This window comes from Symphalangus syndactylus, chromosome 7 (genome assembly GCF_028878055.3).
Source record: "Symphalangus syndactylus isolate Jambi chromosome 7, NHGRI_mSymSyn1-v2.1_pri, whole genome shotgun sequence".
NCBI lineage: Eukaryota > Metazoa > Chordata > Mammalia > Primates > Hylobatidae > Symphalangus > Symphalangus syndactylus.
The window spans coordinates 107,432,991-107,505,079 of record NC_072429.2 but is presented as its reverse complement, the minus strand read 5'-3'; the positions used below and the strand labels follow the sequence as shown (position 1 = coordinate 107,505,079).

The 72,089-nt window shown below is 37.7% G+C and overlaps 1 pseudogene; it reads right to left on the bottom strand.

The window, feature by feature from the left end:
* Positions 1 to 41,832: 41,832 nt before the first annotated feature.
* LOC129485770 (uncharacterized) lies at positions 41,833 to 49,936 on the bottom strand (annotated as a pseudogene).
* Between the last annotated feature and the right edge of the window lie 22,153 nt (positions 49,937 to 72,089).

Sequence of the window (72,089 nt, the reverse complement as noted above, 5' to 3'; positions counted from 1 at the left end):
AAGAGGATCAGTAGACCTCATACAAAGAAAAAACAAACAAACAAATCCCCAACCATTATGAAAGATTACTTCTGAGCCATACCCAGCCAAATTAATTCACATAGTAAGAAGGAATTGACTGGGGATGGTGGCTCATGTCTGCAATCCCAGCATTTTGAAAGGATCTCTTGAGGCCAGGAGTATGAGACCAGCCTGGACAACATAATGAGACTCTGTCTCTACAAAAAATAAAAAATTATCCAGGTGTGGTGGCATGAGCCTGTGGTCCCAGCTACATAGGAGACTGAGGAGGGGGGATTGCTTGAGCCCAGGAGGTCAAGGCTATAGTGAGCCATGATCATGCCACTGCCCTCAGCCTGGATGACGGAGCGAGACCCTGTCTCCAAAAACATAAAATAAAATAAATGTTTTAAAGGAGGAATTGAAGCTTATATCACAACCCATTTGCCTGTCATATATAATTCAATATCCACATAACTAGCATAAGTTAAAATTTATGCCAAACTGTAGTTCTCATCCTGTGTTATGGAGAAGTCATCTGTGACTCCTTTGTCACAGAGCTCTGTTGAAGCTCTAGGTTAAAGAATCCTAGTAAAACCCTAGACCAAGCGGACATCCACTGACCATTGCAGTTAGGAATCCAGTGTGCAGTATGGGAAAATGAGATAGATGATCTTCTAGAAGATCACCGTGGCCTGGTCTCCTTTCCCATTCTAATCCAGTTCCACAGCCTTTCTACTGTGGACACATTAAAGATCAAAGATGAAAAGGAAAACAAGAACTTTAGGGACAGTGGAAATGACAGCACCAGCAGCAAAAGTAAAATCTAAAGTAGGTGGAGAAGGAATCTGCTGGACTAGCTGCAGAAATCTTCATGAGCATTTTGCTACCTTAAGTTAGATTCTTCCATTGTAGAGGTCCCTATCTTCACAATGTATAGCAATGAAAAGATAAAATGAACACACATAAGATCTGTTCTTTACTAGTTTGTTTTGTGTACACAAATTTTGCAGGCAAAAAGCTGAAATTGAATAAATTTTGTCAATTATATTTGCAGTTGTGAGATTTACTTAATTGCTGTCTATTAAAATGAGCAATTTTAACATCTTTGGAGAGCAGGGGTTTGGAAGGAATTACTGCATTCCCATCCTTTTGGGAAAGACCCTTCAAAAACTGTGCTTTCATCTGTCAAATGTTAGTAAAGTATGTCTTTCAGAAACTGACTTTGAAGAGAGTTATTAGAAGACAAAAAATATGATTGTAATTATATTTCTCATTTTATGCCGCACCATGGTGTTTCAATTTGCTACCGCTATTCGCACACCTAGCAGGCACTCAGTGGATATTCATCAAATAATAGCAAGAATTTGCTAATGAGTTTGAAATGGCATCGCATGAACATGAAGACCAGGTGCTTTGAGATCAAACAGATCTGATTGGCTCACTACCCTTTGAGCAAGTTTTTTAACTTCTCTAAGCCTCAGGTTTTTCATTTGCAATATAGCAATGTGTAATTACCTCTTCCATTAGGTATTCATTTAGATTAAGAAAATAATTCATATAAACTTTTGTCTCAGAACCATTTGCATAGTAAGTGCTGGAAAATATTAGCTATTACCACTTTTATGCCTCATCTTAGGCAAATAATGTATATAATTTATTGATCTACATCTTTGGCTATATAAGTTATATATGAAGCCTTTTTGCGATATTGTCAAGCATTTTGTCATTGGAAAATGCATACTTTTTGATGGAAATTTGTGAGATTCAACAAACAAGTGAATAAATTATGTCTCAGAATTTGACTTGTCCATAGCTTCAGGGTAGATTATTGGGAGTAGGTGATAAAAGTGGATTTAACAGCAGAGGGCAGAAGAGCACAGGCACCAGAAGGAAGAGAATAATTCACTCCTAAGAGAGAAAAAAGAGAAGACCCCATTTTCTGATGCTGAGCTTCCTACCATCTCTGATGGGCATCACTGAAAAAGTACAAATTTCATAGCTGGGTCATCTATATATCAGTTACATGGGAATAAAAGTATGCCCATGATGCCCCTTCCCCCTTTTTTTAGTTCCTTAGAAAAGGAGGAAGATGGAAACAAGAGAAGCAGAAAACTTCACTATACACAAATTGGGAGAAGATCAAGGTGGGGTGCAGTGTGCTACAGTGGATAGGGCATGGGCTTTGTAATGGGCTAGATCTAAATTCAGTTTCCTGGCTCAGCTACTTGCTACCTAGGCTAAGTGTGGATCACGACTTATCTGCATATTGTGCCTCCCTGCTTCATTTTTGTTATGGTAATAAAAATTGTAACTATGACATAGAGTCGTTGTGAAGATATAATGAAATAAGAATGCTGGTAAAATGCCCAATCCATTTTCTGGTCTGTATAAGGTCCTTGCAAAATACTTCTCACACACTCTGTAGGCAAGGTAAGTACCCAGGTGCTTGCCAAAATGCTGCTTCTTGCACCTCCTTACTAACTTCTTCTATGAACCTCCTTGGTGTTCGAAATTTGCATTGCATTAATTTAGCTAAACTGGAATTGCATTTCCCACATCCACCTTTTTTTCCTCATGTGATCAGTTCAAGCCCAGATGAAGAAGCAGAAGTAAAATCCCAGCTATCTACTTCTGGTACTGAGAAAATTGATGTGGCACAAAGTACTGTTGCTGTTGCAGCTCATGCCAGTTGGTGCTGACCTCTTGGCTTCCTGGCTGGAGGGTGGAGCAGCCAGGCCCCCGACTCCTCCAGATCCTGCTGCATCTTCTCTGACTCCTGGCCCAGCGTGTGGTTAGCTTCCTGACAAAGGGGCACCAGCTATTCCTGCAGAAAACTCTCATCATGAAAGTTGGAAACTTGAAGGCCAAGGGGAATGCTTATGGGTTCCAGTTCATTTCTGAGGGCTCCAGCTCAAATTCAGCTTCCAATTTGTCTTTGCTTCACCCACTCCACAACTATGTTCTCTTCCCAGCCACCTGCCTGTGGGCATCATGTCCCAGCACCAAGTTGAGGAACTAAACTTCACATACACTGTTTCTCCTCTTCCATAGTTGTGTAAGGTCAAATCCTTATAATAAATCTCTATAAACATTCATGTATATGTGTGTGCCTATAGGTATATGTGTATGTATGTATGCATGTATCTTGTTGGTTCCACTTCTCTGATAAGAACCTTGGCAATACAGTCATTCTTCTCTTTATGTGTCAGAAACTGTATACTGAGAGCTGAGGGGACAGATGAATACGGTGCAGCTCCTACATTCACAAAAGTTCACAGTTCTTAAAGGAGAATTCAGCATCATTCTTCATATAAAAACTTACAAAGTTTCTATGGATTTACCTATTATGGATATTTCGTATAAATGAAATTATACAATATGTGACCTTTTGTATCTGGGTTTTTTTTTCACTTAGCATGTTTTCAATGTTTGTCCACATCACAGCATGTATCAGTACTGTATCACAGCATGTATCAGTATCATATCTTTTTATGGCTGAATACTATTCAACTTTACAGGCATATCACACTTGTTTATTCATCTATTGATAGACATTGGGTTGTTTACACCTTTTGGAACTAGATAGAGGTAACGGTTGCACAACATTGTGAATGTACTAAATGCCATTGATTGTACACTTTAAAATGGTTAATTTCACATGACACGAGTTTCGCTTCAATTACTTGATTAGTGCAATGTATGTTGTTCAGGTGATGGATAAGCCAAAAGCCCTGACTTCACCACTATACATTCTATGCATATAACAAAATTGCACTTGCACCTCATAAATTTGTACAAATAAAATGTTTAAAGGTTATGAAGTTACAGTGTTGGTTTCCTTTTGAAAAAATATATGTGCATCGATAAATGTTCAGAATGAAATTGAGGAGACTCTGCTGAAGTTTATAGATGCCAAACTGGCAAAAAGAACAGCTACATGGTCATTAAAGTAGACATTTCCAGGGATAAGATTAGATGCTTTCCATAATTAACTGGAATCTGCTTCGTATATTATTCTTTACTCTGCTATTTTGCTGCAAGCCTGCCATTGATTGACTTCTTGACATGCACATAAAATCAATTAGCATTCAGCCTCTGAGGATAATTCTGTTAATAGGTTGCTGCTTTCACCATTTAGTCAACAGAGAAACATTTCTTTCCACACCACCCCGTACCTATTTAGGAAGGCATTTGGTAACACTTAGCTTGCACATGCCAACAATTAGATGTCAATAGAATTTCTATGCTATATCTTTTGTATACAAGGAATGTATTAGCCGACATTTCCAGTCTTCTCACGATTTTCTGAACTCATCTGTTTTTGCCCTTTCATCATGGAGTGACTTTAGAGACATCAGTTAAAGGGCCTCCATGTCTTGCCTCCAATTATCCTTGAAAAGGGGACAGTATGAAAATAGATACGGAGATTGAGTGTATGCCAGGCCACTTCCATTATCTGAAACTCTTTCATGGTTTAACTTTTTAAAGTAAATGTAACTTTTCCTTCAACTGCTAACTCAGCCTTCTTTTTTGTTATTTTACTTCTTTCTTACTCCAAAGATCTGATGTGAACGTCCTTGTCTTACAGAATTTTCTGACCCTATTTCCCTTCACTATCCTCTTATGTAATACTCCAGCCACACCGGCTTATGTGTAGCTCCTATGACAAATACAACTTATCTTCATCTCAGCACCTTTACAATTGCTGCTCCTCCTCCTTGGAAGATTCTTCCTTCACAAAGTCATGTGGCTGCCTCATTTCATCATCCAAGTCTCAAATTATTTGGTAACTTCCTAGCTAAAGCAGCCCTCTCTGCCACACTCTACTGCATTTGCCCTCTTTATTTTTTACTGTGTTACCTTCCTAGATTGTATAATCCTTGACAATAGGATTACTGCCTGTCTAGTTCACAGGTATTTTCCCACTGTTTTGAATAGTGCTGCAGCAGATTGGAGATGCAATATTAACATTTTGACTAACAGGCAATTATCATGCCAATAAGTATAAAATTGCAAATGTGATTCATGGTGGTACCATTCATTGTGACAGAAGATGCTGGAAAAGATCAAGCATACATTTATTTATTTGCTTGTTTATTTTTGTTGATTTGTTGGGGGTTTTTTGCAGGATGGGGCAAATTATAAGCTCAGTTTTAACATTTTAATTTCAGAGTACTATTGATATTCCAAAAAGCGGTATCATATAGGTTATTTTGTAGATTAGACTGGACTTAAAAGTTGCAGGTCTGGTCTAGAATGCATTCATTAAGATATCTGCTTCTCATTGGTTATTAAATGTGGGCCTGTATAAGATCATCCAGAAATAGCAAAAAGAATAAGAGAGGAATGCTAGTAAGGGTAGTTAACACTGGAAAGAGAACAAAATAGGATCGGTTGGTGAAGGAAAAAGATAACTACTCACATGTGACACCCTGTAGAAGACAGGTTTCAAGAAGGAGAAAATTGTATCATGAGTGAGATGCTTCTGAGCCTGAAGTTAGATGAGGACTGAAAAATATCCACAGAATTTCATCACCTGGAAATTTCTGTTAACCTTTGCTAGTGTTGTTTTACTGAAGTGATGAGCCAGAAGTCAGACTGGGCAGCAGATAGTGGGATCCTGACTATGATTTCATGCAACTCTTTACATACACATCCACAAAAATCGGTTTCTGCTTTATGTGACCTTAGACAAATCTCATATACTTCTCTGAATCTCTGCTTTATTATCTGGAATGTGAGCAGCTCACAGCTATATGAAAGGCCTCTTGTAAGAATTAAACTATAAGACATGAAAAAATGCCTGGAACATTATTTGAACATTCACTCAACGCATATTCCTCTCTCTCTCTCTCTCTTATTTCTCCCACTTGGGAATTAAAAAAAAAAAAATCTGTTGCCCAGAATCAACATATTGCTATAAACAAGGACTGCATGGGAAAAACAAATTAACTATGTGATAAAGTACTATGTAAAAAGAGCAATTTCCATATATATATTGGAATGATGTATATGTCTCCTATATCCATTTGGTGATATGCCTTACTACAACTGTAGAACACTGTGAATTTATGTCCTGTCTATATTTACTCCTAACCTTGAGATTTTTACAATAGACTTTACTTCCCAACTAGATTATTTCCCTATCCATTGGTTGCCTGTTTATTATGCTTCCTAAGAAACTATTTTGCATTTTTCATTATTGCATCACTCTAAGTAGACTTCATTCTTTCACTCATCAAGATTGCAGGGAGCTTGAATCTTTCAAATTGCCCATGAACATTTCCAGTTTATAATACTTATCAGTTGAGATCTGTTGAAGTCATTGCGAACTTTAGATCTTTGTTTTAGATTTCAACTCTATGGGAATGCTGAACACAAATGACCATATACTCATTGTTGCTTTCAGTTCCTTCTTTTGACCACATGTTCTGGGCACCTCAGGCACATGTTGAACCCTTCAGAAACTCACTGGCAGTTTTCTTTCACAACCTCACCATTTAGGTGCTGCTCCTCTGACTGCAGATGACTTTCATCATAAGGGGCAGGTTCCCAACAACTACCTTTTCCTTGTGGGAAGAAACCAAAGAGATCACATCCTTTCTCTTTGGAGCACCATCAGCCAGGAGAGAAGCAAATGTCCCAGGCCCGACCAACATGGGATTGTGACTCTTCAGCAAGAAACAGAGACAAAAGAAACCATTTAGATTCTTTCATAGCAGCAGCAGCAGCCTTCGTGTCCTTTATAAAGCAGTAGCTCTAGACCAGTCTGTCTGGACTAAAAGATTTTGGATTATTCCCTCTTGGCATAGAAGTACCTTGGTTTAAACCCAGCCTCCATGCCTGGTTCTCTATCCTCTCATTGACTTTGTGAGCTCCTGCTATCCTTGCAAAAAGAAGTCTTCACATGATGGAACCAAATATGAATCCAGCAACCATGCTTCATGGCTGAGCTGGCACTTTCTAACAGAATTATTTGTTACTCTTGGCAGATTTCAGGGAGAGAAAAAAAAAACAAATCTGCCTTGCCAGAGCTTCTGTTGCCAATGACTATCACTCCGATGGTATTCTCCAGGGGAAGAGAACACTGGGGGATTAAAAAACAACAACAACAAAAAAAAAAAACAGTATTTTAATTTTGATTGCCACTCCATTTAATAATGGGAAAATGATATTACTTTAGTTATAAATTTTTTAAAGCCATATGTAAAATGTGAGCTGGATTCTGTTTATGGAAATGTATGGACGAACACATTAGACAAAGTTAGCCTTGCTGATTTACTCAAGACAGCTAAACTGATGAATTTTAATTAAGCCTGTTACAAACCTGGCTCTGACTTTTAAAATCATCTATTATGACTCAAGACTGAGTAGGACTACATAAATATGTGTGTAGTCCTACTCAGTCTTGAGTGTATATATATGTGTGTATATACATGTACGTGTGTATATATATGTATGTATGTACTTCTCTAACCCATAATAGACACAGACATATATAAAAGTTGTTTATCCTTTGAGCACCAAACATCACACGAGTCCCTTTGAAATGTTAAAAATTGGAGCCATTGGTCTGTTATCTGCATAAAAGAAAAACAATACTGTGGCTTCTGGAGAAACGGAGAGGAGGGGGTGAAGTGGGAAGAACAACACCAACAGGAATGATAAACTGGGTTTTAATGACAAAGTCACTTTGCCAACTGCAATTCAGGTGCCGGGTAAGCTGATCTGACTTCATTAGGTGATAGCCGGCCTCCCAAAGCCATCATCAGCCTGGAAGAAAGCCATATGTGTTGGTCGCACAAATGGACATTGATTTTTCAATAAACTGGAATCCAAAGCCAACATCACTGCAGTGATATCTTTTCTCAGGAGAGAGGATTTCTCGCTCATGCCTGGCACCATGTCTCGGCTCTCATATTTCAAGAATTACATGGGTGAAGCAGAGTAGAAAACATCAGCTCACTTAAGTTATGTGATAAATGAGGCAATTAAGTCAATTAGATGCACAGTTACTGAGTTATATCTGTTTTGCTTTGTAAAATATCATTTTACATAGGATCATCTGTCTTACCATACTTGACAGCATTAGAATTCTGTGGGGCAGAAAAACTGTGGTTCATTACTCTATGAAAACAGTGCCTCCTCTCCTAACTGAATAAAGTAACCTTGGCCTTTAAGTTGGAGATGTGGTTCCTTAACCCTTTCTCTGTAAGAAGGCAGAACACATTTTGTATTTGGTATTTGTCTGCATTTCTTGAAATATATAGCTTTCCTACTAGTCTTCATGTGACTGGGGGATTAGAACACAGAACTTTAATTTTTTCCATTGCAGGACTTATCAGATGCATCTCTTTCTAGAGAAAGAGAGAAGTGAAGTTGTAGCAAATTTACAGTGTTCTGGGAAGAGTCACTTAAGTGACTTTGTAATGAAAAGATAAGTGGGCACCTTTGTCAAAAGGAAGAGTGCTTAGAGCTTTAGTAGCTTAATGCTGTCCACCATCACCCCCATTCCCTTGGCATACAGACTTGACACTAGAGAAGCGGTTTGTACATCTGCAGAGGAGTCAAGGAGTCATCTAGGAAAAGAAACCATAATGAGACAGTTTGCTTTTAGATATTCAATGCCTTTAGAGCCTACAATAGATTGCAATGGTCCTATATAAGGTGTGTGGTCTGGTCAAGACTGCAGGAACAGTTAGGGGAAGCTAACCACGAATGAAGGTAATACTGGACTGGTGGCAAGGCTTGATTGGGAGATATCAAGAAATTGTCCATGAACCAAATTATGTTTCCTTTGATCCCCATAAATTTCATTTCCTTTGTTTTAAAGTAATGAACCAACATCTAAAAATAATATTTCTTTTATGAATATAGATTCCTTTGGCCAAGGCACATGCTCTGTAGTTTGCTCCAAAACCCACCATTCACATATATACTCCTGCTCTCCCCACTTCATTTCTATTTTGAGTTCCTGACCTTTTGCCTAAATTGTTATAGGGGAGGGATAACCAATATTGTGATGCCATTGGGGCTGAGACTGGAAGCCTTTGCTCCCCCAGCTGCCTGGGAATATGATTGGGAAACTTTAGCTGAACATGTGAGGAGGAGCCTTGGAACATTCTTGATTGGACTGAGCGTGAATGTGAGTTGTGATCTCACATGCTCAAGGGCAGTATCTAAGAAAGCCTTCATTGTGGAAGAAAATAAGGATATTAAATGTGGATTTTCTGGTCAAATAATATATAAATCTTTAGTTTGAAAGATAATGTCAAATTGACTTCAGAAATGTAGAGCCAGGTTAAATACTGATGAATACTTCATGAGAGCACCAGTTTGCATACCAGTCAGCATTGGCCATTATCGATCTCTTTAAGTTTTGCTAAACTGATGGAGAAAGATAGCTCATTTCTACTTTGATTTGAATTCACCTCAATACTAATGAACTTAAGCACGTTTTGAAATGTATGCTAGTCATTTATATTTTTTGAAGAATTTCATGTTTATAACTTTTGCTCATTTTTCTTATTGGGTTATTTGTTTTTCCTTATTTAACCATAGAAACCCCTAGAGTAGGGGCTTCTAACCCCCAGGCTATGGACGGGTACCTGTATGTGGCCTATTAGGAATCAGGCCACAAAGCAGGAGGTGAGTGGTGGGTGAGCGAGCAAAGCTTCATCTGTATATACAGCCACTCCCCATCACTTGCATTACCACCTGACCTCCGCCTCCTGCAAGATCAGCAGTGGCTTTAGATTCTCATAGGAGTATGAAACCCTATTGTGAACAGCACATGCGAGGGATCTAGTTTACACACTCTTTATGAGAATCTAATGGCTGATGATCTGTCACTGTCTCCCATCAGACCCAGATGGGACCATCTAGTTGCAGAAAAACAAGCTCATGGCTCCCACTGATTCTACATTATGGTGAGTTGTATAAATGTTTCACTATATATTACAATGTAATAATAAAGTGGACAATGAGTGTAATGTGCTTGAATCATCCCGAAAATATCCTCGACCCTGTCCATGACAAAATTGCCTTCCACAAAACTGGTGTCTGCTGTCAAAAAGGGTGGGGACTGCTGCTCTAAAGGACTTAACTTTTTCTGTTGTGTTTGCTGCAAATAGTTTCTCCCAGTCTGTTGCTTGCTTTTTAACTTTTTTGATGGATCTTTCCTTGTGCAGAAATTCTTAATTTTTATTTAGAGAAATTCATTCATTTTTAATGGCTTTTAGGTTTTATAGGTTTGTTGGCTTTTATAGGTTCCCTCCATTCCACATTGTCAAAATAATCTCTTGCACTTTTCTGTAATGTCAGTAGTTTTTTGTGATTGTATAATCATCTGGACATTATTTTATGTGAGGTAGAGATAAAATTTTTTAAAACAAATGGAGAGCAAATTACCTTACCACACCACCTTCCCATTATTTTAAAATTCAAATTAAATTTGAATTTAGGATTGAAATATTTAAACTTGAATTTAAATTTGAAATTTAAATATTGGAAATTAAATTGAAGTACAATTTTAAACTTGTATTTGTAATTAACAGGTGTCTTTTTGCTTTTTGGTTTGTTTTGAGATTTCACAAACAACTTCCTTATGGGAGTGTTGATTACTCACCATCTTCCTTTCTGGATTCCTCAAAAATTAATAATAAACACTTAGAGTCTGACAAGGATAAAAATGTGCAGCATCAGCTTTATACTGGCTGAGTAGTGTCCAGTAATCCCCTCAAAATATAGAACTTCCAGTATATCATATAAGAGTGGAGTTTGGTCTAGGGCCAAGGTGAAGTTTTCTATTTTTTTTTCTACAAATCTTGGTCTTAGAACCTGACTGAGTAAGATTTGCAAAGCAATTACTCAGCCAGCTAAAGGAAGACAACATCAGCTTCCAAAACTAAACCTAGTTTTCTTGTAATATTTGCCCCAATAATACTTCCCTCCAATAAAGAGCACAATTCTGTATTTTTAAGAAGTATAAAACGGGGCCGGCGCAGTGGCTCCCACGCCTGTAATCTCAGCACTTTGGGAGGCTGAGGCGGACGGATCACGAGGTCAGGAGATCGAGACCATCCTGGCTAACACGGTGAAACCCCGTCTCTACTAAAAATACAAAAAATTAGCCAGGTGTGGTGGTGGGTGCCTGTAGTCCCAGCTACTCGGGAGGCTGAGGCAGGAGAATGGCGTGAACCGGGGAGGCGGAGCTTGCAGTGAGCCAAGATTGCACCACTGCACTCCAGCCTGGGTGACAGAGCGAGACTCTGTCTCAAAAAAAAAAAAAAAAAGAAGTATAAAACAAAACTTCCCAACTTACGCTCCCATTGTTTATCTTGCTTAATTTTTTTTAGGGTATTCTTGCATTTTTTTGTTCAAAAGAAATTTAAAAGAAACTCATAACTTTCATTTTTAAAAAATGCTGAGATTTTAATTAGGATTTTCTTTAATTTATACATTTATTTAGGTTTGATTAACACCTGTCTTGAGTTTTCGTATCTTAAAGCTTTTATTCAAGCTTTATTATATGTACATCAATAAAATTACATAATATCCCCTATAAAAATCTTACACATTCTGCTGTTTATTCATGGATATATTTAATAATTTTATTGCTATTTAGTTGGATTATTTTCTGTTTCATTTGTTCTAATTAAGATTTTATTGTTAATAGAAAAGAGATTGAGTTTTGTATTTTGACATTGTATCAACCTGTTTTACTAAATATTGTTCCATTCCTTCTCTCAGACAATTCTACTGTATGCACATAGTAAAAGTGTTTGTTTCTTGGTCTATATTTCTAACTTATTTTTCTTTTTGCCTCATTGCATTGGTTAGGACTCCCATTCCAGTTGTCATGATAGAATTAGGCACCCTTACTTTGATCAAGACTTTAATTAAAATACAGTAATGTTCCCCTATTAAGTATTATGTTTGCTATTTGCTAAGTTTTTCCTTTTCCTTTTATTAAATTAAGGAAGAATTTACTTAGTTTTAGCTTGACTTTATTAAAAATGGTGTTGAGGAAGTCCTAGCCAGAACAGTTAGTCAAGAGAAAGAAATAAAGGGCATCCAAATTGGAAAAGAGAAAGTCAAATTATTCCTGTTTGCAGATGACACGATCCTACATATAGAAAAACTTAAATATTCTACCAAAATTTATTAGAATGGGTAAATAAACACATTCAGTAAAGTTGCAGCATACAGAATTAATATACAAAAATCAGTAGTGTTTCCATACATGAATAATAAAGTAACTGAAAAAGAAGTCAAGAAGGTAATCTCATTTACAATAGCTATGAAAAAACAAACAAAATACCTGGGAATAAATTTAATCAAGGAAGTGAAAAATCTCTACAAGAAAAACTACAAAACACTCATCAAAGAAATGGGAGAGTATACAAACAAATAGAAAGACATCCCATGCTCATTAATTGGAAGAATTAATATTGTTAAAATGACAATACTACCTAAAGCAATCTGCAGATTCAATGTAATCCCTATCAAAATACCAGTGACATTGTTCACAGACATAGAAAAAAATCCTAAAATTTTTATGAAACCATAAAAGACCCTGAATAGGCAAAGCAATCTTGAGCAAAATGAACAAAGCTGGAGGTATTCCACACCTAGATCTTAAAATATACTTTGTAGTAACCAAAACAGCATGGTACTGGCATAAATGACTAAAACTAGAATGAATTTAGAACCCCCCGCCTCTCACCTATACAAAAATCAACTCAAAATGGATCAAAGATACAACATAAGACCCAAAATGATAAAAAAAAAAAAAACTATTAGAAAAAAATAGGGTAAATGCTTCAAGATATTGGTCTGGGAAAAGCTTTTATGAATAAGACCTTAAAAGCACAGGCCACAAAAGCAAAAATAAACAAATGGGATTATATCAAACTAAAAAGCTTCTGCACAACAAAGGAAACAATCACCAGAGTGAAACAATAACCTATGGACTGGGAGTAAACTACTTATCTGAGAGGGGATTAATATCCAGAATATGCAAAGAGCTCAAACATCTCAAAAGGAATACAAAAATGGGCAAAGAATCTGAAGAGACATTTCTCAAAAGAAGACCTATAAATGGGCTCAAATCCATGAAAAAACGTTCAAGATCACTAATCATCAGAGAAATGCAAATCAAAACCACAATGAGGTACCATCTCACCCCACTTAGGATGGCTATTATCAGAAAAACAAAAAATATCAAATGCTGGGAAGGATGCAAAGGAAAGAGAATTTCTCTATACTGTTGGTGGGAATATAAGCTATTGCAGCCACTATAAGGACCAGTGTGAAGGTTCCTCAAGAAACTACAACTGGGACTACCATATGATCCAGCAACCCCATTGCTGGTAATTTATCCAAAGCAAAGGAAATCATTAAATTGAAAAAACATCTGCAGCCCATGTTTATCACAGTCATATCCACAATATCCAAGATATGGAATCAACCTAAGTGTCCAACAACAGATGAATGGATAAATAAAATGTGGTGTATATATACACAATGGAATATTATTCAGACATAAAAAAGAATGAAATTCTGTCACTTGCAGCAGCATGGATGGAACTGAGATACATCATATTAAGTGAAATAAACCAGCAAATGAAAGTTAAACATTGCATGTTCTCACTCATATATGGAAGCTTAAAAAGTTGATATCATAGAAGTAAAGAGTAGAATAGAGGATACCAGAGACTGGGAAGGGTAGAGGGAGAAAATGACAAGTGTTTAATCATAATAAATGAGAAATTACAAAGAAATAAATGTTTGAGATGATGGATAGACTAATTTACCCTGCTCTGATCACTATACATTACATGTATCAAAATATCACTATGTACCCCATGAATATGTACAATGATTATTTGGCAATTTAAAACAATACAATTTTTAAAAGGAATGGATTGATTCATGAGTAATACCATTCTGTAATAACATAATTGTATAATGATCTCTAATTTGTTAATTTAGTAAATCATATTAATAAATCTCCCAATGCTACATCATTCTTACACTTCTAGAATAAAACTTGTTTGATCATTTAAGTTATTGTCTGAAAAAAATGCCAATTTTAACTTGTAAATATTTAACTTATTTGTAATTATGTTTATAAATGATATTGAACTGTAGTTTCCTCCTATTTTTTTCTTTTATTTTCTGTTTTTTAACAGGATTATGCAGCTCAGTTGAATTAATTTTAAAGTTTTTCAACACTTTTAATGCTTTGGAAAGTTTGACAGAGTAATTATCTGTTCCTTAAAGGTTAAATAGAACTGGCTTATAAATAATTTTGAGCTGATGTCATTTATAAGAATAGACCTTCAATACGGTTATTTATATATTCCACTTTCACCTCTTTCTGAGTCATTTAAAGTAATTTATACCTTCTTAGATAATCCTGCATTTGTTTTTTATTATTATTTTTGGCAAGTTATTTTTACCATCTGTCAAAATTTCTTTAATTCCATCCTTAGTTATATATTTTTTCTTGCTTCATTTTCTTCAGTCTTTTCTTTATTCCTTAATACACTTACTAAAGAAAACAAAGGCTAACTTCTCATTTTATTGATTAAATCTACTATAGATTGTATTTCATTATTATTAATATCCACTTATTTCTTTATTGAGTCAAACTCCAATTTCAGTAGGAGTTGGTCCTTAGTGTGTGCTTAACTGGAAGATTTTAAGAACCACACTAGAGCACTATAAGATTACTTATGGGATATTGTCAGTACTTGCAAGCTTTTAAGCAATCTTTAAAATTAAGGAAAATAAGGTAATTTAATTACAAACTGCATAATCTCTAGGTGGATAGAGCTTTTGAAATCTTTTAGTCTAACTCTACCATTTTTTTCACTTATTTATATATTCAAACAATATTTTTGAGTGCCTACTACGTAGTGCATGCTGCGCTATATGCTGTGGATATAGCCATGAACCAAATAAACATGGTTGCTACCATCATAGGGCTTACAATATGGTGGAAGAGACAAATATTATAAACAGATAAATATAAGTTAGTGGTTAATATTTTTGTTGTTCTATGTATTCAGAAGAAAGAAATTGGGTGCTATGAAAGAGAATAATTTAGATGAAGAAATCACAGAAAATCTCTTTGAAAAGTGACATTTAAGTTAAGAATGATGATAGATGTTAGGTAGGTAAAAAGTGAAGGCAGGATAGTGGGGGTGAAGAGAATAGCATATGCAAAAGCCTGGAGATGAGAATGATCCTGGATTGCTCAAAAATTAAAAGATAATGGATTGAAACTAAAGAAAATTAATCAGTGGAAAAGAAATATGGCTGATATATAGGCCAATACCTGAGCATAATGAACCTGTAGTTACAACCAGAAATTTTGTATTTGATTTTATTATTTTTTTTTATTTTTTATTTTTTTGAGACGGAGTCTCGCTCTGTCACCCAGGCTGGAGTGCAGTGGAGCAATCTTGGCTCACTGCAAGCTCCGCCTCTCGGGTTCATGCCATTCTCCTGCCTCAGCCTCCCGAGTAGCTGGGACTACAGGTGCCCGCCACCACGCCCGGCTAATTTTTTGTGTTTTTAGTAGAGACAGGGTTTCACTGTGTTAGCCAGGATGGTCTCGATCTCCTGACCTCGTGATCCGCCTGCCTCTGCCTCCCAAAGTGCTGGGATTACAGGCAAGAGCCACCATGCCCGGCCTTTGATTTTAAATAAAATGAGAAACCACTGAAAATTTTTAATCAGGGAGTAATACAGTTGAATAAACAAAAAAAATCTGCCTTTGGGCAAAGATTGAAGCAGAGCAAAGATGGCCACAATAATGTAGTTAAAAATTATTCATTCAGGACATAGGCATGGGCAATGACTTCATGTCTAAAACACCAAAAGCAATGGCAACAAAAGCCAAAATTGACAAATGGGATCTAATTAAATTAAAGAGCTTCTGCACAGCAAAAGAAACTACTGTCAGAGTGAACAGGCAACCTACAAAATGGGAGAAAATTTTCGCAACCTACTCATCTGACAAAGGGCTAATATCCAGAATCTACAATGAACTCAAGCAAATTTACAAGAAAAAAACAAACAACCCCATCAAAAAGTGGGCAAAGGACATGAACAGACACTTCTCAAAAGAAGACATTTATGCAGCCAAAAAACACATGCAAAAATGCTCGTCATCACTGGCCATCAGAGAAATGCAAATCAAAACCACAATGAGATACCAACTCACAGCAGTTAGAATGGCCATCATTAAAAAGTCAGGAAACAACAGGTGCTGGAGAGGATGTGGAGAAATAGGAACACTTTTACACTGTTGGTGGGAATGTAAACTGGTTCAACCATTGTGGAAGTCAGTGTGGCGATTCCTCAGGGATCTAAAACTAGAAATACCATTTGACCCAGCCATCCCATTACTGGGTATATACCCAAAGGACTATAAATCATGCTGCTATAAAGACACATGCACACGTATTTTTATTGCGGCACTATTCACAATAGCAAAGACTTGGAACCAACCCAAATGTCCAATAACAATAGACTGGATTAAGAAAATGTGGCACATATATACCATGGAATACTATGCAGCCATAAAAAATAATGAGTTCATGTCCTTTGTAGGGACATGGATGAAACTGGAAATCATCATTCTCAGTAAACTATCACAAGGACAAAAAACCAAACACTGCATGTTCTCACTCATAGGTGGGAATTGAACAATGAGAACACATGGACACAGGAAGAGGAACATCACACTCCAGGGACTGTTGTGGGGTGGGTGGAAGGGGGAGGGATAGCATTAGGAGATATACGGAATGCTAAATGACGAGTTAATGGGTGCAGCACACCAACATGGCACGTGTATACATATGTAACAAACCTGCACATTGTGCACATATACCCTAAAACTTAAAGTATAATAATAATAAAATAAAATAAAAAATAAAAAAAATTATTGACATATGTCATGCAGGAAGTAATGGTGGCTTGGACTAGAATGGTAGAGATGGCAAGATGTATTCTGATTTGAAACATTTCCCAAGATCAAATCAACATGACTAGGTGATGACCTTTTTATTTTAATAAAATACACACAACATACAATTTACCATTTTAACTGGTTTAGGTGTACGACTAAGTGGCATTTCGCACATTTATAGTGTTATGTAGCCATTACTACTATTTCCAGAACATTTTCTTCACCCCAAAAGGAACTCATACTCATTAAGCAGTCACTTCCTTTAATGGACTAAGCTGTGTCTTTCCCAGAATTCATATGTTGAAGTCCTAAGCCCCAGTACTTCTTTTCCTTGGAGTGGTCCATAGACTAGCTTACACGGTCTATAGGAGGAGCTAAAAGCAATTGTGACCTTCTTCTATTTAAGAGAATCTAAGCAAATTGGGCACGACAATAATAATGGCAGTGGGAGCAAAGCAGGAGGATCACTTGATGCCAGGATTTCGAGACCAGACTGGCCAACATGGTGAGACCTTATCTCTACCAAAAATACAAAAAAAAAAAAAAAAAAAAATAGCTGGGTGTAGTGGTGGGTGCCTGTAATCTCAGCTACTTGAGAGGCTGAGGCAGGAGGATTGCCTGAACCCAGGAGGCAGAGGTTGCAGTGAGCTGAGATTGCACCACTGCACTCCACCCTGGGTGACAGAGTGAGACTCCATCTCAAAAACTAAAACTAAATAATAATAATAACGGCAGCATAGGATGACTTTTTGTTTCCAGATTTCTAAATGAAGATATTCTAATACAAAACTAAATTATCAAAGCCAGTTTTCAAATTGTATATATTTTTATACAATTGGAATCCATTATTTTTGTTATCTGCACTTTTCACCTAATATCCTATAAGAATTTCTCCCGTGTGATTAAAAGTTATGAAAAGAGATAATCTGTTGAAAATATAAGTAAGTATTAATGCATTTGATGGTATAGTGTTTTGTTTTGGAGGGAAAATAGACATCACTGTTAATTAGCATCCCCTCCAAGAGAAAGGCAGCATGAAAACCGGCCTCCTGCTTGAAATCTACACATGGCCATGGTCAAAGTACAATCTACCTGGATATCTCTCAAGTCTTTGGTAAACTGGGATGTCACTGCAAGTTAGTGATAGAAAAAAATAACAATAAATTGTCAAAACTTGGGTCACTTGCTGGTCACAGCTCATCTATAAGCATGTTTCCTTACATGCAAGTCTGATTTAAAAGGACCTAGGAAGACCTGGGCTGATCCAATCTCATGGCTCCAAAGGCAACTAGCCATATTCAGTCTATGGCTCAAGTAAAAGTAATATGCTGATCAGTACAGAAAGATGGATTTTGCAGTAAAAACACAGTCAGAATAACTGTCATTACTTGTCAGTTTCCCTCTTGCTGCGAGGTAATGGTGGAAACGTGGCTGGAGTTTGAGGCATTTCTGGAAAAAAGTCAAGTTTGAGGCATTTCTGGAAAAAAGTCATCTTTTCAGATTGTGCATGATTCATTTGTTTCAGAAAAAAAAAACCAGAATACTAAGGCCGCTTTGAAACTGACTTCAGCCCCAAATCAATTTCTTTCACATTAAATTTAAGCTATTGTATTTTCAAATCTTTTAAAGAATATTTTATTCTAACATACTTCTAGCTCACTGATCTGTATAATACATTTTATATGTTAATGTTCTTTATTTGAAAATAATATATTTTATTTAAGGAGATTAATATTTTTCTGTTTATAGTCAGTATTAACACATTTGTTTAATTAATTACAATTTTACAAAAATCTAGATTTGAGTAACTAATTATTTGTAACCACTGAGTTGGAAAGTAATGAAACTAGATTAGGTTCCTTTCCTTCTAGGCCAGACAACTCTTAGCCATGCCAGAAATTCTCTCCCAGAAACTGTATTCACGTCACAAATTTTATTTAAGTAAAATTCCTATCTTCTAGCCTAGGAAAGTGAGACGTTGGCGTCAGATTTACAATGACATATTTTACAGCTGAAGATTAAACTATAAGTGCCAATAGCTGGAAAGAATAATTGGTCTTTGAATAATGTTTTGATTTACATTTTGGTGTCTGCGACCAACGTCCAGGCTAATTGAAACTTTTCCTCAACATCTATAAGACTTTCTAAGTCAAGCTCATAAACATTTATTGATTCTTTCATTCAGTTATTCAGCAACTATTTTGTGCCTGGTGCTGATGACAGCCAGAAGAAACAAGAAGTCGTTATTTATTCATTCATTCATTCCATAAATATTCACTGGACCCCTACTATGTGTTAGGCATTGTTGTAGGTGAGATTTTCATTGAGATATTGTCAATGAAAAAATGTAGACAAAATTCCAGCCCTCAAGGTATTTACATTCTAGTTAGAGAAGGGGGAAGGAGGGAGTTAAATAAAATATAAATATAATATACATTACACATTTTACTAGAGGGTGAAAAATATTAATTGAAAATATAATAGGGCAGGGTGGTCAATGGAAGGATTGAAATTTTAGATAGGATTATGATGGCAGTCTTCACTGGGAAGGCTACATGTGAGAGAAGACTTAAAGGAGAAGAGGAAGTGAGCTGTGTGCATGTCTCCTAGGCAGAGGGAACAGCTTGTGTGAAGGCTTTGAGAGGGGACTGTGCCTGGCCTGATATGTTTGAGGCCCAGAAAGGAGGCCAGTGCATCAGAAATAAGGCAGCAAGAGGCAGAATCATAGGAGATGAAGATAGAGAAGTAAGAGACAAGACCATGTAGGGTCCCACTGGAGGGATTTTTGGCTTTTATTCTGAGGGAGATGGGCAGCTCTTAGGGGTGTTGGGTGGTGTAGTGACATAAGCTGACAAAGTCCCCAGAAGTGACCCTACAAAGGATTTTGCGGTCCTGTATACGTTCTGAATTTACTGACTTGCCACATTCCATTTCTGCCAGCCAGTCCTGATATCTTTCCCCACTCCTTTACGATAAATACTCCCGCTGAATATCCTCCTCTTTCATTATTTCACATCTAAATTCCTCCACCTTTTACAAGAGTGCTTTATATGTATGTCCTTTTTAAAAGAGCCAGTTTATCAAATTCTCTGCCTATTCTTTTTGTTTTTCTTTCTTCTTTTAATTATTTTGCTCCTATATTACAACTAATATGAATAATATTATCTCATTATCTTAATTTTCTATACTAAACTATCTTCAATATTACATGGTCCTGCCTATTTTCAAATAAGTGGCATCCCCTGGAATGAGTATGTTTTAGTAACTGTGGATAGCACCGACCTAGGCCTGTGCCCTGTTTGTCTAAGTGTAAGCATACTCAGCATTTCCTAATGTATTTTAATTGCTGTGTCACATCCCCTGAGTTTCTGTTTCACCTTTTCTAAATTTAAATTTTCCTGACATTTAGCTCCCTGAAAGGCTAATAGAAAAGATTTATTTTTCTATTTAATTCCCTTGTGCTCTGAAAACAGAATAAAGTTGTGACCAGATTACTTTAAAAAGCCTGTAATATTGGGTAGAAACAAAAACAACATTCATTTGAGCACTTTGTGACTCGCTGGGTACTCTAATTGTGATTTTAAATTGTTTATTCAATGGACATAGATGGCAGTTAAGAGGGTTTCCTGTTACATTTTGCAGGAGTGTCCATTGTACCATGGCAGCTGATCAAGGCCAGTACTCCAACTTCGGGAGACAAGAAAGAGGGTTTCCCCTCCAAAGCTACCAGAATCACGTCCACATTCTGAAAATTTTAAAGAAGATCTGGATTTTAATTTGTTTTAGTTTCAGGTCTCCCAGAAGAAGATACTGATATCAGGATTCAAGTTCAAATATAAGTACAAGCAATATCAAAAGTAAAGTGGGGAGATGACACCATAAACAAAAGGTAGTCAATGAAGGATATGCTCCTGAGCCAGCAGCCACAGTGGGCAACTGGAGCTTATTCCCACCAGGGAACTCTAGGAAACATATAAAACACATGTCTCAGAATGATCTCATCCAAGAGGCAAGGGATCTGCGGTATATATACACCAACTTCCATATTCATTGGTGAAGGCTAAGGGTATTAACTCCTCAGTAATTCTGATCTGCCACTTTTCACAACTGAGGGATGGGGATTGGAAATGATAAATCCTTGGGCTCATCTGGCTGTTGAAAGTCAGGCAGAGAAAATTGAGATATTTGAGTGACATGGGGCAGGCATTGACAGTATCTGCTACACATTGGAACCCACCTCCCCTCCAGAGCTGTGTGTATTAACTCACAGATTGTCTGCAGCACAACTCTACAGAGGACAATTCACATAGAAGACAATGTGAGTGGTGCCATTCTGGAGTTGTACAGCTTGACCCTGCCCATCTGGGGCCCAGTTCAGTTCACACAACTACAGGTATTTTTGGTCCAAGTGACATGTTAATCTGTCAACTTCTCTTATAGATCAAGTCCCACAATTAGTTATAATCTACCAACAAGGCCTGACCTTAAGCCCATGGTTCGATTATAGAAATTTCTGAATAGCTTCCATGAAGTAAAACATGAGGCTGACTTTTCAGACTTACTGGCCTCTTTCTCTTTAGTATTATTACTTTTCACTAAATGATCTCATCAGTCAGACATATACAACCCATGACAATTAGTATAATGTTCCTAGAAGCAAGATGATGGCTGATGGATTACAACATGCAAGATGAAAAGCCAAGGATATTTCTTTCCAGTATAATTCACTTTGTTTTTTGGATCACACTCTCTTTTCACTACTAATATTCAGAGATGCACACATATGCACATACAAACACATCAATATTTAACAAACTTATGAAGCACCAACAATACCCTATGTTTAATGTTGGGTATATTTACATGAGTAAGTTGCAGTATCAGCCCCACAAAGCTCATGTATATGGGGAAAAAAGACATAAAAACACAATTATAGCACAATGTAAAAATTTCTAATAACATACTTTCTTGTGGAAACAATAGTCTCTAAGGATTGGTTCTTACCTAGTTTTGTCAATTCCAGGCATCAGTACTTAGCTGTAAAATTCAAGCTTAATTTACCTAGGCTTGGCATTCATGTCTAACAAAATGTTTAACTTGGGACGTTATAAAAACAACATGAAATTTTGAAAACGTTTGAACCCATTCATAAACATGAGAACTATATTTGCCATACCCAAACTTAAATCAAAGTATTAACAATAGGCTAAATACTATCCAGTAGGGTTGTGATAACAGTGTTCCGCTATTCCTCACAGCAGAACTGGCCAGAGAAATGACCAAGACAATAATACCTGTTCCGATCTCAGCTGAATTCTTCTGCTAGGTCTGCAGATTTTCTGTATTTCCCACAGTGCTTTCTTTTTGTCCCCTCTACTTTCTCTGGCATTGGGTTATTCTGATGGCTTACTTTAGGTACATTTTAAGTATAGTCTTTATCGCTCAATTGCCTTTGCACTTTTCTTCCTTCTAAAGTTCTCTCTAAAATACGTGCTCCTGTTTCTTGGATCTCTCCCTCAGCTGACTATTCTCTGGCTATGCCCTCTGCTGGCCAAATTCCCTGCCATCGTGAGGGATGTTTACATTCAGCCCTAGGTGTCCTGAAGATTCACTTCCTAATTAGAGCCTGGGCTCAAAATATTCCCCTCATTTCGTGGTGCCAATATGCTTCCAATGTAGACTGCTACACAGCAGCTTCTCACTGTAGGCCCTGTGTCTGAGATCATGTGACAACAAAGCAGAAACTAGTACTTCCAGTAGGTACTGAGTACTCCAAGTGTGTAGTCATAATACAAGGCAAGTACTGACTACCCCAGAAGAATCTTACCCTGGTAAGATCAACTTCCATGATCTGTGTGTGAGGATAACAGAGACAGCTCATAGGATTTTTAAATAGACTAGCTAATTCATCAAGTGCTATATCTGTGGAGTTAGCCATGCTATTTACTTCCTTGGGCATTCTTTTCATGAAATACAGTGGATCCAATTGTGTGATTCTTTTCAAAAATGAACAACTTTATAGATAGATCTTATAACACTATGCAAGCATGCCATGAGTTTTATTTTCTTTTATTCTATTTAGTTCCAGGATACATGTGCAGAATGCACAGGTTTGTTGCATAGGTAAATGTGTGCCATGGTGGCTTGCTGCACCTATCAACACATCACCTAGGTATTAAGCCCAGCATGCATTAGCTGTTTGTCCTGATGCTCTCCCTCCCTGAGCCCCTCCAACAGCCCCTGGATTGTGGTGTTCTCCTCCCTGTGTCCATGTGTTCTCATTGTTCAGTTCCCACTTTTGAGTGAAAACATTCAGTGTTTATCTTTCTGTGTCTGTGTTAGTTTGCTGAAAATGATGGCATCCAGCTTCATCCATGTCCCTGCAAAGGACATGATCTCATTCCTTTTTATGGCTGCATAGTATTCCATGGTATATATGTACATTTTTTTAATCCAGTCCATCACTGATGGGCGTTTGGGTTGATTCCACGTCTTTGCTACTGTGAATAGTGCTGCAATAAACATACGTGTGCATGTATTTTTATAACAGAATGATTTTTATTCTTTTGGGTGTATACCAAGTAATGGGATTGCTGAGTCAAATGGTATTCCTGGTTCTAGATCCTTGAGAAATCACCACATTGTCTTTCCACAATGGTTGAAATAATTTACATTCCCACCAACAGTGTAAAAGAGTTCCTATTTCTCCATAGCTTTGCCAGCATCTGTTGTTTTCTGACTTTTTAATAAGCACCATTCTGACTGGCATGAGATAGTATCTCACTGTGGTTTTAATTTGCATTTCTCTAATTATCGGTGATGTTGAGCTTTTTTTTCATCTGTTGGCCACATAAATATCTTCCTTTGAGAAGTGTCTGTTTATGTCCTTTGCCCACTGTTTGATGGGGTTGTTTGTTTCTTGTAAATTTGTTTAAGTTCCTTGTACATTCTGGATATTAGACCTTTGTCAGATGGGTAGATTGCAAAAATGTTCTCCCATTCTGTAGGTTGCCTGTTCGCCCTGATGATAGTTTATTTTGCTGTGCAGAAGCTCTTTAGTTTAATTAGATCCCATTTGTCAATTTTGGCTTTTGTTGCAATTGCTTTTGGCGATTTCATCATAAAATCTTTGCCCATGCCTATATCCTGAATGATATTGCCTAGATTTTCTTCTAGGGCTTTTATGGTTTTGGGTTTTACATTTAAGTCTTTAGTCCATCTTGAGTTAATTTTTGCATAAGATGTAAGGAAGGGGGGTCCAGTTTCAGTTTTCTGCATATGGCTAGCCAGTTTTCCCAGCACCATTTATTAAATAGGGAATCCTTTCCCCATTGCTTGTTTTCGTCAGGTTTGTCAAAGATCAGATTGTTGTAGATGTGTGGTCTTATTTCTGAGATCTGTATTTTATTCCATTGGTCTATGTGTCTGTTTGGTACCAGTACTAAGCTGTTTTGGTTACTATAGCCTTGTAGTATAGTTTAAAGTCAGGTAGCATGATGACTCCAGCTTTGTTATTTTTGCTTAGGATTGCCTTGGCTATACGAGTTCTTTTCGGCTCCATATGAATTTCAAAGTAGTTTTTTCTAATTCTGTGAAGAATGTCATTGTTAGTTTGATGGGAATAGCACTGAATCTAAAAATTACTTTGGGCAATCTTGGCTCACTGGAACTCTTGCCTCCTGGGTTAAAGTGATCTTCTGACTCAGCCTCCCAAGTAGCTGAGACTACAGGCATGTGCCTCCATGCCTGACTAAGTTTTGTATTTTTAGTAGACATGGGGTTTTGCCATGTTGGCCAGGCTGGTCTTGAACTCCTGTCCTCAGGTGACCCACCTACCTCCACCTCCCAAAGTGCTGCGATTACAGGCAGGAGCCACCATGGACAATAAGAACACATGGACACAGGGAGAGGAACATGCACAAGTATGTTTATCCACCTTTTTTCTTTCATTTCAACCTTGGAGAATCTAATGATTATGTGTCTTGGGGTTGATCTTCTTGTGGAATATCTTACTGGGGACTCTGTATTTCCTGAGTTTGAATGTTGGCCTGTCTTGCTAGATTGGGGAAGTTCTCCTGGATGATATCCTGAAGTGTGTTTTCTGACTTGGTTCCATTCTCCCTGTCTCCCTCAGGTACTCCGATCAGTCGTAGGTTTGGTCTTTTTACATGGTCCCATAGTTTTCAGAGGTTTTGTTTGTTCCTTTTCATTCTTTTTTTCTCTAATCTTGCCTGCCTGCCTTATTTTAGCGAGATAGTCTTCTTTCTTCCACTTGGTCGATTCAGTTATTGATGCTTGTGTATGCTTCTCGAAGTTCTTCTGCTGTATTTTTCAGTTCCATCCGGTCTTTTATGTTCCTCTCTAAACTGCTTATTCTGGTTAGCAGCTCCTGCAACCTTCTATCATGGTTCTTAGCTTCTTTGCATTGGGTTAGAACATGCTCATTTATCTCAGCAAAGTTTGTTATTACCCACTTTCTGAAGCCTACTTCTGTCAATTTGGCTGTCTCATCTTCCATCCAGTTCTTGCTGGAGAGGTGTTGCAATCATTTGGAGGAGAAGAAGCACTCTGGCCTTTTGAGTTTTCAGCATTTTTTCATTCATTCTTTCTCATCTTCATGAGTTTGTCTAGTTTCAATCTTTGAGGCTGCTGACCTTTGGATGAGGTTTTTCTTGGGACTTTTTTGTTGATGCTGTTGTTGTTGCTTTCTGTTTGTTTGTTTTTCTTTCAGTGGTCAGGTCCCTCTTCTGTAGGGAGCCACTGCTGCAGTTTTCTAGGGGATTGCTTCAGACTCTATTTATCCAGGTCCCTCCTGCATCTGAAGATGTCACCTAAGGAGACTGGAGAACAGAAAAGATGGTTGCCTACTCCTTCCTCTGAGATCTCTGACCTTGAAGGGCACTGATCTGATGCCAGTAGAATCACTCATATATAGGGTGTCTGGCGACCCTTCTTTGGGGATCTCACCCAGTTCGGGCCACGTGAACCAAGACTCATTTAAGAAAGCACTTTGGCTGTCCCTTGGTGGAGGGATGTGCTGCCTTGGGAAGAAATCCACTCATCTGGGCTTCCCAGATTCCTCAGAGCTAGCAGGAGGGAAGACTAAGTTTGCTGATCCATGGAGACCATGGCCACCCCTCCCACTAGGGGGTCAGGCCCAGGGAGATCAGAGTTCTCTCTCTAAGCCCCTGGCTGGAGTTGCTGGAGTTCCTGCAGGGAAGCCCTGCCCAGTGAGGAGGGATGGGTCAGGGCCAGACCTAAAGAGGCAGTCTGGCCACAGTCTGCCACAGCCAGTGTGCTGCACTGTAGGGAATATCCCTTGGGAGGAAGTCGTCCAATCTCCCCGGCTTCAGCAGGGGAAAAACACAGCCTGGAGCTACAATGACGGCTGCCTCCCTTCTCTCCAGGAGTTCAGTGTCTTAGGTAGGTAGCAGCTTGCAGTGATGGCTGTCGTCCCTTCCGTGAGGAGCTCAGTTTTCTTAGGCAGCCGACAGCCACAGTGATGGCTGCTGACCCTCCCCCACGGAGCTCAGATGGCTTAGACAGCAAACAGCCACAGTGATGATGGCTGCCCCACTCCTTGAGAACTTGGTAGTCTTAGGCAGATTCCAGCTGAGCAGCTGTTGAGAATCTGTGCAGCTCTGTGGTTGGGGCACAAGGCCCTGGTGGCATGGGCTCACAAGTGGGATCTTGTGATCTGTGGGTTGAACAGTTCCATGAAAAAAGCACTGTTTCCCAGGCTGGGTAGCATGCTTTCTCACCACCTCTCTTGGCTGGGATGGGGGCTCCCCTTGCCCCATGTGGCTTTCAGGTGGGCTAATGCACCAGCCTGCTTTTCCTTGCTCTCCATGGATCACACCAACTGCCTAGTCAGTCCTGATGACAGAACCCGGATACCTCAGTTGCCAATGCAGGATTTGCATGCTGTTTTGGTTCTTCTCGGTGGGAGCCTCCAAATGCCACTGCTTCTAGTTGGCCATCTTGGCCACGCCCCCATCCCATGAGTTTTGATGAACTTGTTAAAATCACTTTAAAATATACTCATCATCATAAATTAATCAATTATTACCAATACTCTTCTAAATGCTTTGCTCCTAGCAAGTGGATCACTAAAATTTGCCTTCTCCAAGATACTTGTCTTAGCATTTGCCTTTCATTCCTTTGCATGCTAAGCATTTATGATTGGAACTAAACTCATGCTGAAAGAAAGGGTTAAAAAGACAACTAGTAGAGAAAACTAATACTTATTAAGCACTTATTGTAAGTTAGGTAAAACTATTTATGAATATATGATTTCATAAAATCCTGATAGGTTTTAAATTTTTTCTCATGGTTGAGAAAACTGAAGCTTCAAGATGATGAATAATTTTCTTAGAATTTGAATCTATGTCCTTCAGAAGACTGAGATTATGCTCTATTTATGTCTCTGCTACATAAGATAAATTAAATTGAAAAGTTGTATTTAATCATCTGGATCTTCGTGTCAAAACTACCTGTGTTTGAACTATTCCAATTCTTTCGCTCAAAAGCCAAAATCTGGAATACCTGCTTTGTGACCCATGTTGTACTAAACCCATTCCCATCCTGCTCATTCTCTATGATCTTGTCCTGAGTGAAGAACTGGTCTTGCTAACCTGTTCTTGACACAGGATATAGCGTCATTGTGAATGTAAAGTTATTTAGTTTCTTTGAACATCAGAAGGACCCTTGTTGGTTGATCTCCTTCAGAGAGATCTGAGGGATAGGAGGAAAGTTAAATTCCATGGCTTTGTATATTTTAATCCTTTGACTTGAAATCACAAGGATATTAAATTCAGCTGGCACATTCCAATGACCCAAATGTCAAACTGGGCTCCATCCTGAGTGAGTTTCACACAGAACAAACAGCCCTTTATAGTTTCAAGAGTGGCCCAGGCCGGGGACTGACAACCCCGGAAAGCAGCTGTGCTGGTCCCCATAACATAGTCCTAAGTAGAGAGACATACCAGACAACAAGAAAGATACCGAGACTGTGTCTCACAATGCCAGAAAAATAAAATGTAATCTTTCCCTGATTTCATCTGCATGAAATCAAAATATTGTATTTCTGGAAACATCTGGATGATTGAGTAAATTTTTGTACAGCTTCATCTGAATATTTGATAACATTTAGACACAGCCTGAGGTTCCTAGACTCAAGCCATCCCCTACTGTTAGAAACAATTTTTTCTTCTTTTCCTCCACATAAAAATGGGTTCACTGTTCTTTATTTAGTCTAACAGAAGGATCCATGTACCAGCACTGCCTTAGCTTTGCTTGGCTTCAATTACACAAACTAACCACACTCAGTTGGACGGCAACTGCCGTAGCCGTGTGCCTGCCCTCTCCAAATTCATGAGTGGAGTTTTTCCACCCACAGTGTCAGGTACAAGATCTGAAATAAGGATTAAATTGTCTAGTACAAATAAGGGGAAAATTTAAATGAAATAATACTTCTGCTAAGCTTAAATTATACCCAACTGCTCCGCATACAGAATAATACTAAAAGCAGGCAGATTTTCAATTGATTAATCACTATCATCCTGGCACTACGCTAACTTCCTTACATATATTATCTCACTTAACACTTTACCTTTTAAGGAAGGCAATATGGAATTCATCTATAGAGTAATTTATCAAATTCTTAACTGCTTGAATATATTTCTCTCTTACTTTTTTTCAATCATAGTTTGTTTTAATCTAGTTGAGCTGTTAGTCCTCCCCTCCATTTGTGGTCCCTGAGGGCTGTCAACTCCCTGTTGCCATGAAATACCAATTACATACTTCCAGACCACTAATCTCTCTCCACCCCACCAGCTTTCCTGCTCCTGACCACAAAGTGACAACATCAGCTGCACCATGCCACGGAAAACAGGACTCAACATTTTCGGAGAACCAACTCAGCTAAGAGAGTTTCCTGAGTTGTGAAAACCCTCTTAACACGTCAATATTGCATGAACCTTAATGTCACCTGCTTTTCTTTTGGGCACAGGGGTCATTATCCATGTGAACATCTTCAGTCCAACCACAAATAGAAATAGGACAGTTGCTTTTGCCCCAGGGGGGCCTTCTAACCTTGGCAAGAGGGTGGTACAGCTCCGTGGGCAATGTGGAAAAGTGAAAATCCTGTTGTCATGCCACATAGAAAACAAAGATATTGTGGGAGGCTGAGCTAGTATTTAACTTTTTGGCTCTATTCTGAGCCAAATTGGAGGTGCCTTATAAAAACAGTTGGATAACTCCTAGTCAAACATTAAAGAAAACATTTCCAAGAGTGAGCACTGGCCATCACCAGTCCCTACCTATAGTTTAGGTGATATATTTTGCAACTGCATTCAACCAAGTTTTGTATGGACCCTCATCAGGTCTCAGCGTTCTCCCCTGGTTCAAAAACCACTGACAGGACTAATGAAACTGTATTTTTCCAGCTGTATACTCACTTTCAAAACATCATATCACTAAGCATAGGTATGATATTCTCAACTTCTTCTCTAGTGTGCCTCTTTATTATTAATGAGCACAATTGGTCATTCTTGGAACTTTGATTGGCTCTTAGGGGGATTTTGGAGTTTAAAACAGAACATAAAGGTTTATAAGTCAATTACTTTCTGATTATTTTCTTTTTTCTTTTTGTTTTTTCCTCCTTTTTCTTTAACCTAAAATGCATTGCTGGGTCCTAATGCTACGGTGAACATGGAATGAAAATAGATTCTGGTAACATGTTACAAACTGCCAAATTCATCCACCTTTCATGTATTCCTGCATCCTGACTTTCCACAAAAGTGTTGTATATAACTATTTTCAAGGCTTCTTAATCTGTTTCTGAAGAGCCAGTTTTATTAAACATCTTGTGGGGAGTTGAGAAGCAAGTAAAGGAAGTATCAAAATAAATCACTACTCTCTTCATTTGTTTTTATAATGGGGAAGTGACATCATATGGTGCATTAAGACTCAGCCACAACCACACAGCACTGAAGTATATGGGAGACTCAGTATCAAAATTCCATTGACGATCTAAAGCTCTCACATACTGTGATACACAACACATGATACTGGATTAAACTAAGACACTCCTTTCTTTCCAAAGACATTGCAGGGCAAATCATTCCCTAAGCAGGTGGTGCTTCTGACCCAATGCCTACTCAGTGTTCTGAAGTAAAAATATTGAACACAGCACCAGAATTGGCTATTTGTTCATAGGGGAACTGAAACTGGAATAAATTATGTACACTTTTTATTATGAAACAAAGATAGGACTTTTGACAGCAGATCAAATAATTTATCCAGATGCAGAATGAACATTTTATTTATACTTCTACTATGAATAGTTTTCCTGAGTACAGAAAAAAGTGAATATAAAGAAAAGGAATTAAGTCATTCATTGCTTTTTTTTTTTTTTTTTTTTTTTTTTGACAGAGTCTTACTCTCTCATCCAGGCTAGAGTGCAGTGGTGCAATCTCGGCTCACTGCAAACTCTGCCTCCCGAGTTCAAGTGATTCTCTTGCCTCAGCCTCCCCCATACCTGGGATTGCAGGCATGCATCACCATGCCTGGCTAAGTTTTGTAGTTTTAGTAGAGATGGAGTTTCACCATCTTGGCCAGGCTGGTTTCGAACTCCTGACCTCAGGTGATCTGCCCACCTCAGCCTCCCAAAGTGCTGGGATTACTGGCATGAGCCACCGTGCCTGGCCCCATGCACTACTTCTAAAGAATGCTGTATTCTCTCATTCTGGAGATGATTGTCACTTCCCTCTGATTTGTGACTGTCAATGATAGACAGTGGAAATAGCAGTCAAGTATATATACTTTCCTCTGCTTTCAAAAATCTTACTTAAAATCTTATTAAAATTTGAAAAACAAAGCTAATACCTTATTGTTCTAATCAGAATCTGTTCAGAGTCACAAGTTATTTCCACTTACTACCAAGAATTGAAGGATATGATTTTCTTCTACTCCTTATAGCATATATGCAAACATCACCAGCCCAAATTTGCTCTGCATTTCAGCCCAGAATAGAAGGTGAAAGCTTTGGGCTCAGTAAATGTTTCAAATAACTAAAAGGGCCACTAATGATGACCTTTTCATTGTAATGTGCTTGGCAGGATAACTTGTGTGTGTCCTCCTTATATCCGCTCCTTCTTGAGCAGGCTGCAACCCCAGCCTCAGCGATTTTGGCAAAGTCTCAGGCAGAAAGAAAGAAAATAATGCTTTGAGGGTCAGGAAGTCAGGCAGAAAGGAGAAGTTATGTATTTGATAAACTGAAACATAACCTGAAAAACGAGAGAGCTCTATAAGTCCCCTAAGAATTGCCTGCATATGCTCTAACAGCAACCTAAGAAAGTGGCAAGACTTCAAAGGGGTAATGGTTGAGTAGGGTGTGTAAGGAGCCAAGATCTCAGGCACCAAGATTCCCTGGTCATAAAAATCTTCTGTGCCCAAGTGCAGCACAGAAACAGCAGAACTTCAGACTAAATTACAATGTAAACTGGATTAATGTTGTAACTGCAGTTCAACTGTGGCAGACTACTGACCGATATTTGAATAAGTTTCTCCAATGCTTTAGGACCAAGCAGAAACACAAAGTTTTGGAGGATGGGAAAAAACAAAACAATCATACAAATGATGAACTTTGGAGACTCAAGATTGATAAAAAAAAGTTTTTAATCTGGTATTTTTGTATAAATATGTTTATTTTGCTTTGATAAGAGGTAAACTTCCCTGATATATCAGGTGCCATTAATGTAATAAAAACCCACTACCCAACCATGTATTCTTTTGTTTTTTTATTATACTTTAGGTTTTACGGTATATGTGCACAATGTGCAGGTTTGTTACATATGTATCCATGTGCCATGTTGTTTTGCTGCACCCATTAACTCGTCATTTAGCACTAGGTATATCTCCTAATGCTGTCCCTCCCCCATCCCCCCACCCCACAACAGTCCCTGGAGTGTGATGTTCCCCTTCCTGTGTCCATGAGTTCTCATTGTTCAATTCCCACCTATGAGTGAGAACATGTGGTGTTTGGTTTTTTGTCTTTGCAATAGTTTACTGAGAATGATGTTTTCCAGTTTCATCCATGTCCCTACAAAGGACATGAACTCATCATTTTTTATGGCTGCATAGTATTCCATGGTGTATATGTGCCACATTTTCTTAATCCAGTCTATTATTGTTGGACATTTGGGTTGGTTCCAACTCTTTGCTATTGTGAATAGTGCCGCAATAAACATACGTGTGCATGTGTTTTTATAGCAGCATGATTTATAGTCCTTTGGGTATATACCCAGTAATGGGATGGCTGGGTCAAATGGTATTTCTAGTTCTAGATCCCTGAGGAATCGCCACACTGACTTCCACAATGGTTGAACTAGTTTACATTCCCACCAACAGTGTAAAAGTGTTCCTATTTCTCCACAGCCTCTCCAGCACCTGTTGTTTCCTGACTTTTTAATGATGGCCATTCTAACTGGTGTGAGATGAGTACTACCATCAGAGTGAACAGGCAACCTACAGAATGGGAGAAAATTTTTGCAACCTACTCATCTGACAAAGGGCTAATATCCAGAATCTACAATGAACTCAAACAAATTTACAAGAAAAAAACAACCCCATCAAAAAGTGGGCAAAGGACATGAACAGACACTTCTCAAAAGAAGACATTTATGCAGCCAAAAAACACAGGAAAAAATGCTCATCATCACTGGCCATCAGAGAAATGCAAATCAAAACCAACTATGTATTCTTGAAAGTCAGAAAAACTGGCTTCTTTCCTTGCTTCTAACTTGGGTATGCGCTTTGACCTTATATAAGTCACTGAAGTGTGCTCAGCTTCAGGTTCCTTATCCTTAAAATGGGAATAAGTGTAGCTGTCAGGCTTATCTCACAGGGCCAGTAGACACAGAATTACCAATAGTAGTAGTAGTACCAGAGTTAGAGTTGGTGCTGTTGTTGCTGTTGTGGCTTATTTTGTTATGACATGTCATGAAAATGGTATAACTTCCCTAATAACATCTACCAATGACTATTATTAATACAATAACTGATAAACATCATAGTTTCTCTAGCTGGAAAAGGTAAATGTTGCAGATAATATAAATGTGCCTTTATATATTAACTTATGTTTTGATAAATGTATTAAGCCATAACTAGAAACCAGCTTTGAGGTTATACTTCTAAAAGAGGGATAATTATAAAAAGCTCTTTGAAAAATCACTTATTAAATTTATGAACCTACTGAGGAGATGGCTGGTTGATTTTTTATCCTGTGAGTAATATTCAAATATGGGTAGTTTGCCTTTTAAAGGACATTCCAATAACCAAATTTTGGTGGCAAACTAATTTGAAATAGAGCATGGTATCTTAGCCAAGCAATATTTTTGCTTTAAGTCAGGGAAACAAGAGCTGCAGAACCAGGAAATGTGAAGAAGCATGGAAAATATTTAATCAACAGTTATTCCGCTACAGGAAAATCACTGGTGTCCATAAAATGAAGCAGATGACAGCATTGTTCTGCTTCTTAGTATTATGGGAGGAGGTACTAGGCATTCAATTTCTTTCACTTAAAGAGGGGAAAGAACAGAGAGCAGAATGCTGAAATCTGGCAGGGGATGGGACTGGGAGGGTGTAGGTAGGCAGTGGGGAGAGGTGTGGAATCTACATAACATTCCAAAGATGAATTAGAGCTAGGAATTCTACTTTGATAAACTATGCAGACAAAGGAGAAATGATGAATGAGACCATTAAAAAAATATCTAAGGGATCTGAATTTTACCAGTACATAATTTGCAAAACCTTGACATTCCCTTTATCATAACTACATTATCATGGAAAATCCTGAAGTCAGTAAGTAGTTCCTACTACCCAACTAATAAGTTACCTATTACAACAATAATCCAGAAATCTACATTTAAATGTAGCAGTGAAATGCTTCCATTATCTTTGGAGTTTTTATTTCCTATTAGTGAAAAAGAGTGACTCATCAAAAATTACTCAGTAACTGATGATCATTCTAATTAAAATCTAAAGGTAGCATTTGTATTATTTAATTCACATGCATTATCACATATCATGACAGGAAAATACATCATTTTACTATAATATTCTATCTTGACCAAAAACACTTAACAATCTTTTGTTCATTTTTTCTACTTCCCTGAGATATTGGTCAGTCTTATGTGCCTACTCACAAAAGTGGAATAACCACTTGTCACACAACTGGGACTCATACTCAGCATACCAGGACAAGAGTCTGTTTTTAATCTAGACCAACTAGATTACAGCCACTGTGACCTTGGCCACTTCAAAAAGCACATAGATTCTTTTCATTGCACACACACACACACAAATCAATCTATGATGGGAAATTAGACCTCTCCTTGCAACTATCATTTTGAGAAATAGGCATTGTTTCTGTGGGAGAGCAGGATGAACCTAACTATTTTAAATGGATGACGTAAGTAGCCCATTAAAGATGAACCAAGATTGTACTAGAAAATAAGTTTGAACAAAAATCATCAGAGTTAATGCTGCAAAATGGCCTGAGTTCATTTGCACTGAGAAGTGCCACTTGGGCTGAATTATTTATAATGCTAAATTCCCTCGTGTGGTAAATGTAATGCAGTATTTGGGTAGGATTCTGTTTAGTTGGTTAGTTGCTTTTAAGCCACTGGGGCTTTAAAACCCCAATGCTCTTAAATCTGGGCCAAGAGATGGGATGTGACCACATTATGTCTTGTAAAGTCGGTATTAATCTCCTTTTTCTGTTGTCTAATCCCCCATCTCCCAATACTAAGATGATGAAGAGTAGATTAGGTAGTCACAGTATAAGGCTATGCAGGGGTACATTAGCATGAGTTATGTAGTAGATTACATGAGTAAAAGAAAGTCCATTACATCCACTCCTTTGTCCATAAGCTGGGAAAAAGCATTTGATTTGACTGTTGCCCTTACAGGGGTCCAGGATGCCCCCTGGTGGGGAACCAAAACTAACATTCAAACTATACTCCAGAGAATCATTACCAGTTCTTTCAGTTCTTATCCTTGACTTTCATGCTTTTAAATTCTTTTAGGGATTATTGCCAACATGTGCACTGTAATCGCTTAACTTGTAGTTACTGTGGCTCCTAAGCAATGATTAGCTTTTAAGCAAAAAAAGTCTATTAGATTAATGTTAGATAAACACCTATGTTGCCAACTGATTATTGGATAACATGCAGAATCTATTTCTGAAGGTGGTGGCTTTTTGGAAGACTATATCACCAGGCTGTCTCTTAAAATAGCTTTCAATTGGAGAGTTTGGATTCGTTCAGTCCAAATAAATGAGACCTGTGCCTAAAAGTTCGGTTATTTTTATTATTTAAATGTTTCATTCTGTGGTGATTTTGTCTCCCTCCACAGTCATCTATTCAACATCAAGGCAATAAAAACGAACTTTTAAAAATTGTTTTGGCAATGTAAGTAAATAAAAATATTTACCTATTACTTATGCATAGTCTAATTGAATGATATATTCTTAGCATTACCCCTGATATTTCATATATTAACGGACATTTTGAATTATTGGTTTTGTGCTGCAAGCATATTGTTTTGAATCAAGTATCCTTTAGAACAACTTCTCCATCTCTGTACATGTCTGTATCAGCAGTTAAGTCAGATGCTCCAAAATAGTACTGTTATCTATTCAATAAAGAAGTATTAAGCCTTTGCTGTTCCTTAGACTCTGCAACCCTCTTCTCTCTTTCCATCTTGACTCCAGTCTGCACACTTAGACAACCACATTAGCAAGGACAAATCTTAACTTTAGGCATACTGACTTTAAGCATCTCCATTTACCATTCTTTGACTTGATATCTTTACTGTTTTTGTTAGTCCAGCCATTACTTTCTTCATGCATATTTAGTGTCTGAGTTCTTAGGCTATTTATGCACTCAGAAATCTTTGGAAATAAAATCTTCCTTGCATTTTTTAGTTCTCTACTGTGCTTTTCTTGTTGTAGGCAAAGGGGCAGGGCCTCTGCTTCCTGCTACTCTTTCTCCCCGATGCCCATTTCTCTTATCCAGGATTCCAGATTATCACTTGCTCTCACACTCCCTATTACAAGGCTATTTTCCCAATTGAAATAACAATTCCCTCATTAGACAACTTCCTCACCCATCCCAGACTGCTGGACCAGCTACTGTCTGTTACATAATAATTCAAGTCAAAGTTATTCCTCTCTCCTGTAAATGAGTCTGTTTCTGGCACAGAACATGCACATACAGTGGGAGAGGCCAATTTCAAGTCCTGTAACCTCTCAACCTGGCCTGTTCCACTGTAATTCACTATCCATAGTAAGTTATATCTAACATGCAGGAGAAAACAAGGATATCAAGGTATGTGACCATTGGCAAGAGAGATAATCGGTATAGTTTATCAAAAAAAAAGCTTTAAGTTGGATCAAACCATGTACAATTTCCACTTGATCTCCTTGTAATCTAGAGACAGCTTAAGTATGTGGACTGTGTTTGGTCAGGTATCTATATCCTTTTACTAATTGAACTCCATTCAGGTGAGAAGCAATATCGTAGAGTCAAAATTGCAGAGACACAAACATTAGCGGATCTATGATCTAGACCTGGCTTTGCCATTTACTATTACCCTCACATTGAGCAGGTCTCTTAACATCCTCTACTTGTTTCTTCTAGGTTATATGGGGACAATAATATTCATTAGCAGATACCTGTAGACCACTGAATCTTTTAAGACTTGGCTTTGGTGAAACAGAAAAGCAGGGAAGAAATTCCTGGCCAGAGAAATCAGGCAAAAGAGAGAAATAAAAGGCATCCAAGTAGAAAGAGATAAAGTTAAACGTTCCCTGTTTGCACATAATATGATTCTATACCTAGAAAAACCCACGTTCTCTTCCCAAAAGCTCTTTGATCTGAAAAACAACTTTAACAAAGTCTCGAGATACAAAATCAATGTAATCAATGTACAAAAATCAGTAACATTCCTATGCACCAACAACATTCAAGCTGAGAGCCAAATTAAGAACTCAATACTATGCACAATAGCCACAAAAAAGAATAAAATATTTAGACATACAGCTAACCAGAGCAGTGAAATAGCTTTACAAAGAGAATTACAAAACACTGCTCAAAGAAATCAGAGATGACACAAGCAAATGGAAAAACATTCCATGTTCATGGATAGGAAGAATCAATATTGTTGAAATGGTCATACTGCCCAAAGGAATGTACAGCTTCAGTGCTATTCCTATGAAACTACCAATGACATTCTTCACAGAATTTGAAAAACCTATTTTATTTTTTCTTTTCTTCAACTTTTATTTTAATTTCTGGGATACATGTGCATGATGTGCAGGTTTGTTACATAGGTAAATGTGTGCCATGGTGGTTTGCTGCACAGATCAGCCCATCACCCAGATATTAAGCCCATCACCCAGATATTAAGCCCAGCATCCACTAGCTGTTCTTCCCAATGCTCTCCCTCCCTCTGCTCAACCTGACAGGCCCCAGTGTGTGTTATTTCCTTTGATGTGTCCATGTGTTCTCATTGTTCAGCTCCCATTTATAAGTGAGAACATGCAGTGTTTGGTTTTCTGTTCCTTTGTGAGTTTGCTGAAGATAAGGGCTTCCAACTACATCCATCTCCCTGCAAAGGACATGATCTGAGTCCTTTCTATGGCTGCATAGTATTCCATGTTGTATCTGTACCACATTTTATTTATCCAGCCTATCACTGTTGGGCATCTGGGTTGATTTCCTGTCTTTGCTATTGTGAATAGTGCTGCAATGAACATATGCGTGCATGTATCTTTATAATAGAATGATTTACATTCCTGTGGGTATATACTCAGTAACGGGAATCCTGGGTCAAATGTTATTTCTGCCTGTAGGTCTTTGAGGAATCACTACAGTCTTCCACAATAGTTAAATTAATTTACATCCCCACCAACAGTATGAAAGCACTCATTTTTCTCCACAACCTAGCCAGCATCTGTTGTTTCTTGACTTTTTAGTAATCGCCATTCTGACTGGCATGAGATGGTGTTTCATTGTGGTTTTGATTTGCATTTCTCTAAATCAGTGATGTTGAGCTTTTTTCCATATGTTTGCTGACCGCATGAATGTCTTCTTTTGAGAAGTGTCTCTTCATGTCCTTTGCCCACTTTTTAATGTTTTTTCTTGTAAATTTGTTTAACTTCCTTGTAGACTCCGGATATTAGAGTCTTATAACCAGACCTCTAGGTATTAGACCTTTGTCAGATAGATAGATGGAAAAAAATTTCTCTTCCTCTGCAGGCTGTCTGTTCATTCTGATGACAGTTTCTTTTGCTGTGCAGAAGCTCTTTAGTTTTATTAGATCCCTTTTGTCAATTTTTGCTTTTGTTGCTATTGGTTTTGGCAGAAAACCCTATTTTAAAATTCATATGGAGCTGAAAAAGAGCTCAAATAGCCAAGGCAATCCTAAGCAAAGAGAACAAACCTGGAGGCATCACATTACGCAACTTCAAACTATACTACAAGGCTACACCCCAGGTGAATAGAGTTCCCCCATGTTCTACCTGTGGTGAACAGGGTGAGTCAGAGTACTGTGGGAACACAGAAGTAGGGCATCAACCAGGTCTGCAAGGATTGGAAAGACTTCCCAGGCCAGGTGATGCCCAAGCTGTTCTTCTTGAGAAGCATCCAGATTCCCCAGAGCTTTTTATGCATAAATTCTGGGGTCAAAACAGACAAATGTCACCTTCTAACTACAATGAGCTCGTCTCTAAGGAACCTCAAACCCTAATGGGGCACAAAGGCCTTCCCTAATGTCATCACTGCTTACCACTATAGTACATAACTGGGCATCTATGGAGCCAGGCTGACCATGGTAATACATCCAGAAGAAAAACTCTAAGTCAAAAAACATTGATAAGCAGGGTAGTTCTACTAAACTCTTTGTGGAAAAAAGAAGGGCATTACATAACACAATAAACAAGAAATCTTCTTAAAAACCTCAATAACCACAGTTCCCTTTCCTTAAAGTTCTCATGTCTGTGGTAGTTGCTACCTTTCCTGTTCTCTGTCTCCTTGTTTAATGTCTGTCTTTCAATGAATGTCTTGATCTCTGTCTCTGTTTTTTCCCTCACTGCCTGTCTGTCTGTTTTCTCTCTAGGTGTCCCTACCTCTCTATCATGTGTCTCTATTTCTGTCTTATGTGTGTGTTTGTATGTGTGTATGTTTTTCCATCTCTTTGTCTCTCTCTTTCCCTCTATCTCCACACCTCCTCAACTTTTCCACTGCTTATTTCTTCATCCTGACTGTGGAAGGCTCTATCTGCCAAATCCTTTGTTCTCCCAGTGGGTCTATCCATCTTTTTCAGTATGTGAGGTAATCTTCAGCTGATTTCATTTTCCATCTCTATCTTTCACCCCACTCCAAAAATAAGGACTGTTATCTCTGAAATCCACATTTCCTAGAAAATCAGAGATGGAAAATTGTAAATGCTTATAGTTTTATCATCCTTTTTCACCAGTCTCATCTGTTATTGTTTCCTTCCTTTTACTCTCCTTATAAGGAATAGATAATTTCTTGCAATTTCACAAACTCCTTCCTCCTTAGAAGGTCCTTTCCAGCTTGTCTAACGTATGACTTCCTCCTGTTCCCTGGCTAATTCCCATTCTTCTTTTAAACACTAAGTGTCCCCTACCCAGAAAGGAGGCTGCCCCATTCAGTGTGGAATCAGACATTCATTTAGTGCTTCCAAAGCCTTCTGTGCTTACCCTTACAGCATTCATCACACTGATTAGGAATTGTTTTGTTTTGTTTTGTTTTGTTTTTTTGAGACAAGAGTCTCGCTCTGTCACCCAGGCTGGAATGCAGTGGCGCAATCTCGGCTCACTGCAGGCTCCGCCCCCCGGGGTTCACGCCATTCTCCTGCCTCAGCCTCCCGAGTAGCTGGGACTACAGGCGCCCACCATCTCGACCGGCTAATTTTTTGTATTTTTAGTAGAGACGGGGTTTCACTGTGTTAGCGAGGATGGTCTCGATCTCCTGACCTCGTGATCCGCCCGCCTCGGCCTCCCAAAGTGCTGTGATTACAGGCGTGAGCCACCGCGCCCGGCCAGGAATTAATAGGGTTTAATGTCTTCTCCATAAGACATGGCTTCTTAGACATATGAACACATGTACTTTCAGTGTCTGGTTCAAGCTATGTTTATGGTCCATAAACATCTATTTAATGAAAATTGAAATTCTAAGGGATAAGAGTGATCCATGACAATTTCCATTTTCTTTGAAAGATTTCAATCTTAAATTGCAAACAAAAAGACCAATGTGCCATTACCGATAAGCCTCTCCGTCTTTCTCAGATGACCTCAGCAAAGAGAGAAAAAAAAAAAACCAAAAAAACAAGAGCTGCAAGGAAGAGAGGAAAAAGACCAGGTTCAGTGGCAAAAATCACAAAGCAATTCTTGCAAATCATAAACTAAAAACATCTTGGCTGCATAAAGCTGCTTTTAAAGCAGAGTCGTATAATTTAAAAAGATCATTTGTATAAGGGATGCCATAACTTTGGCCAACAGTTCTCTTACCACTGATTTAAGAATCTTGGAATAGGTAATTCCAAGGATTAAAGTAAATGAAAATATGTTCAAATTATAATCAAATGAAAATGCTACAGAGGAGATGGTTAGGTGGAATTTTTTTCAGGGCCCTAAATTTAACCATATGAGATTATTTTCCAAGTATCATCCTAGTCAATCTCTGGGAATGGATTTGCTTTTTAATACTAAACCACATTTCATCACATGGATGGATCCTAACCTGCCTTATTTAGTTATTTCCCTTGATCACAGATAATTTTCCATGTTATATATACAGCATATACATAGCATGATGGTAACTTTTTCAGACTTGGCAAACTGGAGCTACAAATATACAAAATAAGCAACGGTTAAAATCTGTTCTCTTCTCCCAATGAACTGAGTTACCTGCACGAAATACTCTCTGTGGGGATATTACAGCTAACTGTTTCACAATGAAGTATAACAAAAAGATGAAAAAGGGGCAGGTTTATGGTGTGTGAATGATGTGTTTAAGTCGTTTTATAGACAAGCTCTCTGTAAGGCACAACTATCTAACTGTAGGTTTAAACAATATCGCATTAGGTATTGTTTAAATCTTATTTACCTGGACAATATTATTGATGTGTTAATTAGCCAAATGCATACAGAGTTTCTCTAAGTGTCGGGGACTGGGTAAGGTTTCTGCTATGGAGTTGAGGGTGTGAGTGAAGTTTTGGGAAGGTTGAATACCAAGAAGAAAAATAAGACTTGGCATCTAGCCCAGAGAAGCAGACAGTTAAATAAAGGAGAGAGAATTGTAAATTTGCAATTCAGCGAAGAGGAAAACAATGGTCCTTCTGGGTCCATTCAGTGGAAGGAATCTTAACCATCAAGTTTAAGATAGGCCTGCCAAGGATGCAAAAGCTGAGCTAGAATATTGGAAGTGAGTAGAGAGTAGTAGAGAAACTAGCTAGAATGGTAAGACTTAGGAGAAAGAATTGCCAGTCTTCGATGACTGGTGAATGAGGGGCGTGGGAGAGAGATAACACCTAGATTTCTGCTTTGGAAAACAAGTAGGTTCTGGTGCGCTGCAAGTTGTGTTCTTTGGAAGCAGATGCCAAAACAAAGACTGGCATGACAAGTATTTATTAGAGATCAAATTCTGTAGAAGGAAGGCAGAGGAAGCAGGGTTAGGTGGAAGTAGAAGATGAATTGCAATGCAGGCCTGATGCTTTGGTCAATCTCTCAAGAGCTCTGGGTAGCATATGGCTCATCAAAGTTGTCCTGAAGGGAGCTGAAATGGCTGGGGCTTTGTGCTCTCACTGTACTGAGTAATTGGATGTAGATCAGTCCAGGAACGGCATGGTCTTAGGTGAGATGACTCTCTGAAGCTGTGAAGAAACCTGTGGGAGCTGACAACTGAGGCTGCTTGCTGACAACCTTCCCAGCTACTGGATACAAGTCCTCCTTGAGGGGTATCTGGGCAACATAGGTTGCAGCAGGAAGTGGTTTGAGTGAATATAGAGTTCTATCTTGGACATATTAAGACTGAAGGACATTTAGCCAGAGCCAGCCTGTAACCAATTAGTTGTATAAGAAGTCTTTGAGTGCTGGAGAAGAGTTTGGACCAGAGACATAGATTTTGGAATTATCAATATTCGAGACTAAATTGAAGCAATGGGAAGCTAGGCAAGCTCACCCAGGCATGTAAAAATGGCATAAAAGGACCAAGACTGGAAGCCAGGAGAGCACCAACTTTTCTGAAACAACCAGAAAGAGAGGATATTGACAAGGTTTAAGAGAGAATGAGAATCCAAGAAGGATCATTTCATAGGAAACAAAGAAGGAAAATTCTTCTAGGAGGAGGAATTGGACAGGAGTCAGCACTTGCCTTAGAAAACTTCAATAAGATAAGGACCCAAGTGTCCAGTGCATATGTGTGTGTGTGTGTGTGTGTGTGTGTGTGTATGTGTATGTGTTAAGTGGGCTATCTATAAAGTCCAGACCTCAGGATCAAACCACATCTTACCTCAGCATCTCTATCTCCATCTGCCATCTTGTCCTTATCTTTAGTTTTGAAGGAGAAATGGTCTTTTCTCCATATTAAATGTTAAATTACTTGTTGGTTTATCACATTTAACTTCTTTCTTTATATATGTTTCCTCAGTTGGCTATTTCTACCAAGTCTCCAATTTTTCTGCCTTATTGCGACAGATCTGCCCTATAATGGCAGGTGGAGGCCGTGGTAAAAGTAAGTTTAGCTTGATGCCATCTTCTAGCTATCATCAGATTTCTCTATTTTCTTTCATTGATTACTTTTCTTGTATCAGGGGTATATTTCTATTATTTTTATTTCCTCTCCATTCATTCCTCACCACTGAAATGATTATTCTCTTGAAGACTGTTAACAATAACTACCTATGTTTTTCTAATCTTCGTATTCAAGTTATTAGGTAGTAATCATAATTTTGGCTTTACAGTTGAGGCTCAGAGAGATTATTTGATTTGCCAGAGATTACAACATTATGAAGAGGCTCAACCAGGATTCAGATTGGCAATTGCTTGGCTGCAAAGCTTTCCTAGAACAGCCCACTGCCTTTCTCACATTCAGGACTATTGATAAATTCAGAGATCTTTTTTCCTCATAATCCTTGTCATCAGCTGCATTTGATATTTTGGCTTTCCTCTTTGTGGAAGACATCTATTTTTGCCAGTCTGGAATTATTTTCTTCTAAATTGGATAAGAGTATCCCAGTTTTCTCTTTAGAGACCCACCCATTTCTCTCATTTCTAATGTGTCTATCTCAGCACATTAGGGCTGGTCTCACTCACTCCCAGATCTAGAGGTAAGCACATGACATAAAAGAAAGCAAATATAATAAGGCCAAAAGTCCTATGTATATGCCAATGTTCGTGATTATTTTAGGTACCCCATTCCTACATAACCCTTATACTTCTAGGTGGCAAGACTGACGTACCAGTTTGAAACATGGACTTGCTGAAAATAACAACTACTTGTATGATTTGCTGAAATCCCTGTCCTCTTTCCACTGTACCATGATGATCCAGTATTTGGCTGGTGTCGTCCCAATTCAGGCCTTAAGCTCATAATTTGTATGGCCAGCAGCCACCAGGAATGAGACACAAGCTGGCCAGCTTGTTCTCTGCAATGATTTGGGGTCTTCTCATTTTCTTTCTGCCTTGTTCTCATTCTCTATGTGGTCTTAGTGTCTACCAGACTCCTGTTCCTTCAAATTTTAATTTATGCTGACTTCCACTTCCAAAAGTGATAGACCTTGGACTTCTCCACATATATATGTATATATATGTAGTATATATACATATATATGTGTATATATACACACGTGTGTATGTGTATGTATACACACGTGTGTATGTGTATGTATACACACACGTGTGTATGTATACACACGTGTATATATACATACACATATACATATGTGTATATGTGTATGTATATATACGTGTATTGTGTATATATAGGTATATATGTGTATGTGTATATATACATACATATGTGTATGTGTATATATACATACATATGTGTATGTGTATATATACATACATATGTGTATGTGTATATATACATACATATGTGTATGTGTATATATGCGTATATATGTATATGTGTATATATACGTATATATGTATATGTGTATATATACGTATATATTATTTTTTTGAGATGGTGTCTCACTCTGTCACCCAGGCTAGAGTGCAGTGGCACGATCTCAGCTCACTGCAACCTCCGCCTCCCTGGTTCAAGCTATTCTCCTACCTCAGCCTCCTGAGTAGCTGAGATTACAGGCACACATCAACATGCCCAGCTGATTTTTGTATTTTTAGTAGAGATGGGGTTTCACCATGTTGACCAGACTGGTCTCCAACTCCTGACCTCCTTTGCCTCCCAAAGTGCTGGGATTACAGGGGTGAGCCACCGCACCCAGTCAAAAATATTTTTTATTGTCTATTTCTTGGTTTAGTTGGAGTTTGGGGTTGTTTTCACATTTTTACTTCCAACTACTTCTGCCCATTTCTGGTTGCTTCAGAGCACTTACAAACCCAAGATCCAGCATCCAGGAACCCAAACATAGCACTAATCCATTTGGCCAATACCCAAACTTGTTATGCTGGTGCTTCAGAAGAGGAGGATCAGAAAATTTTCTGAATTCACATTTACCTCTCCTGCTTGTAAGCAAGAGTCTCAGGGACAAGGACCAGGTCTGGTTAACTTTTGGTTCTCTCAGTCCCTGAATAACACCATGGTAGTTATTGAGAACATCCTTGCTATATTAAGCTGGTTGGACCCCATATGGCTTAGGATTAGAATCTTAGAATTTCAGTTTTTAACTGTGCCAAGAATTCTCCCTCTAACCTGGAATGACTCAATATTTCCCTTACATATAAATTAGGGATGCTGATTGGAAATGTCTACAAAAGACTGTAATATTTTAATACCAAAAAGTGAATTTTATAAAATTCACTTTATGACTATTACATAATAGAGAAAACCACAAAGAAAAGAGGTTTTCATTTGTCATGATTTCTAAGCTTAATTTCAAATTTTATCTTTTTTATAAAAATGTCTTCTGGAAAAAATTTTTAGGGTTTGGAAGTTTTCATTCAAGTTCAATATGAGAAAATCCTAGAGCAGTGGAGAATCATATGATATTGGACAAGATCTAATTTTCCAAAGAAGGAAGCAGAATTTCTTTTGCACATTTCTAGTCTTTTTCTACTTTTTTAGGTGGTAGTATCTTCTTTATTTTGTTACCTACATGGCAAAAATAGAGAACAAAATGTGTGACCACAGGAATTCTAAGCTGAATTTATGATCGTGAGAGAGATATGCTTAGGCATCACTGAGGGATGTACTTTGGTCTCTTCAGGACAATGAAGTCATCCTAAGAGTGATTATGTCTTATCTTAATTAAATCATAGAAAGATTTCTATTTGAAACTGCCACAGGTAGAACAATACATTTGTGAAATGATAGTTTTCTTCAGTGTATGAGGTTACATATAGTGAAGAGTAACTCTATGTGGAAGAAGATATTGAAGTTCAAAGGGACTATTAAATAACCCCCCTGGTTTTCACTCTTGAATTCTAAATCAATTGAGATGGGCAAAGGAGTGAGCCAGATGAAGATCAAAGTAGGACTCCCAGGGAACATGTGACAACAATGAGCTTCCCGATTATGAGCCCTGAACTAAGCAAACATATTCACCCACTCACTCTGGGGGAAGAAAAGCAAGTTTACAACCTTTACCACTAAGCTTTCCACATGGTCCACTAGAGCAGATTCCCTGCAGGCAGGCAAATCCCAAAGACCAAGGGCAGAAGAAGGAGCTACACTTGCCAGGTTTTCCTTTGAAACTCACCAATCTTGAAATTAGTCTGCCTCTCCTGAGGAAGAGAGTAAACCGCTGAGAGGGGAAAATTCCTTTTGAAGGAAAAGAGGAGTGAGGAATAAGAGCACTTCTAGCCCCTATCAGCACCACCAAATGATGTGTACTTGACACACTCCTGAGTGTGGGATTATAGGCATGAGCCACTGTGCCCAGCCTTTTTAAACTTTCTTACAGAAATATCTTTTCCAAAATTCTGGATGCTCAAAATGATGATATTATCTCAATAATGATACTTTCCCTAGAATATATTGTTTGATGTGCTATATTATTCTACAATGTTTCAGTTCTTAAGAAGCTTTCTGTTAAATATGATGGTAACCTTGTTTACTATCCAATTTATCATAATTTATATTTCTGATACTTACACTAACCAGCTGTGGCACGAAAGACCTGCAGAAGATTTTCTTAGATGTTGATGCCTATGAAGAAGACTGAGAAAGAATGGCCAAGGGTGGGAAGTGGGCCAAGAAGAAATTCTCCTGGAATCCAGCAGAGTAGGGGAGTAAAAGAGAATTTCCATGGAGGTGCATTTTCTAAGAACTACATTAAAAACTTTTTTCCATCAATGATTTTGGCTTTGCAAGGTCACTTTCTAAGTGTTTCTTTTTAATTGTACCACAGATCATTAGAAATTTGTCTTTTAACTTTCTTCTTTTTATTTTTTTGTTTTATAGAGACAGGGTCTGTCTATGTTGCCCAGGCTGATCATGAACTCCTGGGCTCAAGCTATTCTCCAAACCTGGCCTCCCAAAGTCCTGGGAATCCAGCAGAGAAGATTCAAGAAGATTCCAGAAGTGGTCAAGACATTGATGTTAAATGGTTAAGCAAAATAAGGACTGAAATACATATTTGCCTCTGGCAAGTAAGAAGTTACTACATACCTCAATGAAAGTAGTTTTAGCAGAATAGTGCACTGAAAGCCATTTATAATGGATTCAGGAGTAACTCATCTGTGGAAATGGAAACTGCTATTGTGAAATGTAGATTTCCACTTCTAAAGATTTACTTATGAATAGAAGGAAAAAGAAAGTACAAGATTTTACAAGATATATTAGGTCAAAGGAAAATTGATGTTCCTTCATAAAAAATGACTACCAATCTAATAAACATACTGAAAACCTATAGTAATTAGTACATTACTGATGTATTTCTACGTAATGGTATCATACAATAAATTACAACTAATTTCTGTGGTCCTTGTAATTAGACCATACAGTATACGATGGAATTAAATGTGATGAAAAACAATATATACAAGAGAGTTCTGAATGCACCAGGAACTTTATCAAAGGCTTCCTGGAGGGAGTAGGGCTTGGCCATTCCTTAAAATTAGGTGGAATATAAAAAAAAAAAAAACTTGGTTAAAAGGACAAAGATGGCCGGGCGCGGTGGCTCACGCTTGTAATCCCAGCACTTTGGGAGGCCGAGGCGGGTGGATCACGAGGTCAGGAGATCGAGACAACGGTGGAACCCCGTCTCTACTAAAAATACAAAAAAATTAGCCGGGCGTGGTGGCAGGCACCTGTAGTCCCAGCTACTCGGAGAGGCTGAGGCAGGAGAATGGCGTGAACCCGGGAGGCAGAGCTTGCAGTGAGCCGAGATTGCGCCACTGCACTCCAGCCTGGACGAAAGAGCGAGACTCCGTCTCAAAAAAAAAAAAAAAAAAAAAAGGACAAAGATTTTTCAGGATGGCAAGAAAGAATAAAGGTATTGATCAAGGCATAATAATTAGAATGCAATTTTTATTTTTGAAATATGAAATTAAATGAAAATTCTTCCCATTGCCTGTTCCTCCTTCAGAGGCCCCAAATCATTGCTCAGCTTCAACCCTCGTCTTCTTCTTCTTCTTGAAAAGACTCCCAACCCTAGTATTATTAGTCAAACTAGACATGGGTCAGGGTGGGGAAAATAAAACAGATTGAAGTGGTTTATGTGTTTTTTCCCTTTCTTTACCTAAGAACATATTTATAATATATCACAGGCAGTGATTACTGTGTACAAGACACTAAATCAAGCACTTTTTCCATATCAACTAATTTCTAAAATTTAATCCTCACTATAACCCTGTAAGAAAAGTATTTCTATTTTGCATTTTACAAATGGGAAAACTAAGACACAGACGAGGTAAGTAAATTACCCAAGGTTATCCAGCTAGTAAGTAGCAGACCTAAGATTTAAACCTAGGCAGTCTGGTGCCTGGGGCTAAGCTCTCAAATGCTTTTGCTCTGCTGCCTTTATCCTTTTTTCTCTCTTTATTCCACTAAGTAAAAGTAATGCAAGCTCAAGATCTAAGAAAATAAAAATAAATAAATAAATAAAATCAAAAGTGTGCTGTCTTATAATGAAAACAATGATCCCAAACCCCACCTCTACCTTCAACCACTGTTTGCTTTTTAATATTTTTATATTTACGTAAGTATGTTTTAATGTAAATTGTATAAGCAATACATCTTTATATTATATATACACATACTCTGAAAGGTAAATACAAACACGACAAAATTCCCACCTACCCAATGGTACAGACATTTTAGAAAATTGACAAATAAATAGCAAAAGCCTCTGTGCTTCCCACCTACCCCAAAGCTAATTGCTAATCCCAATTTGTGTAATTCATCTTAAGAAAAAGAATATTTGCACATAACCAAAATATATGTATCTATTGTTATACTTATTTTAAAAAAGCACACAGAGTAAATGAATCATCTTTATGCACTGTGCTGTGCTTTGATTTTTTCTTATATAATGATAATTAGTTAATTTTTATACAACAATAATTATTTATTAAACAATCTCTAAAGAGTAGATGTTTCACAAATAATGATATATGTACAAAAGGTGAATTAAGACACATCCAAAGCCATGTGGTTTGGGGCTAATTCCTTGTTACATAAACTTTTTTACTTAACATAAATATGGGTACATCCTGTGAACTAGGAAGTATTGGAGATAAAAAAGAGTACAAAATGTGGTCCCTGTCATTAGTAGCTTATTGTGAAGATCCAAGAAGATGTCGAGTAAAGGCAAATGTGTGTCACGGCCACCCTCTGCCCCGTTCTTTGGTCAGGGCCTCCAGCGCTTTGCTCTGCCTCTGCAATCTGAGGCCCATCGTCCCACTGTGCTCTGAAGAATATAACTTTTCTGGAAGAAATTCCTGTCTTCAATGCTTCAGGCCAGTTAAGAGTCTCAAAATAAGTGGACAGAATATCAAATACTTGATCGATGGCCAACATCCCTAAATGAGAGTTATTTCCACTCTGGTGTCTGATCATGTATCCCTGGAACGACAGACAAGTGGGCTGTCCTGAAAGAGTATTCCTGGGCCTTTTGAAATGGCCCTTCTGAATGCTTTCATCCACAAGTCCATCAAAGATACAAACTTTGTTTAGATCAACATCTTCAAAAGTGTATTCTGAGTTAGGAGTCGGGAACACAAGGGTTTCCAGAGGAAATAAACTAAAACAAGTCTTCTTTTATGTCTAGCAAGTCACTAGAAAATTCATCTTCCCTCTTCACACAGGGCACTGTCTACTGTGAATCCAGTGAGGCAGATCCAAAATGGCCTATTAGATTTCGTTTGAACCATACAACCTTCATATCTGTCCAGCCAGTCTACTCAATTCCTTCTTTGACATGTGATAGGTCATACTCAAATTGATACACAACCTTTGTCCTGAGTGTTTGTCTTCCAAAAGAATCTCTTTGCTTAGAGATCTCAGAAAATATTTGCTGTGTTAGGGGCAGATTCCTGGATTTTCTGCGCATTTGGCTTTTCTTCTTTCTTTTTCTTGCTTTCTTTTGCTCTTCTTTACTGCAACTGTCTTTTCCCAGTGTCTCTGTTTTCTCTGGATATTTTTCTTATGATAACCAGAAAACCAAATTGTTTGAGAATGAGCACCATCCTGCACTCTGGGGGTCAGGGTCTCTCCCTCCTGGCATTTGCATTCTGCATCAATCTGCAGAAACTGAAAGCTTTCAGATATTTCAGGTATTCAGATATTTCAGGTGACTGTGTTCTAAGCACTCCCTTCTAATTCCCAGTTCATGTGCCTAGTCCACTGATCCCATCATGCACTTTGCTTTTTTCAATTGAAAATGTATCTTCAGTATTTTTCCATGTCTGGACACACACATCTGCCTCCCTTTTTTTTAAAGGTTGCATGATATCTAGTAAGATTACTCTATAATTTACTTAACCAATATTTGTATATATTGATGGATATTTTTAATGTTTCCAGTTGTTTTAATTTTCCAGTTGTTGCATTTTTCTTAGATTTGTTGTGAAATTAAAAGAGTTAATGCGAGTAAAAAATGTGTTTTTTCTCTCTAGCAGAAATCCAGTTATAAAAATCTAACAAAAACAACTGTACATAGAAGTCAAGACCTAAATATGAAGAAGACTGAAATGTGGCATGATTTTAAGTAGTTGGTAGAGTATCAGTAAATATATTGACTTTTGCACTAGGATTTTTTTTTTTTAGCGACACATGGTTTTAACACTGGATGTATAAAGAAGTCATTGTAATCTCAACGTACTCTCTAGCTCACCAGTGAACAGTTCTGTGTATAACAATGGGGAGAGGAAATGGGTGAACAGACTGATGCAATGCATACACATATATCAAAAAATAACTCTCCTCCTTTTAGCTTTACTTCTCATTACTGGTCTTCCTCCTTTTCAACTGGGGGTCCAAATATTCTCTAGGCACCACCAGGAAGATAAGCTGACAGTGCTCCAACCACACACACACACACACACCTCAAACTCCCTTCCATATATCGTGAGCTATAGCTGCCTATACTCCTCTGTCTCATCCTTCATCTTGCTCTCATCCTTTTTCCAATTTCCAGATATTTTTTAAAATCTCATTTTGTCTTCCAGCCTCCTATCTTTCCTAGGCATTCATTCCATCTTGTGTTTCTTTACTGTAATTTCCATAGAAAAATAGCCCAAACTGGAAACCACAGGGAAGATATTTTTAAAGAGATTAGTGATTGTTAATTACAGTTATAGCCTAAAGACTATATTCAGATGAAAGAGAGGAAAAACACAGGAAATTCTGAGAATAACTGATGAATCAGTTCCTAAAGAGGGCAGTAAAGTTGGATTCAGTGTGTAAACAAAGTTCTTTAGCAAGGAAAAAAGATTCATTCATTTCAAAATTCTTTACTGAAGTTCTACTATATTCCAGCAATGTCATAACCACTGGAAAGTATAGTGGTACATTTTTTTAATCCCATTTTTATGGATCTTGCATTCTAGTTGGAGGAGGCAAATAAAATGAATATACAGAATGTTAGATGGTAGTAAGCGCTATGGAGAAGATTAAGACATAAAAGGGAGATAGAGAACGGTGTAGAGTATCAAGCAATTTTAAATAAAGTGATTAGAATGCCTCAATGAGCCAGGTGTAGTGGGTCATGCCTGTAATCCCAACACTTTTCGAGGCCGAGGCAGGCAGATCACCTGAAGTCAGGAGTTTGAGACCAGCCTGGCTAATATGGTGAAAACCCATCTCTACTAAAAATACAAAAATTAGCCGAGTGTGGTGGCAGGCGCCTATAATCCCAGCTACTTGGGAGGCTGAGGCAGGAGAATCTCTTGAACCTGGGAGTCGGAGGTTGCAGTGAGCTGAGATCATGCCATTGCACTCCAGCCTGGGGGACAAGGGCAAGACTTCATCTAAAAAATAATAATAATAATAAATAAAAAGAATGCCTCAATGAGAAGAAAACATTCAAGCAACAATCCAAAGTAAGTAAAAGAAAAGCCAGGCAAACTTCATGGAGAAGACTGTTCCAGGCAAAGGGAACAACAAATTCAAAGGCCCGAGGCCAAACAAGGCCAACATAGTCAAGGGACAACAAGGAGATGGATGAGTGAGGAGAATAGTGGGCCATGAGGTCAAAGAGGCAATGGGGAACCCCATGGTATGGAGCTTTAAAGGCCATTGCAAATACTTTGGCTTTTTCTTGGCATGAAATGAGAACACAATAGATAGTTTGGGGCAGAAAATGTAATCTGATTTACATTTTTAGCAGAATAACTCCAGATACTGTGTTGAGAATAGATTGCAGGTGCACAATGTTGGTGGGAGAAAGAGGATAAATTAGAAGGTTACTGAAATAATCCAAACAAGAAATGATAATAACTTGGCTGGCATGGATAACTCCAAAGTGTGTAGCCTAAAGAGCTGGAAGGATGCAAATTGCCATTACCTGGCATGGGGAAGATGATGGGACAACAGATTTTGGTAAGGAAGATCAGTGAAGTTTGAAAAGCTTATTGGATACCCAGTAGAGATTTTTCATAGGTAATAAGAAGTATGAGTGTGGTTCAAGAGTTCAGGTTAGGCTGGAGATATAAAAAGCACACAGCTGATAAATATTGACTCATTTTCCCTTATACGGAAAAGAAGGATGGATACTACTGTGGGAAGTTTTATAATGTAGGGAAGGGAAATTATTAATATCTGATGGCCTCTATTTTGTCTATGAAAGCTGAGGCAAAATAATCTACTCAAAGAGAAAAGGTTGAGGCTATTAACCCACATTTAGTGAAAAAAATTGCCAAGCAACATTGGAGGCTCCACTGGACTTGAAAACCCTAAGTCTGTAGTAGTTTTAGTTGGTAGTTATACAGTCTTACTTCTGCACTGTTCAGTAGCCTATATGTTCAAACAAGGAAGAGAGTTCTTGAATTCAGTCTTGAGGATTTATTGCAGTAATGTGGAAAAAGAAAAGAACAGCAGAAAATTAATAATTCTGGTGAGGGTATCATAGAATTGATGACCATAGAACCCAAACTGAGTGAGAAACATGCATAATAAGGATAGTTAAAAAATAGGAGGATGAAGAAAAGTTGGTTAATGGGCATAAAAATACAGTTAGAGAGTAGAAATAGATTCTAATATTCAATAATACAATAGTGAACAATAATAATATATTATTAACTATAATTGTAATTACTGTATATTTCAATATATATCTTACATATAAGATATACATAAGGTATACTATATATTTCTATATATCTTATATATGATATATATACCTTATTTATATATAATATATAAATATGTTATATATATTTCAAAATAGCTAGAATAATTTTAATGTTCTCAACAAAAAGAAAAGATAAATATTTGAGGTGATGGATATTCCAATTACCCTGACTTGATTATTACACATTGTATATATGTATCAAAATATCACAAGCACCCCAAAATATGCACAACTATGATGTATCAATAAAAATACAAGACAATATATAAGAAATTGATGTAGTATACTAGTATAACTAAAATGAGCTAGATATCACATAACAGAAGTTACGTTTACAGTACCAATAGCTTCATTCACACTAACAAGAACACCACTGAATGCACAATATATAGGACATTCAAGGAAGAAAAAAAGTTTGTAGTAAAATCAATACTTTTCATAGTTGTGACATTTAGTTCACTGCTCAAACTATCTTTGCTTTTTCATTCCAAACTGATTTCATCTGATTCAAGCCAAAATCCCATATGATATGATTCTTTCTAACCTTCTCTGGAATTTTTCAACAGACATAGGCATAATAATATAATTGTTGTTGGTCAAGTCCCTTAACAAAGGACAGAATGTCCTCTCGTAGCATTCCAAAGAGATGAGTTTGTCTAAGCTGAGTGGAGTGCAAGAGAAGCAATGGTCATAGACATGGAGGCTCTAGGCTTATGTTGACTTGTTTTAATTAAATAATTATCAATATGGAAGCTTTTTTGAAACAGTCTACCAAACATCAAATTTTTAAAAAGATAAATCTAGAGACTAATGAGTGTCTTTTCCATTATGCTTCCAAAAATATCAGAGTGTTAAACAAGTTTATAACAGGTAGTTAATGAGAAGGAATTATCAAATTACATTCACAGAGTTCACAGCCTGGCAGTAAGAGAAACCAGATCTGGCTAGTTTAAGGATAAAGAGGACTGTATTGGAAGGATACTGAAGACAACTAGAAATCCAAAGATGAGGTGAACAACCAAGCTTTGGGAGAATAGGAACCAGGGCTGAATGTAGACTGAGAGGTAGCAGCTGGTGGGACTTTGCTTTAGAGGGCTGTTAACACAATTCAGCTTCTGCCCCTTTTAGGCTCTACATCTCTTTGTTCAAAACTCCAAATTCTTGGTAGAATGAAATAAAATGGTCACCTAAATTAGATGCTCAACTCTGCATCAATGGGCAGGATGAGAACAGGAAGGTGGGGAATGGTAATGAAGTACAGAAATAGAAATTCTGAGAGATCATTCCTTTGTATAGGAGACAGTGTCCTGAAAAGATAAACTATTGGATCAAACAGCCACAGGAGGTTTCTACTACAGGGAAAGATTGGCAATAAGACAAGGAATTTCAAAGGTGAAGAATAAGAAAGAAAAGGAAAAAAGATGGAAGAAAAGACATAGCCAAGGAATCTAAGTATCAGGGAAGAAAATGATATGGAAAGGGAGGTGGGAAGGATGTGCCAGAGTTTGCTGGTCCAAGAGTTAAGAAAGAGCATGCATTCCAGGAGAGAGATCAGTCAGTGTGAAGAGTCCTGAAGTAGGGGAGAGCATGTCATGTTCACCATGCTGGTAGAAGTCAGTATAGCCAGAGCACAGGGAAGCAATGTGGAGTAGGAATTTAGATGGTGAAAAGCCTTAGAGACAATGTTAGGATTTTAAACTTGATTCTACAGGCAATGAGGAGCTGTAAAAGCAAGGCTGACGGAATCAGATATGCCTTTTAAAAAGACCACCCTGGCTGCAGCTGATTTAGCCACAGCCACCTGTGGGGCCACCTGATACAGGGAGATGAAGGACGTTAGGATTAGACAGTGCAGGGTTAGATGCCTGGTGCTACTGGCTGCTTGTCTGGTGTCAGATATTAGGTTGGTGAAAAGTAATTGCGGTTTTTGCCATCGAAAGTAATGGCAAAACTGCAATTACTTTTGCAACAACCTAATAAGATACTTAACCTTTGAAATCTCAATTTTGGCATTTGTAAAGTAAAAATAAGAAAATCTACTTTGCAGAGTTGTTGTCACTATTACTAAACATAAACATAAGTTTTCCAGAGAATCACAAACAATAAATAAGAGTTATTGTTACTTCTCATATTACTGTCTTTCCTACTTTTTATTTGCCATCTAGTTTTCCCTCATCTCTTTTCAATTCTGCTGGCATTTATTGAATAATTATTCAATGTCATGTAAAGCTGAGTGCTTTATAAGCATTTTTGCATCTGAGTCTCAAAGCAATTCTCTAAGCTAAGTACTATTATTATCCCATTTTTGAAGATGCAGATACTGAATTTTAGAGACTTAAGCAACATGCTCAAGATGAGACTTCTAGGAACATAATTGCTCTTTGAAAGCAGAAACAAGTTCCCAATTTCTACTGCAGGGTCTAGTTCATTACTATTCAGACAACAGACAACCAGGTTGTATTGGATGAAAGAATGGATGAAATCCTCATTTGGAATCTCAGAAGATGTAAAGAACCCACGTAAAAGTCCATAGGAGAGTTAGAAAATGACTATTTTTAATTAGCTTAATATAAATACTCTTTTGCTCTATTTTTTATTTTAAACTTATAGATCAGTGGATTGTTTAGTGGTTCCTGTGTAAGAAATCACCCCGAAAAGCAGTAACTTAAGACAAAAACTGCTTGTTATAGTTTGTATTTCCTGAGGGTTCTAAATAAAGAACAGAAGTCTAACTGGACTAAAATTAAGATATCCACAGGACTGTGTTCCTTCTCGTGGCTTTAGAGGGGAGTCTGTTTCCTTGCCTTCTCTAGATTCTAGAGGCCAGCTACATTCTTTATTTCATGACTCCCTCCATCTTGAAAGCCAGCCATATACCATTTTCAAATCTCTCTACGACAGCTACCCTGGCTTCCATTACCCCATCTTCTCTGACTCTGAGTCTCCTGTCTCCCTTGTGATTATAATAAACTCACCAAAATGATCCAGGATAATCCTCCCATCTTAAAATGCTTAGTCACATCTTCAAAGTCCCTTTTGCCGTGTAAAATAACATATTCACAGGTCCTGAGGACTAGGGCAGTGAAGATAATTTTGTCTTGCACAGACAGCTTCTCTCACCTACCTGGCAGTTGGCAGATTGTCAGCCCAGATGCCTCAGTTTTCCTCCGTGTGGTCTCTCTTTCCCCCTGCAGGCTTGCTCATGCTCATAAAAACAGTGGTCTCAGGCCTTCAGCTCAGAAAGAGGCCAGGCTCCAAAGCACAAGCAGTTTTCACATTTGCTTATGTCCTTTTGACCAAAACAAGTCTCACGGCCACCCCAGACTCAAGAGGTAGAAAAATATACCCCACCTCTTTATGGGAGGATTTGTGACATCACATTGTAAGAACCTGGATGCAAAAAAACGGGAAGAACCTGTGGCTATTTTTCAATTTACCAAAATTAACAAAATATGTGAGTGAGAACTTCTAAGACCTTCCCTCTTTGATTGGAATAATTGAGGTCTTTGCACGGCTATTTCCCTTGCCTAGAATGCTCAAAATGCATTATCTTTTCCTGGCCAAATTATTTACCCCTTTCTTATTATAGCTTAGATATGTATACCTCCAGGAAAATTCTTCTAACCCCAAACCCCATTGTATTCCCGGTGCTTTATCTTAGTGCTCTCATTATACTAAGTACTTACCCCTAATATAGCACTTAGCACTCTATATTGAAATCACCTGCTTATCTTCTTGCCTTTCATCCTAGACGTCTCATAAGCTTCTTGTGGGCAAAAAAAATGGCTCTTAGTTTTTCACACTTTCTCTGTGACTTAGCGATGTATCCTGTATATAGTAGGTTAAAAAGGTTTTATTGAATACGTGTATTAAGAAATAGTCTATAAACTCCGATTATAGAGTTTCATCTACTCTTTTATCCCTCAATTGCTACTAATGTTTTTTTTTTAAAAATTGATTTCTTTACTTAGTGAATCTTTAATCCCATACTTTTTTCCTACTTTAGAACCTAGCCTTTCATTGATCAGCTAAATAAGAAAGGAAGGAATTTCTAGTACTAACCATCAGTCATAGAAAAAGCTTTCCTTGGAATAAAAAGCTAAATTGTGATTTTGGTACCTCGATAATACAAATTGGTTGTGTAACATTTATGAAATCCACAAATTGCTGCCAAGGATGCTGATTTGCCAAACTAGACATCTCTAAGGCTGTCTTCCTCTGGGTGGCCAGTCAAAATTAGGAGCTCAGGGATAACTTGACTGATATTTCTTCAAACTAAAACCAAAATAAAAGCTGAGGTATTTTGGGATGTTTCCAGGAAGGTCTTAAGAGGCTGCCTGATTGCTGTTAATACATAAGGCAGAAGGCAAAGATTTCCAAAATTACATGACTCAAGGGCTAAGACTCCAGAACTGCAGACACAACATGAGTAAGCAGACCACTCCAAATTGCCAGTGGAATTAAGGAATTAAAAAAGAGATGGTGAGTTACAAGAAACAGAGCTTGTTTGGGGAATGGATACCCGGTGTGCTTGTAACCAAGAAAGCCAGCTATAATACAAGCTAAAATGAAATGTACAGATGTTTAGTATAATGAAATAACCAAGGAGGAACCCACCCCTGTGTTATTCTCCAATGTAATATGTAATGTTCTATAAACCATACTTAGAATATGGGTGGTTTGCCCTGGTCATTTTTTAGCTCAGGTAATGATATTTTTATAACCTGAGTTATGAAGGGCAAAAATATATAAAGACAGCATTAAAGTCCAAAGACAATCAAGTTAGCTAATGTTTAAACATCTTGAGAGTGTTTCTATGCCAATGTTAAAACTGTCACTGTTAATGCACTGAATATTTTGCAGAATCTCAGTTTATCAAACTGTAAAACAGATCACAGTTTAACAACAATAACAACAAATTCTAGGTTTTTTGAGAAAGGTTCTGAATTCCAAGCCTGCAAGCAGAATATACAATGAAAGGCACATTCTTGTCTATTTGGAACTTATTCATGAACTCACCCATGCAAATTGGCTACAGCCTGTACATTGTCACTGATTTTGAAATCTTGCATTTAAAACTCAAAGACATAATTCATTTAATCTTGGTGACAACACTGAGAGGTGAGCATTATTATTATTATACTCGTTTTTCAAATGCAAACTTGGCACAAAGCATTTAGCTAATTGTCTAAGGTTATATAATTATTGTATAACATACTTGAATCTAAGCAGGTGATTCCTAAACCTATTTCCTCAACCCAAGCACTACACTGACTCTTAAAATATACCATGTCACTTGTCCTAAAGTGTATATTTAGCATGGATGCACATGGAGAATTTCAAAACATCCTAATACAGTCATTTCAATTTAACAAATATTTCTTCAGCCCACGTAAAGTATGAAGTTCTTTATTAGACTCTTTCCAAAAAAAAAAAAAAAACTTCATGAACAATATATATCAAGTGATGGTTTACTGGTTTTATAATTTCTCTTAAAATGATTTTATAATTATCTCATTAACTAATCGAGGCAAGTATAAATCTGAGCCCACAAACTTAGACATATAGGAAATAATACTTATTCATTACAATTCAACCTATTTAAATCATTGCCGTAGCTTCCCTGTGTTCACCTAGCAAGAAACCCTTTCTGCTGTGTTGTGTCCCTCCCCCCTCCCCCCACCCCACAACAGTCCCCGGAGTGTGATGTTCCCCTTCCTGTGTCCATGAGTTCTCAATGAAACTGGAAAACATCATTCTCAGTAAACTATCGCAAGGTCAAAATTTTACTCATCTTTGTGTCCATGTGTACCCAATGTTTAGCTCCCACTTATAAGTGAGAACATTTAGTATTTGGTTTTCTGTTCCTATACTAATTTGATTAGGATAATGACCTCCAGCTGAATCTATGTTGCTGCAAAGGTCATGATTTCATTCATTTTTATGGCGTGTAGTATTCCATGGTGTATATGCACCACATTTTTTTATCCAGTCTACCATTGATGGGCACCTAGGTTGATTCCAAGTCTTTGCTATTGTGAAAATAGTACTCTGATGAATAAATGAGTGCATGTGTCTCTTTGGTAGAATAATTTATTTTCCTTTGGATATATACCCAATAATCAGATTGTTGGGTCGAATGGTAGTCCTGTTTTAAATTCTTTGAGAAATATCCAAACTTCTTTCCACAATGGCTGAACTAACTTATACTCTCACCAATAATGTATAAGCATTCCCTTTTTTCTGCAGCCTCACCAGCATCTATTATTTTTTGACTATTTAATAGTAGCCATTCTGATTGGTGTGAGGTTATACCTCATGGTGGTTTTGATTTACATTTCTCTAATGATTAGTGATTTACAGCATTTTTTTCATATGTTTGTTGGCCACTGTATGTCTTCTTTTGAAAAGTGTCTGTTCATGTTCTCTGCCCACATTTTAATGGGGTCATTTGTTTTTGTTTGTTGATTTAAGTTCTTTATAAAGTCTAGATATTAGACTTTTGTCAGATGCATAGTTTGCAAATGTTTTCTCTCATTCTGCAGGGTATCTGTTTTGTTTGTTGACAGTTTCTTTTGCAGTGCAGAAGCTCTTTTGTTTAATTAGGTCCCATGTGTCAATTTTTGGTTTTGGTGCAATTGATTTTGATGTCTTAGCCATCAATTCTGTGCCAAGACCAATGTCCAGAATGGAATTTTCTTCTAAGAATTTATGGTTTCAAGTCTTACATTTAAATATTTAAATATTTAATTCATCTTGAGTTAATTTTTATATATGGTAAAAAGTAGAGGTCTTATTTCATTCCTCTGCATATGGCTGACCAGTTATCCTAACAGCATTTATTGAACAGGGAATCATTTTCCCATTGCTTGTTTTTGTCGACCTTGTCAAAGATCGACAAGGTTGTAGGTTTGCAGTTTTATTTCTGGCTTCTCTATTCTGTTCCACTGGTTTATCTGTCTGTTTTTGTACCAATACGGTATTATTTTGGTTACTGTAGTCACGTTACAGTTCAAAGTCAGAAAATGTGATGCCTTCGGCTTTGTTCTTTTTGCTTGAGATTGCTTTGTCTATTTGGGCTCTTTTTTTTTGGTTCTATCTGAATTTTAGAATAGTTTTTTCTCATTCTGTGAAAAATGACATTGGTAGTTTGATAGGAATAGCATTGAATCTGTAGATTGCTTTGGGCAATATGGCCATTTTAACAACATTGATTCTTCTAATCCATGAGCATGGAATATTTTTCCAGTTGTTTATGTCATCTCTGATTTCTTTCAGCAGTGTTTTATAGTTCTCCTTGTAGAGATCTTTCAACTCCTTGGTTAGAGGTATTCCTAGGTTTTTTTTTTTTTCTTTTGTCTGTTGTGAATGGGATATGCATTCTTGCTTTGGTTTTCTTTTTCTTTTAGAGATGTGTTCTTGCCACGTTGCTGGTCTCCAAATCCTGGTCTCAAGTGATTCTCCCACCTGAGCCTCCCAAAGTGCTGGAATTACAGGCATGAGTCACTACACCTGACCTCATAAACGCTTTGAAATGGAGTGTAGATGTTTACAAAAGGCCCCTTAGTTCAAAAAGCTTCTGCCTTACACTTTCCAAAAATATATGTGGCAAAAAATTGCTAAAGATCAGCTCTCTCCTTGAAAATCAGGAAGGAATAAGTATATCTATACAAATTAATATTTCAATGAATTACCCTGGCCTCAAGTTATAATTGAAATAATGAGATTGCAGAGTTTAGCTCAGCCTAACACTCCTTTAGTCTAAGTCAATGGTCCTCAAACTGTTATCCTTGGACCAGCAGCATCAGCATCACCTGAGAACTTCAAATACAACTTCTTGGCACACATCCCAGATGCACTGAATCAGAAGTTCTTGGGTTGGGTACAGCAATCTGTGTTTTTAAAAAGTTTTCCAAATGATTTTGATGCCCACGAAGTTTGAAGACCACTGGATTAGGCTATGTATTTCTCTAGCGTGGACTGTATACTCTTGAAATTAGCTATTTATTTGTCTCCTCCATTAGACTGCAAATTTCATAAGAGCAGGAACCATGCCAGTCTTTTACATTGATATATTCCCATTGCTTAATATTGATGGTAGGGGCAAGGGGTATATAGTGAGTGCTCATAAATGTTTGTTAAGTACACCAATAAATGAATGAGTTAGGAGATGTTTTATTTGTCTATGGGATTATCATTCTAAGTTTACCAGATTATCATTCAGAGTGCAGTTGTGAACTTGTAACAATTCCTACAATGAATTTAATAACTTTTCATGATATAATAGGCCTTTGAGCCTACTTTTCTTAGAAGAACTGAAAACAGATGTGCCTTGCAATATTCCTGAGTATGACTGTTTAACTAAATTCATGAGTTCATTCACTCACTAAATATTTATTGAATAGCTACCTATTTTTAGGTCTTCTGCTAGTAGTTTTGGGAGCTAGATTGATAGTAAAGTGCATTTGTGGCTCTCAAATGAGTATTCATCTCAGTAGTTAATTAATTCTAAACCTATTACACAAATTTGTTGAGCACTACGCATTATTGGAGAATGAACTGATAAAGCCATATGTGTCTTCTGAATAAAGTTGAAAGTGTGCAGACAACTGCAGTTTACCAGCCTTGTCGATTGTTTTCTAGGACCACTCAAGCAATTAACGGATATATTAAACAAATAATTGAACACATATATTTTCTTTTTTCTTTCTTTTTTTTTTTTTTTTTTGAGATGGAGTCTTGCTCTGTGGCGGAGTGCAGTGGCACAGTGTCAGCTGACTGCAACCTCCGCCTCCCAAGTTCAAGCGATTCTCCTGTCTCAGCCTCCTAAGTAGCTGGGATTACAGGCACGCACCACCACATCCAGTTAATTTTTTGTATTTTCATAGAAACAGGGTTTCACCGTGTTGCCCAGGCTGGTCTCAAACTCCTGAGCTAAGGCAATCCACCCGCCTCAGCCTCCCAAAGTGCTAGAATTACAGGCATAAGCCACGGCGCCAAGCCTGAACACATATATTTTCCTAAATCTGTTTTTGTATTTCTAACTATTTACAGATCATATTCATTTAAATGATACATGGATCCTTCAGCTAATGATGATTGCTAATCATTACATTTACTAACACTTACTGATCCTTCACTGTGCCAGGCAGTGTCAAATACAAAATATTAATTATTGATATGTTACACCGATATTATTCCCTGAGAGCAGTTCAGTGCTCCCCTCAAAAGACCTAGGAAGCTAAGAGATCACATGAAAAATAAAGATGGAATAAAGTTTATGAAGCCCCTTAATGATGAGCTCTTTTCCAACTTAAGATGAAGGAGAGGGCTTCTATGACAGCTAGCAAGGAAGATTATTGGCCTGGATTATAGATTAATAGATATAGTTGTTACTTGGCTTTCAAATTAACTATCCAGACCAATGTGGTCTGAGAACCTACCTGTCCCACAAGTCTGCTCACTGTAGTCCAAAGGTCTTGGGGTGGGATATACTTCTGTTGAAGAGTATAACAGAAGACAGTCCCATGCAGAATTATGGGCAAACCTGTATTGTGGGTGAGTTAACATGGTGGGAGCCCTTACAGTGGCGACTTCAAGAGTATAGTAGCACATGGACTGCACAGCAGGAGAGAGGAATGCACACAGTGCAAAATGAGAAGCAGCACTGTCACAGTGCTAACAGGACAGGATTTGGGCAGTGGCAGTGGCATGCTGTCCCTGAAAGTCATCATTAAACATATACGCTTACAGGAAAAATGAGAATGAACTCTGTCAGTAAGGCATGTATTTTGTATTTTTCTTTGTATTTTTCCTAAAAGATTTCTGTAATGAATATATATTGTAATTACAACCAGAAAACACAATATGTTGGTTTTGAATAGCACTCAGATTTCCAGGCAATCAATCTACCTGCCAACTTCAAAAGGACAAATAGCTACTTACCTTCTCTATTAGACTGTAAGCTGATCTTCTAAAATCATTCTGACTTAAAGTACAGAATTAAGAAAATAACAAAGCAGCCCAAACTATAGCATCATGATCCCACAAAATAACCAGGCTTTGATTGTTTTCTAATTTGGAAGGAAAAAGTCATGAAGTAACAATTGGGCAGAGAGAAAAGGTTGAAAGCAAAGGCTATTTTCAATATCACTTTATATCATCTAAAAAGTGATTTATAAATGGCTAAAGTGATGACATCATTCTTGAATAGGTATGGGCCAAGAGTTGTTAATAGCATCCCTGGAAGCCAATCAAAGCCTGTTGTTTTGGAAATAATTATTAATCTCACTGTTTACATAACTGTTTCTTGGCCCTGATGCTAACTGATGAAAGTCAGGGGTCATTATCCCAAGATACAAACTAGGCCAAAATGACAATATTTTTCTGAACCAATGCACAGTTGTGACAGACTGACTTAACTGTGCATAGGTTGACTATATAAAAGATATTACTGTGATTTTTTTCCAAAAAAAATTTGCTAATCTCATATATTTAATGCCGTGAGCCTGAAATAAGTAAACATCCAAGGTTCTTCCACAGATCAATTTTGAGAAAAAGAAATGGATGAAGAGAATAACTTTAAATTGAAAAAGGCTGTTATAGAAGATTTTAAATGTATAATCAAAATAAATATATTGACTAGAGACATACATTTAAATGATGAAGCTAAAATAAAAATTTAAGAAGTGATTACTATAGGCCAGGCACAGTTGCTCATGCCTGTAATCCCAGCACTTTGGGAGGCCAAGGCAGGCAGGTCACTTGAGGTCAGGAGTTCAAGACCAGCCTGGCCAACATGGTGAAACCCTGTCTCTACTAAAAACACAAAAATTTGCCTGTAATCCCAGCTACTCAGGAGGCTGAGGCAGGAGAATCGCTTGAACCCTGGAGGTGGAGGTTAGAGAGAGCGATTACTATAAAAGAGTGAAAGAATAGAGAATCGTAGTTACTTTTGAGAGTATGGAGGGGGTTACAATTGAGACAGGGGACATAGGACAAGTATCTAGGCTAACTGACAAAGTACTACTTCTTTCCCTGAGTGGTGATGTCAAAGATGTTTGCCTGATAATAATTTATTAAGCCTTAAAAGTTAAATTAAAATTATTTTAAATTAGTGCATACATACCCACAAAAACCCCACATGTATTTGGTATTAAATCTAATACATTAAAAATTCTAAGAGTGGTTCTCTGCTGGAGACAATATCTCTCTCCCTTCCCTATTCCCCATCGAGGAAAGTTCGGAAATTTCCTGTAATATGTAGGGACCAAAATGAGTCATCAAAAGTACTGTGGGTGCATTTTTAATCGTCATTATGACTGGAGGGGCATTAGTAACATTATACGGGGTCAGATTTATAAACATCCTACAGCATAAGAAGAGCCCTATATAATAGGAAAATTATCCTGCCCAAAAGGTGGAGTGTCACCCATGTAAAATTAACTAATCAGTGATGATCACCTAATGTCCTGTGATGCCACATTTATTTATTTCATTATACTCATTTCTGCCCTTTCAGAAGGGAAACACCATATGTACATATGTATATGAACACACAGACATATACATGCATGTATGTAATGTGTGTGTGTGTATAAAGAACTAGTCTATCAATTTCTAGGTTGAACAACTCATTTCATAGTTTACCAAATTGTAGTTTGATTGCATGTGGTTAAGCTCATGAGCCTTAGAGTCAAACAGTCTGGAAGCAAAACCTTGAGCAAGATACTTAATCCTTCTAAAATTCAGTTTACTCATATATAAACTGAAAATAATAGTGTTAGCTGCATGTACCAGGTAGCTATCGCTAAGTAACCAACTACCTTATAACTTAGAGTTTAAACCCAAAACCATTTATTATTCCTTGCAATCTGGGATGGGCTGGGCTTGGCTGATCTCAGTAAGGGCTCACTCAGGCTTCTGCGATTACCCAGAAGAGAAGCTGGGGCTTGATAGTTTAGAATGACCTTGCTTGGGATATCTTGGCTCCTTTCCACATATGTCTCATATCTCTCCAGGAGACTAATGGCCTGTTCACTGGTGGTGGCAGAGATCCCAGCAACAGAAGGGAAATGTGCAAGCACTTTTTCAAGTCCCCGCTTGCATTCAGTTTGCTATTGTTCCATTCGCCACACAAGTCACATGGTCACACCTCAGTCAATGTTAAAAGAAATTACTAAAGGGTGTGGATGCAAGAGTGTGTGAAAAAATGGGACTATTAATGCAATCAGCCCACCACACTGCATCACAGAGCTGTATGAAAATTACACACGCCAATAAGTGTAAAATACATAGTACAGTGCCTAGCGCACAGTAAGTGCTGAATAATTGTTAGTAATTATCAGGGGTAAGAGGCTACACATAATATTTCAAGCTTCCTACCTACTGTAGCTGAATATCTTATGGAATTATAGCTGTGTCTGAATTCAAGACTACTTATCTCCCAATAAACTTTTTTTTTTCTAATGCTAGAGACTTTGGAAATTTCACCAAGTTACTGAAAATTTGTTACTTAGATCTGGATTGACTTAGTTTGAATCTATTGAAAAACTGCAAAACAAGTAATAAGAAAAACAACATGAAGATTATGAGAATATTTTCCTAGAATCTTATTAACAACAAAATAGAATGTTAGTAAAAAATGAAATAACAAAAGAACAATTTTTAAGCATGAAGCTTATTTCTCTCCAATAAAGTTGAATAGACAACCTTAAAAACTTTGAAACTGAACCCCTAGAGGTGGAAAAGTATGTACAAATTTCTAAGCAGAGTTCTTCACAGGGTTACAAAAGCAAATTCTCGTTTTTAATTAATAATTGTGAAATCGCATGATATTACTGGACTTTGAATTTAGCTTGGAAAAGCTTTAGGCAAACAAACATTTTCACTGACCCTTCAGAATCTGCACTGGCCCTTCCCATAGTTCTACTTTCACACCCAAGTATGAAATGTGAAGACATGCACGTAGAAGTGCAGTCAGCATTTGGCTGCGTTAGCTGAATGTGTCTGCAAAGAGAGGTTGGTAATACCAGGAAACTAGAAACACACAATGAGCCTATCTGTTAGGGGAACGCCAAAAAATTTTCTTCCCACCAATTATTTTACCAACTTTGCTTTCCACCCAGAAATATACAAGCGGTAAAATAGATCACATTTTAAGTGTTTTGGCTAAAGACTTATTATTAATTGTTTCTTACCCTGGAATATTGGATCCTTACTGCTGCTATGGCAAATTACCACAAATTTAGTGTCTTAAGACAACACAAATTCATTCTTTTACATTTCTAGAGGTCAGAAGTACTAAAGTAAAGATGTCAGTAGGCCTGCCCTCCTCTTTCCTTCTGTAGGCTCTAGAAGAGAATTTATTTCCTTGACTCTCAGCTGTTCAATACCATCTGTATTCCTTGGCTTGTGGCCCTTTTTCTTTTCAAAGCCAGCAACATGGTATCTTCAAATCTCTTTAATTGTCTCTGTCTCTTTCTGCTTCTGAGATCACATCTCTTTTGATTCTGACCTTTCTGCCTGCCTTATAAAGATCCTTGTGATTATATTGGGCCCACTCAGATAACCTGGGATAATCTCCCCATCTCAAGATACTTCATCACATCAGCAAAGTCCTTTTTCTTTTTTTTTTTTTTTTTTTTTTTTGAGACAGAGTCTCGCTTTGTCGCCCAGGCTGGAGTGCAGTGGCACAATCTCGGCTCACTGCAAGCTCCTCCTCCCAGGTTCACGCCATTCTCCTGCCTCAGCCTCTCCGAGTAGCTGGGACTACAGGCGCCCGCCACCACGCCCAGCTAATTTTTTTGTATTTTTAGTAGAGACGGGGTTCCACCGTGGTCTCGATCTCCTGACCTCGTGATCCGCCCGCCTCGGCCTCCCAAAGTGCTGGGATTACAAGCGTGAGCCACCGCGCCCGGCCTAGCAAAGTCCTTTTTCAATGTAAAATAACATACTTATAGGTTCCAGAGATTAGGAAGTGGGCATTTTTGAGTACCATTATTCTGCCTACCACACCTGGTCAAAAAGGAGATTAGATATTTTTAAAAATTATATAATTAATATGTATTTCTTAACTGTCAGCTACAAAGAGCTGACATTTCAAATGGGAAAAGTGATATTTAGCCTTTCTGATTTATAAGCTTATTGTGAGGATTAAAATAATATGGAACAATCTTTGCATTCTGCAAGCATTTGGAATATAGACTAACCCTCAAATTCGAGAATATAATGCTTGAACTTTCGCTTGTCAAGAATAGCAGGAGTAATGAGAAGTTTGGTCTGCATTCTATCAAAGCCCTAATCCTATCTACATTTTAATTCCAAGAAACCTCTTTCTTAATAGTATCCAAGAGAGAAAGGAGTACTTACCAGGGTAGAGAGCTACTGGAAGCTGGGTTTGACTTGACTAATCATGGCCAATGCATAGTAGCTGAGACAAACTTTCCTTTCCTTTCATTTTCATTCTTTGAGGAGGGTTGAACCCATTCCCTGGTGTTATGGCCAGTAAAGAGAGCTGGATGCCCAGAATCAAAGCACTTTCACTTCTTTTACTTGGCCACTTCCTCAGGATGGAGAGCAGAATGTGCTATATAAGGTGTGATTCCTGAGTACACTCAGTCAACGTTGATCCTGGGCAAAGTGATCTCCAATGGTTGTGTCCAGAGATTTGATGGGGAATCAGACCCCTTTTATGCTGGCTGTTGGGTTCTTCACAGACTAACATACTGAACCTCAGGTAGGCCTGATGTTCCAAAATGCTACAGCCTTAGTTTTTAGATCTTTGGGGTCTTTTGTTCCTCAGGGCAAGTCATTCCCAAGGAGAGTTGAATTAAAGCTGATTCCAAATGGAGAACATAGATATAGCTGCTGCTTCAGAGTATAATGCTCACTCTTTTCCTCCTGCTAAGTGCCATCTTTCTCTGATCTTAATGTTAACTTTACTTAAAAACTTGTCATTGATGGTTGGTCTGGACCACCCTAATACTAACAGAGCTCCCCAGTTCTGAATCTGAGGGAGAACAAACTAAGGGAACAGAATTGCTTCTTTCTCTCCCAACTCTCTGGGCTTCTCATACAGGCTAGCCCACTCCCACTTAAAAGTTCCTTATACTGATGGAAAGCTTAAAGAATAAGACAGAAGATCTCCTTGCAACTTTTTATTACTGCAGCATTCTATTCGGCATATATTCACTTACTCAAGTAGGTACTAAAGCCTTTCCCAAGGAGACCTTGCAACTTTACAGAGTGGGGAGGAACTACTTTTCCTGATTGAGAATATAAAGTAATTAAGTGTCTACTGGACTTTCTGGTTTAAAGATAATGTATATGAAAGGACTCCATAGACTTTAAAGGGCTGTTTAAAAACAAATTGTAGTAAATTTTATCTTTTATCAGGGAATCGAGGAAAGGACATCACAAAAATTAGCCACTCTGTCCATTTGAAGAACTTAGTGTAGTCTCTGATCCTCAATGGGCTTACAGTCTTATTGCAAAGATGAGATTAAGTGTCATTAAAGTATTCAAGAACAATGCAAGACAACATTCAATCAGAAGAGAGAGACCAACAGCAATCCAAAGTAGTTAAAAAATTAGTCAAGGTTGCAGGCTGGAATAGTCAGAGAAAGCTTCATGAAAAGGGACGTAAGCTGAGATTTCTGGTTTCAATGAATAGATGTCAGCTAAACAGAAAGTCTATTTGCAAACCTTCTAAGTGAGGAGAGATATGATATTAAAAATAAACCCAGTGTTGGCGAGGTGAATGAGAATTGTCTGTTCTAAAGATGTGTTTAAAAGAATAGCAAGACATTAAATTTGAAGATGTTTTCTATAACATCTAAAAAATTAGCAAAGCATTGTGAGATGATTTAAGAGATGCTGGATCCTACTTCAGGCTTCTGAACAGAGGAGAAACCCAAGGAAAACATTGTCTTGAGAAGCACATAACTCTATGGTATGCAGAAAGGATTGGAGGAAGAAAAGACCAGAGGCAGCAGTCTCAGCTAGGACATAATTTCAGTTTCTCTGGTGGAAAGCCTGGGAGAACATCAGTAACAGGGAAAAAAAAATGCGCTAAGACCAGCCATACTGTTGAGGAAGAAGCAATTGTTTTGGAGTTTTGTTGTTGTTGTTTAAATTGAGTTGATGTTGAAAAGATGAGGAGAGAAATTTGAGGGAGGAGTCAAGGGTTACTTTTTTAACAGATACAGGAGAGATTTAGGGAGAGGCCACTTGAGTAGGGAAGGCAGAGAACTTGATTTGGCCACGATATATTTGAAATTGTGGCAGCATGGGACTGGAAAGCTGTAGAATCGGGACTGGAGGTGAAGATGAATGCATATACAAGGCCAGCTACAATGTTAGGTGACAATAAAAAGGAAGGGAATCTTCTTGATAGCCCTCCATGCCAGGGTGTAAGACTTACTTCGGGAAGGACAGAAAACTCTCAGATCACCTCTACTGTTCAGACTGTGATGCTGAATTCTTCACTCTGAAGTGCAGTTCATCTGGAGGCTCCTTGGTGCTGTGAATACGTTACTGTGCAGATTCATTGGCATTACCCAGATTCTGGGGCCTGAATCTAGGCCACCTGCAGTGTTAAGTTGAGGAAACTTTCCCCACACGCCTAAATGTTAAGTTGAGGAAACTCTTTCCCCACATGCCTAAAGAGGAGCAGTGGTCTTGGTTTTCTCAGAATGAAGAGTCCCCTGAAAATCAGCCACATTGCCAGAGTAAAGGAGGGAAATGGAGAGGCCATCCATGAACAAAGGAAAAGGTTTGGAAAGAGTGGAATATCTTTCCAGCTGGTGTGGGTAGCCTTATTCTGCAGGACGTCTCAGAAAGTTACAACAGGCCCACAGGACAGCTGTCTTTCCAAAATGATTCATGGATTTTGAGCTAATGTGCAGTGTTGGGAGAGAGGAGGAGTAATTTATAGGGGGAAATAGGAGTAGTATTTGGTTGAACATATAAGCTAAATAATGTTAAAGCACGCCCAGCAACCCCCTCTACAAGTGCCAAAACATGATTTTTCTCTTCTTGCTTTTACGCTTATTTCATCAGCTGGGTATTCTATAAATACCATTTTGTTGGGATGGAGGCGGGAAGGAGAGTTTTTTTACTGTGGCTTCTCCAGTTACTCTGTTTCAGTTGCAATTCTCCCACCAGAATGTTAAGTCATATGGCCATAAAAACACTCCAGGTGACTGCTTTGTGTGCTGTGCCCACGCTGTTCCTCTTCTCTCGATGCCCATGGGAAATGTCAGTGAGTAGCCTCAGTTTGCCAGTAATTTTTGTCATCTTCTACTTGGTAAATTGCTTTTCTGTCTTTGGCTTATATTCACTTCCTTTAGAGAAAGATACTTTTCTTCAAGATTTCTGCAAAGTAATTCTCCTGTTGAAACCAAATAAAATAAAATACCAAACATGTGCCCTATCCAAATAATGCTTGATTGCTTAAAAATGCATATATTAGAAAATTTATGCCTCATGCCATGGCAAGCAAAAGAGGTTTAGTTGCCCCAAATCTTTACACAAGGGTGGTCACCACTGAAACAAGGCAAGGAGCATGGCTAAGATCCATTAGACAGCATGAGCTTTGGAAATCAGTATTGATGCTGACAATTCCACAAACATGCTCACTGCAGAGCCAGCTAAATCTTCCAGAGAAAGAGAACATAGTAAGATGGATAAGAACAAGGACCGGAGGATAAACAAAACTGGTTCCAATCTCAGCTCTGGCACTCACTAGTTATATGGTCTTGAGAACGTTATCCAATATCTCAGAGTCTCAATTTCCTTACCTGTGAAAAGTGATAATGGTATATTCATTGTGAATTCTCATAAGGAACACATGAGATCAAATCTTAAGTTCATAATTACTAGCTTGTAAGTGTCAGTTACTCATTACCAACCAACCTAAATGAAAAGACAGCTGAGATTCAGGTAGAAAAAGAAAGGAGAGATGCTTAGCTTAATCAGGGAGGGAAGAGATAGCAGCACAAATTTTTTATTTGCTTGATAAATTTCTCCTGAGCCAGTGATGGTTCTTGCCCTTCAAAACTTAGTATTTTCACAATTGGGTAATGATGGCTCATAAAGAAATGTAAAAATCCCATAAAATCCTATTGTTCCTTGAGGAAAGAACGAATATAAAATGGTGGGGAAGAAAAAAGTCAGTGATTATTACAGTAATCCTCTGAGTGATAAAAACCACTTTGCACAGAGATGACAGATTTTTCACAGAAACAACCAAGGCATGAGGTTTTTATTTCATGCAAGTCATAAATGTGTAATTTTTTTATTACTCTGAAAGAAGAGGATTGCTGCCTAATGGGAACATTATTTGAACACTCTTCTTCCCAGTACAGAATCATTAACTTTGTACACTCTGGGCCCAAGGCGTTCTGAACTAGAATGAATCAACCTTAAATTTTACTCATGTAAACTAGAAGAACATGTTCTACTTAATGTTCATTAGAGAATCATTTTAGAACTGAGAGTGATCCTGGTCCAACTCTCATTTTGTCAATAAGGAAATTAAGGTTCAGAGACTCCCACATTAGGTTACTCACTTACTCAGAAACCACACAGTAAGAAAATGACACAGCCAAGAGGCAAACCTAGGCCTTTTCCATGAAGTCCAAAATGACTAATCTAACATATTAACATGTTAACAATAAATGTTCATTGAATGAGTGAATGAATCCTAACTCCCAAATTTGTTCATTTTCTACTTCATGTGACTTTTCACTTATTTCTTTCTTTCTTAGGTAATTTTTATTTAATCATGGTCCTTGAAATGGTAGTTAGAAATTTATTTAAATAAACTAATTTTCCATAAATTTCTCATCTTCTTTTAAAATGTATAACATCATTGCATTTTCTAATGATAAATATATGCATTGTCATTGGTAAACATGGAAAAATTCAAGAAAATAGAGTACAAATTATTATTTTTGTTATTGTTATTTGTGATAAGAAAACAACAAGAGCTATCCACTTAGCAAATTTTTAAGTATGCAACACAGTTGTTACCTCTTCTTTCTTAAAGATAGCATTTTTTCTGTCCTATCATACTCTCTAGTTACTGTCC